We start from the raw sequence: 72,089 nt of genomic DNA, 5'->3' as shown, positions 1-72,089 counted from the left end.
GGCCGATGAACAAAGGCCGAATGAACAGAACGGCCCCGATGAACAAAGTGTTCGAATGAACAAGTAATGGGCCTCGGATGAACAAGACTTGAATGAACAAGAACGGGCCCTGATGAACAAAGACTTGAATGAACAAAGGACGGGCCCGGATGAACAAGGGAAGAAAGGAAGAAGAAGAGAAAGAAGGAGAGAGGAAGAGATGAGTGGATGAGTCTCGACAAGGGGGAAAACGTGCGCAAGAGGAAAAGGTGACCGGAGAGAGAGAGAGAGAGAAAGAGAGAGAGAGAGAGAGAGAGAGAGAGAGAAGAACGTGCGCGGTGGAGAGAGGAGAGAGGAGAGAGAAAACAATAAAAAAATTAACTTCAATCAAATATTAAATGCGATCCGATGACCCAAATTCAAAACCGAAAGCGATCTACCGGTCCAAAATAAGCCTCGCATATAAAAAGGGACAAAGGTCGAATTAATTAAATCAAACTATATCGAGGAGGTCTACTAGTCCAAATTCGCACCCGGTCAAAAACTCCCCTTTTCCATTATTCCCGACAATCTCAACGCTGGCTACGATAATATTGACACCGTCCAATTTATTTCGTCCCGAAACTCCCGAAAATCGACTCTCAAGTTCGGGGTCTAAATAACGGCCAAATTCGATCAAGCGCGATTCTAGCGAAATCTCAATTTTAAAACAATAACCGAGAGTGATCAGGCTTCCGGCGAGATTTTACTATAAGCACACCGACGAATTACACGTTTTATAAATCCCAACTATGGGCCAAAATTCGGAATGTCACAACTCTTCCCCCCTTATAAAAATTTCGTCCTCGAAATTTACAATCCAACCCAACTATTCAAACAAATGGGGGTACTGGTGTCGCATCAACTCTTCACTTTCCCACGCCGCACCTTCGGTTCCATGGTGCTCCCAAATCACCTTAACCATCGGAATTGTCTTGTTCCGCAACACTCGCTCCATTCTATCCTCGATCCGAACTGGTTTTTCCACGTACGACACTGTCGTCCACGTCTATTTCCTCGTAGTTCAGCACGTGGTCGGGTCCGGTTCATACTTTCTTAACATTGACACGTGGAAGACGTTATGAACTTGCGACAAATTCGGCGGCAAGGCGAGACGATATGCCAACATCCCAATCTTTTCCAAAATCTCGAATGGGCCTATATACCTTGGACTTAGTTTCCCTTTCTTGCCAAACCGAGATAGTCCTCTCATCGGCGAGACCTTAAGAAACACATGGTCGCCAACTCGAAACTCCAACGGCTACGCCTTCGGTCCGCGTAACTTTTCCACGGCCCGAGCTGTTCTTAGCCTTTCCCGGATAATCTTTAACTTTCTACCGACTGTTGAACCAACTCGACCCGTTATACTTCTTTCCCCACTTCATCCCAACACAACGGTGTTCTACACGCCCGCCATAAAGTGCTTCAAACGGCGCCATCCCAATACTGAAAGCCGTTATTTAGTGAATTCGACCAAATGCACTGCTCCTCCCAACCACCTTTAAAATCCAAAACACATGCTCGCAAGATGTCTTCCAATGTCTCGAATCGTCCTTCAGACCGGCCGTCCGTCCGAGGATGATAGGCCGTACTAAATTGCAACTTAGTCCCCATGGCCAATTGCAGACTTTTCCAAAATTCGCAGAAACCGGGATCACGGTCCGAAGTGATCGATACCGGTACCCATGCAATCGGACTACCCGCCGACATATAAATCTGCATATCTTTCTAGCTCAAAATCCTTTCGCACCGCCAGAAGTGCGCCACTTGGTTAATCTGTCCACTATCACCCAAATAGAGTCGTGTCCCCTCTGGCTCCTTGGCAATCCCGTTACAAAATCCATTGTAATATGTTCCCATTTCCATTCTGGGATTTCCAACGGTTGCAACATTCCACCAGGCTTACAATGTTGTGCCTTCACTTGTTGGCACGTCAAGCACTTAGCTACATGCCTGGCCACATCCGCTTTCATTCCGTTCCACCAATAAGGTGCTGTGGAGATTCCGTACATCTTCGTGCCGCCCGGATGAATGCTATAATTGCTCCTATGAGCTTCCGATAAAATCTCTTCCTTAAGCTCCAAATCATCGGCACGCACAACCGTCCTCGAAACTTAAGAATTCCGTCCTGGACGCTTGGAAGTCCGGTTTCCTCTTAGTGCCATCCATCTCCAAAATTTTCGAATCTCGTGGTCCGTAGACCGTAACGCCTTAATCTTGGTTTGCACTTCCGGTTCAATCCTTAACGTTGCCACCAAACCGGAGAGGCATCTTACCTCGAACTTAAACTCGAGTCTCGCGCTTCTTCCAATAAAATCCACTCTTTGACTATTAATTGCGCGATGCTCGATTTCCGGCTTAAGGCATCCGCTACCCGGTTGGCTTTTCCGGGATTATACAAAATATCACGGTCATAGTCCTTCAAAAGCTCCATCCAACGCCTTTGCCTCATATTCAATTCTTTCGCGAAAATAAATACTTGAGGCTCATGGTCCGTATAAATTTGAAACCTTTCTCCATATAAATAGTGCCTCCAAATCTTAAGTGCGAAAACAATTGCCGCCAATTCCAAGTCGTGAGTTGGGTAGTTCATCTCATGAGGCCTTAACCGACGCGATGCATAAGCAACCACCCTTCCATGTTGCATTAGCACGCATCCCAATCCTTTGAGCGAAGCATCGCTATAAATCTCATATCCTCCCGGCCCCGAAGGGATCGTTAGCACCGGCGCAGCCGTCAATCTCTCGCTTCAACTCCCGAAAGCTCTCTTCGCACTTCTCCGTCCATTCAAACTTAGTCTCCTTCTTAAGCAACCTTGTCAATGGAGTGGCTATTGCCGAGAATCTTTCCACAAATCGTCTATAGTATCCTGCCTGTTTTAAGAAGCTTCGAACCTCAGTAACCATCGTCGGTCTCGGCCAATCCATCACTGCTTCAATCTTTGCCGGATCCACGGAGATTCCTTCTCCGGAAATTACATGCCCAAGAAATGCTACTCGGTTCAACCAAAACTCGCACTTGCTAAACTTAGCATACAGTGCATGCTCTCTTAACGTTTGTAGAACCTTTTCCAAGTGTACCTCATGTTCCTCGGGGCTCTTTGAATACACCAAAATATCATCTATGAAAACGATGACGAACTGATCCAAAAACTCCTTGAATATCCGATTCATTAAGTCCATAAAAGCAGCAGGGGCATTAGTCAGTCCAAACGGCATTACCGTGAATTCATAGTGCCCATACCTCGTCCCCGAATGCCGTCTTTGGGATATCCTCCTTTTAATCCTCGCTGATGGTACCCCGTCCTCAAGTCGATCTTTGAAAATATCGATGCACCTTGCAACTGATCAAATAGGTCATCTATCCTTGGTAGTGGGTACTTATTCTTAATGGTCACCTGATTTAACTGTCTGTAGTCTATGCACAACCTCAAAGATCCATCTTTCTTTCTCACGAATAACACCGGTGCTCCCCATGGAGACGCACTCGGGCGATAAAGCCTCTATCTAGCAACTCCCGCATTTGGACCTTCAATTCCTTCAATTCGGCACAAAGGACATCCTATGGGCGCTTTCGAGATTGGTTCCGTCCCCTGGGGCTAACTCAATCACGAACTCCACTTCTCTATCGTGGCAGGCCCCAGCAATTCCCGAGGAAAGACATCGGGAAAATTGCACACCACGGCTATATCTTCTAGCCTCGCTCTCCAAATGTCGAATCAACTACATTTGCCAAATCCTTGGCACCCTTCATCCGTAAGCTTGGCTACCTCGAGCGACGAAATCCAAGGGATCGAGGTTCCTCCTCGGTTTCCCACAAACTCAAATCTAGGATGTCCAACCGGATTAAATTGGATCACCCCCGCAACTACAATCCATAACAGCTCTGTTTGACTAGCCACCCATACCGACAATCACATCAAAGTCATGCATAGATAAAACCGCCAAATCTATCCTTTCTTCCCTATCACCGATCACTATCTTACAATCGGGACATCCCAACACAATCGCACTTTATCATTCAATGAGTAGTCACACACAAAGATAACATCAAGCGGTTTTGGCTCAATCCCGATAATTTAACGAATCGCTCGTATATAAATGAATGCGACGCCCGGATCAAACAAGGCATATGCAAGATGATCACGAGAGAGACACGACTGACCACGCCGCGCATCCCGAGCCTCCCTCCTTGCCATTGCATACACCCGGCCTTGGGCCGGCGGCCTATTCTGATTGGCCGGCTGGATAGCTCTAGTTTGATTTCCATTCCTGGGCGGCGGCAGTGAGCAGCAGCGACCCACCCACGCTCTATTGTTGGGGCATCTTCATCCGATGGCCCTTCCGCCACATACAAAATGTACTCCGCCTCCTATTCGGGCACGGTCCATTCCAAGGCCTTCCTCCACATAGCCTACATGGGGCGTTCTCGATAACGGTTTGGCTTCCCAATATTCCTCCGAACGGAGGGACAAAGCGACTATTTCCCGCCACGGGTCTTTTCCCAAGTTGACTGGTCATCCCTAGTCGGGGCATACCGCGATCCAGAAGCGACGGCCCGATCCGTTTGATCTCGCTCAATTGCCTGGGCCCTTTCATATATCTCGTTATAGCCCCTCAAGTTCAATGAGATCATTTGACTGCGGAGGTCCGGCTTCAGCCCATCCCGGAACCTCCTAGCTTTGTCCATGGGGTCCTCCACCATTCTGGGGGCAAATTTGGACAGCCTTGCAAACTCGGCTTCATACTCGATCTACCGACTTCCGACCTTGGCGGAGTCTCATGAATTCGGCCAATTTCTTCTCGGGCACTTTCCGAGAAATATTTGCTGTTGAAGGTCTCGTAAAAACGGTCCAATTTGGGGCGCACCCGGGAACACTTGACCTCCGGTGGCTCTCCACCAATCGCCGGCATTTTCCCAAGCCGGTAGACTCGCTAAGGTTACTTTCTCTTCCTCGCACACCCCAAAGACCTCAAAAGCTTTCTCTAGCTCTTCTACCCATCTCTGCAAACTCTGGGTCACCTCTCCCATCAAACTTTGGGGGGTTTCAACCTCAGAAACTGCTCGACCAGCTTGGACATTGGCCTGATCGCATTTATTCGCACTGGACCAGGATTTCCACCAATCACATTATTCCCCTGACCTCCATTATCCCCAATAATCTCATTAGCAGCTGCAGCGGCGACAGTAGCACTTCTTTCCCCCGTCTGTCTACCTGATAATATTCCCGCATCCTCTAGCGCCCTCCATATTTCATCTACCCTGGGGTCCCCCATTAGTTCAGCTAGAGGGACTACGCGACCTCGACCTCGACCTCGACCTCTACCTCGACCTCGGCCACTCATCTTATTGATTCTCACAAAAGCTCACCCGCTAAAATCCCACACAGAATTAAAAACCTAGGCCAACTATACCGCCTAAGCCCTAGGCAAGAATCACAACACACCACTAAGCAGCAGCCAATCACAATCGACAACCAATCACAACCAACATAATTCGTGCACTTACCTCAAGTCCTGACGCACCTGCACCTCACACATTATTGCATAAAAATCACTTAGCAAATCACAATCACACAGTCTGGGGTACGCATGGCACACAAATCTCCCTAATTGGCTACCCCAAAGTCATCGCTCCTTATCACTCCAGGTTTCGACCACTTGGATCGAGCTAACCTTGCTCTGATACCAAATCAACGGGGATGTCACGCCCCGAACCCCAACGGGCTCGCGACATCCCTCCCACGGTCGTATTGAACGCGACGTCCCAGGACGCGTCGCCGACCCAAACGAAACACCCAACAATAAAGGCAAGCGGAAGCGAAATTAATTAACCCAGACAATAAATAATAACAAAGGGATAGCACGCAACAGTAATTGCATAACAACATAAAGCAGTCACTATTACAAAACAATGACCCAGTCTACCAAATTTAAAGCCACAATTTTCAAAAGGGGGCGGTGGTTGACAAACTTATCTCCTCTACAAAAGGTACTCAAAAGACAGGGTAAATGATCTATCTTTCAATTCCTGTGGAGCTCTGGCGGCATCTCCGAATCAATCACGGTCGCGGATCTGAAATGGTTATATAATAACCGTGAGAACGAGTCTCAATAAGCAACCCCCTATACCCCACGTAGGCCAATGCGTACCCAGACAAGTCGTACATGCAATCTACCCCATAATATATAAAATTCGCATCATTGTACTTACCTCGTCATCAAGCCCATGCCAACTCTACACGTTAGTCACAACGTGATAATACAATAATAGTAATTAAATAGCACATCACAACCGCTCAAACACCAACCACACTTGCACTCAATCAATCCAACTAATTCAACCAGCCAATTCAATCACACGCTCAACCAACCAATTCAATCACACTCAATCGCACGCGTAGCCGAACATCTTTCTCACGACCCGCGCCACCGCGCCTCGTCCATTCTCACCGCCCGCGCCATCGCGCCAGGCCCACTTGGCACACCGGCCATTCATGCTTTCACACGGACCGCCGTCAACACGTCCCAAGTCCGTAGCCCTCCGATCAATCCGGGCTCAATTTCCAATGACCGACGTAAATACGTCCCGGTCCAACACACCTCTAACGGGCCACCGTCAACACGTCTCAAGCCCGCATCCATTTGGCACACCGGCCATTCATGCCTTCACACGGACCGCCGTCAACACGTCCCAAGTCCGTAGCCCTCCGATCAATCCGGGCTTATAATCGACAGGCATGCACACGCCATTCAATTCAATCAATTTCACGCCAATTACATCAAACGATCCATATTCACAATTCGCCACGTCAATCCACAAACCCGACGTTCAAGTCGGCCATGTACGATCACCCAAATCATGCACATTATTTTATCCAATCCAATTAGCACAATTATATCATAATATAATTAAATTAAAACACGCCCTAGCCATTCTAAACCCGAGACAAGCCTATAAAATACCCAAAGTACTAGGTAGGGTTTAGAAAGTCACTTACTTCAATTTGGCTCGGAAAACCCGCACGGCTCAAAACGGGCCGATGAACAAGGCCGAATGAACAAGCAACGGCCCCGATGAACATGTTCTAATGAACAAGAATGGGCCTCGATGAACAAGACTGAATGAACAAGATTTAATGAACAAGTAACGGGCCCCTGATGAACAAGAACTTCTAATGAACAAAGGATTGGCCCGATGAACAAAGACATTCGAATGAACAAAGGACGGCCCGATGAACAAGGACGCCCCCCCGCATGAACCGTACGAGCAAGGGCGCGGGCTTGCCACGGCCCGGGCACGCCGGGCTGGGCATGGTCGCCGGGCTAGGTGGTGGCGGACGGAGCAGCCGGCGGCGGCCGGGAACAGCGGCACGCGGCGGCAGCGGTTGGGAGCTCGAAACAGGGAAGGCGCGGAAAGAAAACAGGGGGAAAGGGAGGTCGGGCGGCGGCCGGAGGTGGCACGGCGGCGTCTCGGGTGGCCGGGCGACGGAGGACAGGCAGGCGGACGGCTCGGAACGCCGGACCACGCGCGCACGCAGCGGCAAGCTGCATTGCTGCGCGTAGCGCGTGGATGTGGCAGGGCGGGACAAAGTGACAAGGCCGACGAGCGGCGGTCGCGGGCGACGAGCGGCGGCACAGCTCTGGCCGGGCGACGGCGGCGACAGCAGCCGACGGCGACGGAGCTGGAGGCGACTGTTCGGCGAGCGTATGTGAAGCGGAACCATCGGCGAAGGAAGAAGGAAGAAGGAAGAAGAAGGAGAGAGAAGGAAGAAGAAGAGAAAGAAGGAGAGAGGAAGAGATGAGTGGATGAGTCTCGACAAGGGGGGAAAACGTGCAAGAGGAAAAGGTGACCGGAGAGAGAGAGAGAGAGAAAGAGAGAGAGAGAGAGAGAGAGAGAGAACGTGCGCGGTGGAGAGAGGAGAGAGGAGAGAGAAAAACAATAAAAAAATTAACTTCAATCAAATATTAAATGCGATCCGATGACCCAAATTCAAAACCGAAAGCGATCTACCGGTCCAAAATAAGCCTCGCATATAAAAAGGGACAAAGGTCGAATTAATTAAATCAAACTATATCGAGGAGGTCTACTAGTCCAAATTCGCACCCGGTCAAAAACTCCCCTTTTTCCATTATTCCCGACAATCTCAACGCCGGCTACGATAATATTGACACCGTCCAATTTATTTCGTCCCGAAACTCCCGAAAATCGACTCTCAAGTTCGGGGTCTAAATAACGGCCAAATTCGATCAAGCGCGATTCTAGCGAAATCTCAATTTTAAAACAATAACCGAGAGTGATCAGTTCCCGGGCGAGATTTTACTATAAGCACACTGACGAATTACACGTTTTATAAATCCCAACTATGGGCCAAAATTCGGAATGTCACACCGATCCGGTTCCCCGTCCCAATTTACGAGAACTGGTGGGTACCGGTCCGATTCTCGGTATGAGGTGCGGAACCGTCCACTCGGACCGGACCGTTATGAGCCTTGTAGTAGAGGTTCCTTGTCACACTCTGTTCAAAGTGCATTATGCATTCTGGTGGTTTGTAGTGAAGATGGAAAAACAATAGATTAAAGACCATCCGTAGAACTGAAGTAGTTGTCCATGTCATATTAACTTTACGTTCAATTTTTCTTATGTGCGAAGACAGGTCTCAATATATGGACTGAGATTCTGTTCTGAGTGTCTATAAGTGCTTGTTGTAATATATTGCCGTCAAATTTGTGCCCTCGGTTGTGAAGATCATCCTTCCTATCCTTTAGGTTGGTTTTCTTTCACATGATGGAGTTAAAGTTTCTCATTGCCCAGTTGCTGCAATGAAAATGCTGAGTTATACAGTTCTCTTTGGTGCTTTGGCAATTTTGTAGTGAGTGTGATGGTATTAATTGACGAATGCAACTTTGTAGGGATTGGGGACCGGTTTCAATTTTTCAGAAACGGTTCTTAGTGAGCGGTCTCCGATTCCAGGGTGAGAGCCGCACACCCGGACCATGCTCAATCCTAATTTCAATGCCAAGATGTTACAACTTGGATATTCATCTGACATGGACTCATAACTTAGGAATAGTCTCCAGAGCCTATATGGCAAAGTTATCCAAATTAATGTGTTCCTCAAGTCTTTTATTTTGTCTCTGTACTACTTTATCAGCCCCAAGAAGCCCAACAAAAAGTAGATCAATTGAACAGGGAGCAAGAAAGTTTGATTCATATTTTTCAAGAGGAAAGGGAACGAGGAGAAACTGACGAGCAGAACCCGAGGAAGAAAATGAAGGTCGTCCCCAGTTTTGCAAAATATCACCGTGCCATAGCGTTTTCTTCCTGTTGTTATTGGGAATTGGATGGCCTTAAACTTTTTTTCCCCTATTCATCTACATTTTTGTGGGAAGCTTTTACTGCCATTCAAATAGAATATTTTTTTTGTGTAAAAAGTTTCAAATTCGGGATCTTCCGCTGCACGGATCTCGCAAGGGCATACTTGAGCCATTTCCCCACGGATCCCCGTTACTTAGAAAAAGTGAGCCACTGGTTGATATATCGAAGCTCCATCTATAAATAAATTAGTCCATGGTCTGCACATGATAGAAATTCATTATCGACGGAATTTTTTTTTCTTTATTTCCATTTCCAGAAACCAGATCCATGACATCTATTGCAGCTTTTCTGTTTGAATGCAATTTAATTTAAAAAAAAAATCGCTTTCTAGACTATCCCTTTAGAATGGGGAATAGGGTATTCTAACAATATTCATGATTACATCGTTCTCTATTTCTATTTGAGACAATCCTTAGGAAAAGTATTTTATTTCCACCGAGCTATAGATTAATAAAAATTAAAGGATGATTTTAGTTCATTCGAGTCATGACATGTTATATGTTTTAGACTGCGGGCCAAGCTGTAGAAAGTATCGCAAGACAGCCCGAGGCGGTTATTAGGAGCATCTCGAAAGCGTCCGGGTCCTCACCTTCCTCCGGCTTGTAACCAGCAGTCTGTTCAGGAGCGAGGTATTGTAACCTAGCCTTGGAATCCGCCAAGGATTTGTTGGACAAGGTGAAGATAGTCGAAAAGATGAAATCTCTGAATGGAAAATCAAAATCTTGGACATCGGAAGCGGGTGGCTAACTGCTTCATGTTTAGAAGATTGTAAACTCCGATCTACTTCACTCTTCTGCAATAATAGTGAGATTCTGCTACCCTCTGATTTTGAGCCATTTGGTGTAGGAAGAAGTCCATTCAGGGAAGGGTGTGCCTTGAATCTGTGGTCTGCTGATGTGCTCAAGCTAGATGTGCTGACGCAATTCTACTTGGGCTCAGAGTTGGCCTCGATTATTTTTTTGGTCGAGTCAACAGAGTCTTACCAGCTGCATGTAACGGTAGAATTTCGATATAAACACTAGAACTTTTGTCACATTCAATTATTTCTTCAAACGCAAAAGGAATGAACATGAACTGATGATTGGTTTTCACTTAAATGGGGACTGTGGAGCACAAATTTAGCGCAACCATTGAATGGCTCAACTATTGTGCTTGCACTGTGCTTGAATGGAGTAAAAGACCGGAATGTTGGTGTATAGCATTCTGTTACTGGCAGCGGGTGTAGTGTGAGATGATATGGGGGAGCGTTGTAAGAGTGGCGCTCGTTAGCTGCGCCAGGAAACAACTTTGTTGATTGACCGGTGTAGGGTAGGTGAATTTTCCTTGGTCGTCTTGAAAGGCTCCTTGAGGATCTTTCATCGTTTCACTTGGCATCAAGCGACAATCAACATTTGGATTTTAAAATCCAGGCAATGAAGAAGAGCAGAGACCATGGGAGGTATGATTCCTGAAGAATCTGTGGTTTTTCAATTGGTATTAGAACCGTGGTGTCCTTGTACTTCCTAGTTGTTTAAATGTGTTGGACCTTCCATCCAAGCTCTGGCCATTGTAATACGGGATCGCGAGCTTTTCGAATTTTATAAGGTTGGACTGGATTTTCTTTGTGCCGAGTTCAATGGTGGAAGTAAGGACATGGAGGCTCATTTTGCCGTCTTTCCATGCCATGTATGCAAACGTCATGATTCTTGTCACCTTGTGAAGCGTCATACTACTTTGATGACATTTAGGCTTTGTCGGAATTTTAAGGAGATATTTTGTTCTATGTGTCTTCTAAGCACTGGAGTGATTACTGTTTATGCTTGAGTTATAGCCTCTATCACGAACAGCTGAAGTTATTAGGTAATGGAATATGAATAAGCTATGTTGCTAGCAAGCTTTCTCTGAAGCGAATTGGGCAATTTCAGCACTGGCACTGTCATAACGAATTTGACACAGTATTACAGTATCTGAAATGGTTTCATTGTAGGTGAAGTGGCTGATTCTGGCAAGCATTTGGCGAAAAGGGCACGAGTTGAACCTGAAAGGGAGATGGAGGATGCAAGCCACGATATAGAGAAAGACATCCTCGAAGGAGGGGAAATTGATGGATATAGACAGATCAGTGATATCACTCAGCAACTGGCCAACATGAGAAATATCAGCACTAGAGGTTCAAGGAGGAAGAGAAAGGGCCGAAAGAAGAGAGAGGCTGCCATTATTGGGGGAAATTTGGGAAGAAGAACATGAGAAATGGATGGATGAGAACTTTAAAGAAGATATTGATCTGGATAATCAGAATGAAGTAGTAACAGAGACAGTGGAGGCATCCTCATATTTGATCATGGAATTGCTGAGGCATCAGAAAGAATGGCTGGCTTGGGCTCTAAAACAGAAAGAGTCTGCAACTAGAGGAGGAATTCTTGCTGATGAGATGGGAATGGGGAAAACTCTTCAGGCAATTGCTCTCGTCCTGGCCAAATGGGAAATGATCCATAGCATAGGCACTGGATTGGACTGGTGCTCATCTTCAGCGGGTTCATCGACAAGTTTGCCTGAAGTTAGAGGAACCCTAGTCATATGTCCTGTGGTTGCTGTGACTCAGTGGGTTGGCGAGATCAATCGCTTCACTGCCACAGGAAGTACTAAGGTCCTAGTATATCATGAAGCAAATAGAGGAAGCACTGCTGAGTAGATCGAGAACTATGATTTCGTAGTAACCACATATTCACTTGCTGAAGGCAAGTACGGGAAATTTGTGTCGCCACCCAAGAAAAAGTGTGTGTACCTTGTGAAGTTGCTTTACGAGGAGAAAATGACGGCTCGCCTCAGGTACTTTTGCGGCCCTCCTGCTGTCCAGACAATAAAGCAGTTTAAGCAGGAAAAGAAGAAAGGCAGACAGGCAACGTAACGGAGAGAAATAGAATCTATAGTAGAGAACATCAGTGATTTGGAGGATGATTAAAAATCCATCGCGTGGGGAAATCGCTTATACACTCAGTGAAGTGGGAACACAATATTTTTTCAGTAGCTTCACCTTGTCCAGCAAATCTTGGATGATAGTAAGAGCTTCCTACAAAAATGTAGATGAATAGGGAAAAAAAATAATAGCAAAACGACAAAAAAAATGGAAAATATCTCAATTTATGTCTGTCTGTCTATCTCTCTCTCTCTCTCTCTTTCTATTACATATAAAGCTAATCTTAAAATTTAGTGTCTACCTTCTAAATGACCGAAATGGTTTTATTCTCAATTTCACATTCCGTGATTTGCCCTTACGGTGAATGTTCGAACAAATTGACGGGGCATTCGCCACGAGAGAGAAGTGTCATCTCATCCGTAGCTTAATAACCTTGAGAATAAAAATAAAATTATGGTTGTAAAATTGTTCTTCTCCAAAATCATAAAGTAGTGAATAAGTCACAATACAATTCCACGCACTCATGCGATAAACTATTAATAAGGCAAGATCACAAAGGAAAGCCGAATCCTTTTAAGGGCACTGATGAGATAGGTTTCTCTTGACCCAAAAGAGCACCCTAAAATATTAGTTCCTCTAATTCCTATAATTGCAATAAAAAAAAAATGACCGGGGCGGCCGGTGTATAGTCGAATGCGTCTTGCCATAATAATAAAATGAAGAGCAATTGCACAATGCAATCTCAGAATGTTAGCTATTAGACTCGTTTGGTTCCATGATCATAACCCTCAAGTGGATTCTCAATATCATTCGTTGCAATGAGTTTGCTTTTCAATTATTTGAATTGCAACATATTTTTGGCCTTCTAGGCCTTCTAGGAAAATGTACTCATTACCGGTGGTGGTGATCAGGAACAATGACCGTCGGCAGCAAGCAGTGACCAAAGAACGACGGCGGTGGCGGTGATGATGATGGAGTTGGGTTTTTGATAGTTTGTGGTGGCAGGGATATGGAGCTGGAATCACGATACTAACTATTGCCAAATAATCCGATCTGCACTTTTTGAAGAAATCCATTTCATGTGCGGTCCAATTCCACATTAATTTCTCTCCAATACATGAAAAATGTGAGAATCAGAATCCCATTCCTTGACGAGTCCTATTCCACATTGAACCAAGCGAGGTCTATAAATCTAAGATCCACTTATATGGTGCGTGCCACACAAATAGGTGCCTCTTGCAAGTAACATGCGGTGTATAAGCGGCAACACCGATGCTCTTCTTCGGCTCCTCTCCCTAACACAACATGAATGGTTTTCCTTGAGTTCTTTAAGAAAGGAAAAAACAAGAAGATAAAACGTATTAGAATTAGCTATGAAATTAGTTTCGCCAAATCAGAGATTTTCTAATTGGTGGATGTCCACTTGCCTGAGCAGTTGTGTTTGGGGTCGCTCCGGGGTGATTGATCAAGTAGTGCTCGTCTTCCCTTAAATCTGAGGACGTATCACATCCAAGATTTCACTCATCAAATTCAGCTACTGATATTAGCTAAAAGCCGCGGCGAGACAAGAGGATCTGGACTTTCCACGGTTGAGGAGGAATCGAACGTTACCTTTTCTTCCATGGCAAAACGCTGTCAAACATTGATGCGTTGGATTCATTGTCTATCTTCCATTCTAATGGAATTATCTTCTTTTTTCTTTCTTTCTTGTGCATAGAACAAAAGCAAACCAAGACATGATCATCTGTTTTTTTCTCTACATTCAATAACGTACAAGACATTGATATGTGTGTGTGTGCGCGTTTTTCGTTTGCCAGATATTCCATTAATTCAATTGAGGATATGCATGTGTTCTCTTCGCAAGATCACTTGTGTAAAATTATCATACACTATGTCACCATATAAATTCAGACGTTAGCACACTAGACTTTTCTTTAAGAAAAAAAAAATACAGAATTCTTTAATTAACCTTCTTTTTATTTTTTGCAGAGCCCTTTGAAATATTAGTGGGACCACACCGTGAAGGTGGTGCCATCTTTTTAAATAGACTGCAAAACAAAAAAGTTCGGATTGTTTGGGGACAGAGAAAAGAAACGATACATATTCATCATTTAGAAATGTGGCGGAGCCACGTCGTGATATTGTTAGCACGCGGAGGGTCAAAGTGATAATTTAGCATGTAGATTGATTTTAATACGTCTAAAAGAAATTAATCAAATATTATAATGATGTGAGAATCCATATTAACTCTTATCAAAAGAACGCGAATTTCCACACGTTTTTCTTGCTGTAATTGATTGCTTTAGTGATGTTTTCCGCATATGACGACGTTATGGAATATAAATAGTGAAAATATAAAGAAGACACACTTCAGTTTTGCCTCGATGACCATTTACATAACCTTGTAATTGTAAATACTACTCACATTCTTTTAAGCAAACCCAATGAAGAGACCAAATTACCTCTCCTTGCAAGCATATTTTAGCATCTCGTTTTGGGTTTGCATGGTTTGGATTTAGTTATTTTTAAGCGTTTGGGTGGGTATGAGAATTTAGGATTGAGAGATGGGCATTTTTTAAAATGGAAATGGCATTTCCGTGTATACAAATACAAAGATAATTCATGTGAATCTCCAAAAAAATAGTTTACGTAGATAAAACTCACGTATGTATATTGTATTTTCAAAGATAGAGGTATGTGACCGGTCATCGAGTGAAGGATGAGGTATGCTTTTTGTATTGTCTCAATATAAAATTTCATCTTTTAGATGAAACACGGGGCTCTGTAAGATATTCATTTATGCAACTCATTGTCATTTATGGAGGAAGTTATTCTATGGATTCACGTTCACGTACGTAAACTCAATTACAATCACTTAATATTTACAAGGGTGTCGTAGCATCAATAGCCGTAATGCATCTATGGATTCATCTTTGTCTTTTCTTTTCCCTTTCTTTCAAGCGAGTCCCCTTTTTGATCAATTGGTATCTATAGAAGATTGATCACGACGAACTAGGGAAATTACCTGAAATGAAAGGCACTTCGGCACGAAAAATTAAGGTTGACACTCTCAAATTTTCTAATGAAAATGTTTTGGAGCTCTCCAAGAACCCGATTAGTAATGGCAATTTTCCACTTCGGTACGCTTCACACGCATAACCTTCTTGAGATTGACCTTTGAAAAGAAACATTATTCTAATGAACACGCTCATCGCCGATTGTTTTCATTCTAAATTATCAGGAGTCGCAATCATGAACACTGACCGCATAAAAAGGAGAATGTGTTTACAGGGCAACTTACAAAAATAAATAGCAATATGCATAATCGAGATTAAGTATATATTATAGATGCCTACATGCACATAGACGTGTGTACTGTTAGGGAAGAGAGAGAAAGGGAGAGACGTAGAGGTCTATAGCAGACAAACTTGCCGTTGCCACCATATTAGCTTATGCATGTTGTTTATTATTCTAGGTAGATTTTGACGAGATTCATGAAATTATTTAATACGGTTTTATTTAGACCGCGGGGCTTCCGGGGTTTTGTTGACTCCGACACAAACTTAGAAAACGTTAACCGATTGCTTTCCATGCCATGCTATGTGATGTGTGTACCTCATTTCGATGAAAGCCCAAATAACATGCAAAGACCCTTGCTTTCACACATCTTGAAAATTAAATTTCACTCGACGGATTTACTTTCATCTCGGGTAATCATCATCTCATTACTATCTAGCAATTCAAGAAGTTAGGGTTTCATGTTCACGTCAAGTGAAAACCACCTTGCGAGAGCCGGAAAGTTTGCAAAAAAAGGTGAAGGAATAATCGGTGAAGACTGTTATAAATAAATCTGCCTAATATGATATAAATGGCGGTGAAGTTTCGCATGCTCAAACTCGAAAGTCGGTTTTCTGATATGTAACTTCTACGCAAGTTCGTCTTTGCTTTTTTTTTTTTTTTTTTGGTCGAAAGTTCGTCTTTGCTTATTGGCTAAATATGTGTAACAGCTGAGTGATACGATACAAAACGAAATTAGGTGGGTGGCGTTGTGGATGTGGCATTTACCAACACGCAATCCTTGGAAACCTACAAGCATCGCTGAGCAAGTCCTTGCATGGAGAAAGTAAAAGATTTTGAAGGACAGGATACGTGACGAGGATTTCCCATTGGCAATTTTGTCTTCTAGCAACTAGAACGCAAAATCTCTTTTATTAGTTTGGCAACAATTGTTTGCATCTCTCTTAAGCACGATGTCATGCATGCCCTGGACTTTCGGCAATGCATATTTGCTTAGATAGACCGAACTCTCTCACTCTTCTACCGAGTGAGTTTTCTAGGTCTTTTTTTTTACTTGACCAATAGACTATTCAATTAGGGATGATGGTGGTTTGTTCTTACGTGCTTCGCTATCTCTTTTGTTTTGACGAAATCGCACAAAATGTGATTAACAACACTCTATTTTCAAACCTAAGCAAGAGAATCAATCACTATTATCAGTTTCTAAACACTTCAAAATTATTTCCAAGGGACGGCTTGACCTGCTCACGTAATTACGTGCAAAATCAGCGACCCAATTAATCCCCTCTATCATTTCTAAATGAGCCCTCCAAATTCTAGCTATGTGCAGATTGCCATCCGCTACACGTTCCACAATGATCTCTTTTTTTTTTTTTTGGGTCGAAGTTCCACAATGAGCATGAACCGGTTGGATTGTGGGTCATTCCAAATCACTGTTGCTCCAAGCTTTGATGAGAGACGATCGACAACATTTGTATGAGCATTAGCAGAAGGATGAAAAAAAAACAAACTTATTGCGCTTATAGCACGAGCCTCAAAATGTCCATTGGAAAAACAGTTTTCCACGGAATATTTGGGTTGGCATATCGTTTTCACTCACGTGAAAGCATGAACAAAGGAAACGACTCGAGTAACAAATGAATGGTGTAAATAAAACCCGCCCATAGCCAATTTACGCAGTTTACCAGTGTGCCTACTCCATGAGGAGGGGTCGATGAGATGGTTCGACTATAATTTTCAAAGATGAGATTGCAATCGCTCAATCACGCGCACTTAAAGTGTTTACCCATGCATGATTAAACCCGACCCACAAGAATTAAACTCAAAAAAGGGATTTTATTATGCCCCCAACTCTTTTAGATGATGGATCTCAATGCTCTTTGTATCTCTCGCGAGTTTCACAGTTGTTAAGCGCATTCACTATGCACTAGAGACGGGACTCACCAATAGAATACAGATATACCTTCTTGGACAACGTGGACTTCAACTTCAACTTCAACAAGGAAAAGAAGTCTCGTGCCTTTTTCTTTTTTTGGCAATACCTACGATTCTATTGGCAAGAGTTTGTTTCAAACAATCCTAATTTGGCTTGGGTTTCCTTACTGTAAGACATATTGGGTGGACCGCCCAAGATGGGCCAAACCCGGCCCGTGAGCCACAAGGGCCCACGAGGTAGTTATTTGCCTATCTATAATAGAAGGCACCCCTTGGAAAACATACGTGATTTTCCATATATGCAAACACACTCTTTTGATACAACGTATTCTCTGCTTTTGCTTCGGAACGCACGCGAGTACGAAAGACATTCGAAGAACTCTCAAGCGCAAAGTGGCACTTAATCTGTGACAATACCGGGTATGTTCGTTGTGTGATATACCTGTACGATCGGTGATACAAGTTGATGGTCCTCGGGCACGTTTTCCGCATTGATCGAATTCGTTCCGAATATGTTTCGAATGTGTCGATCGGGAATTCAGTTTTCCCAACACTTACAATTCAATAATAAAAACGATTTGAAATCAATTGACAGTAACTTCGAATCAAAATCAATAAATCTCTACCTTCTCAGAAATCGAAATCCATCCTTATCAATCGTTGTCTCTCCCGCGCCCCTCTGGTCTTCTCACCTCCAGCAAATGCTGCCCAAGTCTGAACAAATACTGGAACTTGGTAAATGGGATAGACCTCGTTAACATGTCTATCGAATTATTTGCCAAGTGCACCGTCTTAATGGATGTGGTTCCCTCTGATACAATATCATAAACATAGTGGTATTTGATATCAATGTGTTTCATCCTCTTGGGATACTTTGCTTCAATTGTCGACAAAGCAATTACCAATTGCACTTTTCAATTGCGGACACAACCCGTAAAATTGAACACAAAACTTGTGAAGGACCTCCGCGGTCCACGCGAAAGAAAATAGAGAAAGTCTCGTGCGAGGATTTTTCTAGTTATTTACCTTCGGCCTTCGAGCCCAAGCTTCCCGGTCACGGGCTTCCGAACAATTTCGTCGACCATCATTGCGGGCGCACTCGTACTTCCCCTTGGACGCTGTCAATCCTTCGTCGTCCAGCTCGCACGTCTCTCCTTTACACGTTGAGAAAATTCTCTGAGCATCGTGGTGAGTAAACCGAGGCGCTCGTTGCAAAACCTTGGCAGGCGCCCGTTCACCTAATGTTAGTGTCGCCGCAACATGTCCCTCCGGGTATGTAGTCGGAGCGGTGCTGCTTCAAGTTCAACCCCGTGCTGAAATGGAACCCTCAAGTGGAAGAGTACTTCATCAAGGCTTATGGAGCCGAGCACTTCGCTCGCGTTCCCACAGCTCTAACGAAAGCTTTGAGCTCAAGTTTCTCGCTCCTTTCGTTTCCTTTTTCTCTTAGTAAGATTGTTCTTCGGAGTTCACCGTTCCAATTCCAAAGTGATAGAAAATGGGTTATCGATGCTTGAGAAGATGACTTTGCTTTGACTGCAATATATACATTTAACAAAATGTCCGGTATTCACAGTTAGGTGCCGCATTTGTTACTGTCGACACTATCTGATACTAGTTCTTTCAATTTTCTGGAGCTTGCTTTTACATTTTCATTTCCCTTGATCAGGCGCCCGCCATGCTATTCATGCATCCATGTGAATGCGCTTTAGTCGACAAGTGATGCTGTCAATGAGAAATCGCATGCCGTTACTAAGGAAGCGGGTCCTGGAGACTCCACTGACAACGTGAATTTCCAAGGAACCGATACCGACGTTGATTCTGATAAGCTTCCTCAGCAAAATGGCTCATTAACTAATGCAAGTGGAGATAAATGTTCGGAAGAACAGAGTAAGAAAGTCCTGGGGTCCTTAGGAGATTCGGTTGATCCGCGTAAAGAAGGTTTACCCGGTAATTTAATTTCTAATTGTAACATGCCTGGCTTATGCGGTCTTCATCCGAGGGTCAGGACCGCATAATATCGACTCTTGTCATGCTTTGGACAAACCTCCAAAGGAAGTCATGGTCAGTAGGGAAATGTGCGGAGGCTGTGCACTCCGGGTGCTCTGGTACTCTTTTCTGAAGTGATTAAGCATTCATGAGGGAACCATACTTGCCTATTGATTCTTGATTTGTTTGCTCATGGCGGTGTATGTTAAGGCACGCGTTCTGGGTGCTGTGGCTTGCAGTGATCATCGCTTATGTGGTTGCAGTTTCTATGGCCGTGGAGCAGCCATGTCCTAATGGTGGATGGGGTGTTAATATGAACCGTGAGACTGGGACTGCTCTTCAGGGATTTTAGACAGGCAAGTAGTACTCTTTCATTATTCAATCAACATTTTCACAGAGCTATTTTTCGATTAACTGATATTGTCGACTTGCAATTATTGTGAGAACCTATTGGATTGTCTGATGGCCTTTATGTAGACTTAAACTCGTGTTTGATAGTGGGTAGATAACTCAGAAGGGTTGCGATCTGTGAGGACAAGAGAATGAATCTCATCTACGTTGGTCACTATAGAAAAGTGTTAGCCTTGGCACATCTGATGTGTCATCTGCACATACAAAATTGGAATTTTAAGAAAATAATGAGCCCTTGTTTCTTACAAGAATCGACCTTTTATGAAATAGAATATATAGTCAAGGTCTTGACTTATTAAGAATATTGTTAAATGTAGTCTGGTACTTTTATGTTTTATCTTGTCTATCGACTATCTGCGGATTGCCTGAATTTATACTAGTAGCTTATTCTCTAGTAGTATCTGTTCATTCTAGAGCCTGATGGTCTCATAAATAGGAAGAATTTACTAAGAAATCTCGTTTCAATTTAGGTAATATCGCGAGTTCCTGCTTTTGGTTCTTTACATAGGTTACCCTACTGCTTATAATGGAAAATAGCGAGAGATAAATAAGGAAAGGGCACGTTGGGAACTGAATTTATTTCTCCATTTTTTGCATCTACTTTATTCTTCAATCTAGTCCGGTAGCGGAATAATTATTAAATTGCGATCAATTAAAAACTTTAAAGGCGTTCCCAATTTAGTTTGGTGAAATATCATAGCTAAGCATAAAGATCTTTTCAATTAGAATCAGAATTTAAGGAAAGGCGTATGGACAGTGCATCTGCAGTCATCTGCATCGTACGTTTTCTGTCATAGTGTTCTCTTTCGCAAACGGGCCCGCTACTTTGTACAAAAACTGCTTTATATTACATGTGCTATCGAGGGGGTCACGTGTTAAACATATGGTCTTTCACGTAGAAAAGATATCCTGTTATGAGGAAGCTGCGATTTCATATTCAAGTATCCTGTTATTGATTTAAATAGTGAAATCTCTGTCACCTGATAGGGAGCAGTGCATGTTGTGTCTTTCTCTTTGCATGGACTGAGTATCCTTTTCGAACTTGTGATTATCTGATTTTGCTATCTCTGAAAATGCTAGTCATACCCTCATTTAAAATTGCAGATCCTTTTCATAATGAAAGAAATGGCATGTATATTGGCCAAGGAATAGCGATGATGTCAAAGGCAGGCATCTTCCGTGCCTCTGAAGGAGTAGCTGTTGATATGAAAAATCGAGTGTACAGATTATCTTCTTTTGATGGTACCCTTCAATTCTCCTCCTTGGGGAGATGACACTAATGTACATATTCCGTGTACATTGCTTCAGAAGGATGGCATTTTGTTTCTTCCTTTTCGATAAGTTGCTTTTCACAAGATTGCTTTGACACTTGCATCCTTTTTCAGTTATTTTAAGTTGACTAAGTCCAGTAATCTGCTAAAAAATCTCGTGACCACTTTTCAACCGAAACCTATGATTCCAACTATTGTTTGCCTCTATTTCTGTTATTTGCGCTGGGATTAGATAAGATCTTTAAAATTCCTTTCCTTGAGACAACAATTTTGTCAATTATGTTGCTTCGGTGGGACAAGTCTTCAAGAAAGCTTCTTGGCCTTTTATGCGTCGAGGGCTTAATTATCTACTTCCTGAATAAATAAGCTGTAATAATTGATATTGGGGGCTGATGGATCAAGATACAGCAAATTGACAAATGGTGGTGCCATGGAGGATTATGCAATGAATGCCTGATTTTGGAAGCATTCTTCTTTGCATGATTTACACCAAATGCGTAATTATATATTATTTTAGAAAAAGATATTTCATGTGGTGGCATGGTTTCTCTTACCTACAATATTTCATTCTTGTCATCAAAACCGGAATCAACGCTTGTATGTAATTATCTACCCGACAAACAAGGGTTTATTTCTCAACTTTCAGGAGCAAATCAACTATTATCTTGGAGACATCTGATCTCGCTTGACGGACTTAATTTCTTCACGTAGCTCATGGTTCTGGACGTTGCGTTCATAAAGCTCGAAAAACTCCTTTAACTTCTTCATTTTTTGGTCTCCAGATGTGCTCCAGGGGGAGATATTTCTTCAAAACCTGCCAAGTATCGTCACCGCCCATGCCCTAGGTAACTTCATTTTCCACAAGCTACTTTGCATCTATAAAAACGGACGAGTTAAAGATCAGGAGGTAGTGCTACATGATTGGCATGATTTTGTTTCAAGGATTCTTGTTTTACCGTGGACACGCATCTGAAGTATTGTAGCTTTTAGATCCTCAAAAGGGTGACAGGATTCTAGATACTGGGAGGAAAAACCACGGCAATTGCAATTGTTACGAAAGATGAAGGAGAGATTGTTGCAGCTGATAGGTCTCATAATAAGGTAGGAATTCTTCCTGCTAATCTGCCTTCATGATGCATTTGAAAGCGTATTAGAGTTTTCCTCCACCTAAAAATGTCCAGTAAGAGAAGATAGCTAGAGAAGACGAAAGGCTTTATTCCGGAGCATTTCCTCTCATAAGACTGTATGTAGCACCCTCGAATTTGACTTAATTGGTAAGCAATAGAACAAGAGTGGAGTCTTCTTGCACTGAAGAAAGTATGCGCCTTTGTAGATTGGGAATCATGCGAGACCACCATGAATTCATTTAAAAGCTTAATTTGGTAGATGACGGCATGTTTTAATCGTTACTACTTAATGTTGTTACACTCCACAGTTAGACTAAGAAGTTTAAGACTAGTGGACAATAGCTATGGATGGAGAGGCAAATGAGGGGCATGAATATTTGAATAAGTTAAAATAAAACCGGAATTCTTGCAGTTGTAGTAAACGGAAAACTCCTGAATTACGTCACATGACTAGACAAATATAATCAAAGTGCAATGTGCGAGAGATTTTACGGGTCAGTAACTTCAATCTTGACTAATCATGATTCATGTTCAATGTAACAGCCCGAATTTCGATGTAATTCCGGGATCAATAAAATGGATAATATTTCGCATTTCACTTTAGTAAGTCTCGCCCAGAGCTGATCACTCTTGGGATGCTAACCAATGGGGAATGGCTAACTGGGAAAAAAAAAACGGTACGTGGACTAGGGACCCGACCGTGAGCGGTCACCGATCACGAGAAATGATGAGAGAATATTATGAACCAATGTGGATCGATCTTAGGAAAGGTGACGGATTTGGTTTGGCTAAGGCCAACGATGTACAATCGGATCGCAGGTGATTCTGCATGACCGAGAGTGCACGTGGCCAACCAGTCCTAAACTTAAACCGGACGATCGTGACCTCTGGGATTGGTGATAATTTCTCATTCTCTCAATGATCAGGACCGTCATGACTCGGATAACCCTAAGTCGATACGCGTAACCTCTAGACAGCCGTCCGTTAGTGAGAGACCCTGAAATTGGAAATCGAGCGAGTTTTGGTCACGAAACTGGACCCGGACTTTGATACCGATTTTCGAAGGCTTGCACGACTATTGTCACGATTCTGACGTCATATTATATTGGCCACATACGTTTGGAGTTAGTCTGGTCGAAAAAGGGAATTTCGACCCGGAAATCAAAAATTACGATTTTGCCCCTCTGGGTGCCGATGTTGATTTTTGTGCCCGTATGAGGTTATTTTCCGCGGCCAAGGTCATTTTGGGGTGGCCACGCACATTTAGAGTGGTTTCGGTCAAAAATTGAAATTTTGGCTCGGAAGTAAAAAATAATATTATTTTATTCCTGAAACTTTGCAGTCGATTTTCGAGGGCTTAAAGGGCTGTTTTCGCGATTCCGACACCACATTATGTTGGCAACGCACATGGAGGGTTGGTACGGGCGAAAAATGAAACTTCGCCCCGGGACCGGAAAAATGACGGTTTTGCCCCTGGGCTATTTTTGGTTCCGAATTTTGGGGGATTACTTAAGGAAATTAATTAAAATTGGGCTTATCCTAATTATTGCAGCAAAGGACCAAAATGCCCTTGAATTATTGGATAAGATTTAATGGTGGCCATTGGATGAGGGGCAAAATGGTCATTTTGGGCTAGATTTGTGACACTTGGCACCCTAGACCCTAAAATTTGACCAAATTACATCTGTTTCTCTCTCTCCTCACCCTCACTCTCGGCCAGATCTCTCTCTCTCTTCCCGATCACTCTCTTTCTCTCATCTTCTCTCTCGGCTAGGCCTTGCCGGAGCAAGCCGCCGACCACCGGAGCGCCGCCGCCGACCACCGTGCCTCCCCGTTGACCACCTCAGTCCCCAGCTTCAGCCTTGCCCCTGTCCGACCCCTTTCTCTCTCTCCCTTTCTCTCTCTTTCTCTTCCTTTTTCTCTCCCGGGTTAGCGCCGCCGCCGCGCCGGAGCTCGTACGACCGAGCTGCTGCCACTATGACGTCCCCGACGTCCCGTACGTCACTGTTCACCACCGTCCGTACGGTGTCCGTACGAGGTGTCCGTATGTCGCCGTCCGTACGCCACCGTCCGTACGCCGCCGTCCGTACGCCGTCGCCGGGAACGCCGCCGCCGGTTTCACTGTTCACCAGTGATCGACCGCCGTTCCTCGTCGTCGTGACCTTAGATTAGGTGAGCAAAATTCCTAAATCCGGATTAGGACTGATAGTGCATTTTTCTCGACTGGTTTAGGAATACTAGTACATGCTGAGAGGAATTAGTGTACCGATTGGTAGGAATTATTATCGGGAAAAATATAGTGGATCAATGAGAATTTATTGGGGAGAGTAATTGGATTGATTGGCCAATTCATGAGCCCATTGGTGGAATTGTCGGGTATGTCGGGGTTGACTGATTGTATGTAATTCATGCTTAATTGTGATTGATTGAGTACTGCTATGTCGCATGTGGTGTGGCTGATTTTTGTGGAGTGCGACTGGCCACTGTTTGACTTGTAATTAATTATTGAATTGTGAATCGCACATCGGGCCACATGGTATTAATTGGGCCAATTGAGCACGTGTTGTGATATTGAGTGTTTGAATTTCATTGGTGCTCATGGTGCATTGCATTGCATAACATGGACACGCATTATATATGCCTAGTCTGAGGCATGTGGGGAAATTGTGCGAGAATGCGTGCCTGCCATGAGTGTGTGATCACCTAAAATACCCTGAAGCGTCTTACGCTGGGTTCGGATAATAATGAGTTGCGTGATCACCTAAAGACCTTCGGGTCGTGACCTTCGGATCGATACCGTCCTCATGTACTTTGAAGCAGGACGATGCCCGGTACGTCCGGAAGACGACCATCCTCATGCACTTTGAAGCAGGCTCTGGTTCGTAAGGAGATCAGTGTTGCACCTCATGCACTTTGAAGCAGGCTAGAGACACTGGGCCAGATCGGTTGCTGCGCCTCATGCACTTTGAAGCAGGCTAGACGCACCGGGCCGTGAATATTGTTGACTCGAGTCGTCGTAATAAATAATAAATTGGGCGATTGCCAGTGTGGGCCAGTGGGCCGGGAAATGCACGTGACCTGTCGACGGCATTTGCATGCATGAACATGCATGGACTGGCATGCGAGTGTGTGAGACTCGGTGCATGAGCATGTGATTGACGTACGTGTGGTAATGTGTGCCACGTACGTGCCGTGATTATTATATATTGAACTGCCTAACCTGCAGGGTCAGAGAATTATTTGATTGTTGTTGTATTATGGTTTCAAATATTTATTTCCGGTCAGGAGATTGCATGCTAGCCTAGCCTAGGTTTAGGGGTTGAACTCATTGAGATTCGTCTCACGGTTGTGTAAACCGAAACTTTTCAGACCCCCAGCCGTAAGGATGCTGAACCCGCTGCTTTTTGGAATACCTGTACAGATACACCAGTATACCAGTACCTACCCCGCAGGAAATGGGGAATCATACGTAAGATACCGGTCTGTGGTGTTTATAAATGTGGGAGAGTACTTTCATCAGACCCAGGAGTACGTGGCATGGTGCTTACGAGATGCAGACGGAAACCTAGGGCAACCCCTTAGGACTTTTGATGTGCCGGTCGACCAAGATGGATTGATGATTCCACGAATGGCTGATGGTGAGATAGTCAATCCTCAGGAGATGTATGACGTAGACGGCATGGATGAGCCCATGCATGGGGAGCCTCAAGTAATCGCCGAAGTTCCTGATCAGCTCGATGACGAGGAAGAGGAACTCGAAGACATGGACATAGATGATGAGGAAGAAATTGGAGAGGTCGCCGAGGTAGGGTCCGATGTGGAGATAGGAGCTGAGGAAGATGACGAGTTAGGTCTTTATCTGGACCCAGAGTTAGAGCTAGATTCGGAGGACGAGAGGATCGCAGCCGAGGATGAGCGAGCACAAGCCATGGATTCGGAGGAGTCTTCAGAGGAACCATCGGGCGATTCATTAGAGTCCTCAAACCCTGACTAGGAGCCCTAAAGCAGGCCGGTACCCTGGGAAGCGAAGACCGTCTCTTTTGAATAGCGTTTATACCCTAGTTAGCCTAACCACCAGTGCCACTTACCATTTTTAATATAGTGGCAGTTGACTGCTGTAGGTTTTTGGAGTTGTTCAAAAGGATAGTGTAAAAAGGGTTTTTACTATAAGAGTACAAGTGTATATTCTTGTTTGACGGCTGTTCTACCTTGGTCTCACGTGTGTTGTTTTGTACGGGTGTATATATATATACGTTGTTTCTGTAACAGCCCGAATTTCGACGTAATTCCGGGATCAATAAAATTGACAGTATTTCGCATTTCATTTTAGTAAGTCTCGCCCAGAGCTGATCACTCTCGGGATACTAACCAATGGGGTATGGCTAACTAGGAAACGGTACGTGGACTAGGGACTCGATAGTGAACGGGACACCGATTTCGAGATACGATGAGTGAATATTTTGGGCCAACGTGGGCCGATCTTAGAAAAGGTGATGGATTTGGTTTGGCCAAGGCCAACGATGTACAATCGGATCGCAGGTGATTCTGCAAGACCGAAAGTGCACGTGGCCAACCAGTTCTGAACCTGAACCTAACGATCGTGATCTTTGGAACTAATGATAATTTCTCATTCTCTCAATGATCGGGACCGTCGTAATTCGAATAACCCTAGGTCGATACGCGTATGTCCTAAATGCCGCCTTAGCCGAGACTCAAATTGAAACTCGAGCGAGTTTTGATCACGAAATTGGGCCCGGATTTCGATGTCGATTTTCGAAGGCTTAAGAGACTATTTTTGGGAATCTGACGTCATATTACGCTGGCCACACACGTTGGGAGTTAGTACGAGTAAAAAGTGGAATTTCGGTCCGGGGGTGAAAAATTACGGTTTTGCCCCTGTGGGCACCGAGGCTGGATTCGGAGGCCGTTTGAGGTTATTTTTCGCGGCTGTTGACACCTAAATTTTGACTAACCATTTAGTGATTAATTGCACAGAAAATTAGGGATTAAATTTTAGTCCCTAACAAAAATATTAAAGTTAAATTACATAGCATTTAGTTTTAAGAACATTTATTAAGTAGTTGCATTTGTATCGGATTGGTGGCGGATGGGCTTCACAAAATTTAATTGAACTGAGTTAATGGACTCAAGTACAGAGGTTCGAACCCAATGGAATTAACTGATCAAGCCCGTGTGAATTAAAGATTCGCCCAACTCATTATTCCCTCAAGTGGTCAAGATTGACATATGCGTTGGGCGTGTGGCACATTGGATTAGGAAATATTGAGAAAATATCATGAAAATCTTTGGCTCAAGAAACAATTGGAAAGCAAAGCGTTATCGAGCAAAGAATAAAAGAAAATATTTGATCGAGCTGTGTCAGCGGACAAAGGGAGGCAAGAAAAGATTTTTAGCATATAATAAATATTGAATGAGAGGTAATGTTGCACGGGACATGTAGTTGATCTTGAGCAATATATCTTTCTCGACAAATGTTTGTTATACACGAAGAAGAAAGTCGATGGGTGGCTTTTCATATATTCGTATTTCCTCTTTGAAGAACACAGGAAAGAAGCAAAGGGAATTTGGTCAGCATGGGGCATATATTCTGCGCAATATATTAGACACTATCAAGAGGCCCTTACGTCTTCGGTGGCGTGAACAGAAAGAAAAAAGGTCACAACAAAGGGAAAGAATTGAAATGTAATATATTCTAAATAATCATAAGAGGAAAGCAGATTTATTCTCTTTCCTCGAAAACCTAGGACCTCCCTACCTATAAAAGGGTCACACATAGACAAGAGCAGGGGAGCTCGAGAATTCTCGAATAATCTTCGAAAGATGCGAGTGATACACGTGAGTGAGAGTGAGAGAAGGTCGGGTCGTGCCACTCCTTGCCGCACTAACCGGCGCCACCGCATCGCCACCCGAGCCCGCTCATCACTCAAGAACGCCGAGCGCAAAAACCCATTGATCGCCAAGCCGCCGCCGCCCCGTGAAGCTCGAAGGCCGCCGTTGTCGCTGCCCGACGCCACCAACCGCTACGCCCATACCTGTGGTCGTGGAGTCATTGCGGACCGCCATCGCTGCTGCCGCCATGACGCCGCCACCCCACCGCCGCTCTTCTCCGACGCCGGTTGCTGTTGTTACTACCCCGCATCGTGCTCGCCGCCCGACCGACGACGACGTGCCGGTCACTACCGCTATTCCCGCTCGTGTAGTCGCCGCCCCCGCTGCTCACGACCAACACTTCCGTGACCTTCATCAACTCGCTGCTTCCCGACGAGTTCGTGGCCGAAAATCTTGACGCCATTCAGCCGCATTGATCAAGCACCAAACCTTGCCGCCTCAACTCAAACAAATTCTGTGCGCGAGTCTTGAAATCTGGTCTCCGTAGCACCAAGAAGTTCGTCGGCGACAATTGGAGGCCTTGAAGTTCCTTTGGTGTGTCGTCCAAAGAACTAGCCCATGCAAGATTATTTTTTGCAGGTTATCCACGTTCCACCACCTTCTTGCTTTGTTGACCAAGAAAGTCAGCGAACCAAATTCCGAGTCACACTGTGAGCTACCGTCCGCCGATCCCGAGACGTTCAAACTTGGAAAGCAAATATTCGAATTAGGTAAAAAGCTCATATAATTTGACTTTCGAGTATATTGTTTCCTTATTTGAAACATTGCAATCTTTGAATGATATCACCGTATCCATTACGTCCCCGAGTAAACTTTAAATTAGGAATTATTTCCTAATTTCACAACGTGCATATGATTGACAGTCCGATTTCATGCCCGAAATATGACTCGCGATCGCACGGAAAATCGCTCGATCCGATCTCCCGCCCGAGATATGATTCGCGTTTGTGTGAAAATTGGTCAATCCGATCCTCATGCCCGGGATACGATTCGTCAATTTATTGTTTCTAAATTTAAACGGATATCGGTAATATTTCTTGTGCGAGATGGTGTCGTGTTGATTCGATTTCTATCTTTGTTTGATTTGAATTGATCTTGTTTTTCTCAAAAAAAAATCCCAAAAGAATGAGTTGCTTTAGGATAGAATATGATAGATTGCATTCTTAATTTGAGTAATTTTAATTTCGAATTTTAATACCAAAAAGAAGACACTTTAGGATAGATTAAATTATTATTTTTTTAGAATAGGTTGCATGTTAATTTAGGCAATTTTTTTATTCCGAATTTCATTGAAAAATACCAAAAATAAATTATTTGTCCGTCATTAGAATTAGGTCACGCGTCGCATGACATATAGTTTGCATGCTAGGTTGCATTAATCGCATGTCATTTTTGCACGTCATTGCATATAGGTTAGTTTGCATTTTAATAAAGCGCAAACCCTAATGAACATCTTAAGTGCCTTGCTTTGTTAATTAGAAATCATATTAGGATTGCCTGTGTGATTTTTACTAACAATGCAGATGCTTGCGTGGCTTTAAGGTACGTTATCCTGCTATTTATTTACCGCTTTCTTGGGTGTTACTTTGGTGGTTTGCGCACCCGCATGATCACCTCACATGCTAGTGACCGAGTTAAAATGAATCCAAACTGCCCGCAAAACATTTTTTGAAAAGAAAAGGTACCGAAAGGGCGTTAGACTAGATCTAGCGTAACCAAGTCCCCGAGCTTAGAATCTCTGGTTCGTAGGAATAAAACATATCTCCCTATGTTTTATTTAGGTTTCTAATCGACCTACCATAAATAGATTAGTGGCGACTCCAAGTACGAAAACTTTTGCATGTTAAAAACTTAAACCCTAAGTTGCGAATTGGTAGGGCTTGGGAGGGTCCGAGTTAGGCTTAGTCTTAATAATCCATTAGCCTCGAGAGAAATTTTAGGTCGCGACACTGGCGACTCACTGACCGAGTTAAAACTCTTAGTGGACTTAGGCCAGTTTTTCTTTTCAAAAAATATTTTTGTTTGGCAATGAGGATCCCAGTACGTCCCTAACATTTTAAGGTGTTAAATGTTTTTGCAGAATGGGAGTTATAAGGGGTGGAGTGTTTGTTAACCATTTTCTGCAGGGGAGGTGTTGAGATTGGATGTTTCAATTTTGATATTGAAGCTGCTTGCATATGAACCGTTGTGCATGCCTATGCATCTTCACTACACTCTAGCACACACAACCCGTCGCCGGACCCGGGCCGCATAGGATCACCTAGGATGGTATTGAGATGGATACCACTCCGACCGTCCGCCCGCGGTACGAGTTGCCCATCTCAATCCCGATATTTCTTTCTTGATGTCAAAGAGATTACCACCCCGGTCCGCATGCCCGCGACATGGGTCGGCTCTTTGATGATGCCGGAGTTACGAGGACCCGACTTAGTCCGCATGCCCGCGGCTAGTCCGAGCATCTTCGTGGCTCCACTTTGTTAAGCCTTCTAGAGTAGAAATCGAGCCACGTAGCATGCGTATGTCTATGTGATTGCCACCCGGTTATTGGTAAAGTAAGTCCTTTAAACTTTTTCTTCGCAATTTATTTACTTTATCGTATTATTTTGTCGGTCCATGACATTAGGTTGATCGCAAGTCTTGGTCAATATACAATGGGAAATTCCGACATTCGACTTATTCTTCCTCCCAAGAAAGAACTCAACGCGTGGTGGGACAAGCTAGACCGAGCTGGTCGTGAGTTCATGGAATTAACAATTGGCCGACTCCTCCCTCCGTTGCGTATCAACATTCATGGCGGCCTCATTCAAGCACTTGCCCATTGTTGGTGTCCGCAGACGACTACTTTCATCTTCGGTAAGCATGAGCTCACTCCGACCTTGGAAGAATATAGCATTGCCATTGGAAAACCTTTGGAATTAGAATTAATTAGTCCACCTATTGGAATAAATCCTGTCTCGATTTTATCTGATTTTCTGAGAATCAAGGAAGAAAAGATAAGAAAAATTTTAAAAGGTCACCGCAATACTTGCCCATTTTCATTTCTTGATGAATGTTTTCAAAATGGCACTTCATTTCAAATGAGAAGGATTTTCCTACTAGCTTTCTTTGGGTTTATACTTTTCCCTCACTGCAAGAATGCTATTAATCCTTTGATTGCTAAGTTAGTGGGACAAGTGTGTGGGGAATGAACTTTGTTAATGCCCTCCCGGCGTAAACTTTTCTTTCCCCTTTCGATTTAAAGAAAATGGAGACAAAATCTTTCGTGCTTCTCCCGAACTTTTGCAAATTTGGTTCTTATCCCACTTAAAAGGGTTTGGTGGTCTAATGATTATACGTGAAGTTAGCAACTCGATCACCCTATCATGAGATTTGAGAATAAACAAAAACATGCACCGGATTATCATTATTCCAATTGGCTCGGCTTTCTTTAAAAATCCAAAGTCCAAATGTTTCCTATGGCATGCTAAATGGTTCCAAGTTCGTGAGGCCGACTCACATGTGGACGTGTTGGCCCAATCCCTTTATCGGGATTCACCGGGCAATGGAATATTACCCAACTAGGGTGACTCGCCGCATCAAGTGGTGCAAGAGCTTCCCCAGCTTTGAAGCAAGCCGATTCAATTCGAGTCGACTTCACCGACGGAGACCTCGACCATGAGGATAACATTTCTTAATCAAGTCGCTGCAGGGATATGTGCCATCCACAAATGCTCATATGGCCCGAAAAAGAATTAGAGGGTAAAGAAAGAAAGTACTATGCTACGGCTGAATACATTCGACGACACAAGATTCCGATAATTTACTCCCGAAGATACCAATGGTGCCTCGAGAAGATCACCAACCGTGCTGAGAAAAGATGTCTCAAGAGAAAAGCTCGAGAAGTTACAAGAGCAAGTTACACACTTGGCCAAGGAGAATAAGCGATTACGTTTGGAAATCACATCCCGATTGTATATTGATCAAGCCAAATGAAATGGCTCGTGTCTTTTAAGATATTTTTCTTTCTAGATTCGTTGTTTAGGAATTGAGTCATTTGTTTTTGCATTTAAGTGATTTCAAGTTATAGTCGTTGTAAAAAATTTCGTCATTTCAATAAAGAGGTCATTTTTAATCAAAGCGTTAGACCGATGTCATGGATCGGCATGTGATTCTTCTTGACACTTATGTATGCCTGTTTTATCCGTGAAATCGTAATTACGGACCGATCACGATCGCCTATTCGTACACGGTCAAGAACTAGAATGGCCGATCAAACCGACTTACGAGATCGTGTCGTTGGCATTGAGGACCAAATGAAGCAAGTCCTCACCGCAATGCAACAGATGTCCGCCGAGATTAAAGCCTTTCGACCGCTCCCATTCCCGCATCCCCCGAGGCATCAGCCCCAAAGCGTAAAGGTGGAAAGAATGCCGATAGTGAGGAAGATGACGATCTTCCCGATTTAGTAGATGACCCCGTCCGATTATCGTCAATAAGGACAAACCTAATGAACGGGTCAACAAGCTTGAAGAGAGAGTGAAGCAACCGGAAGGCTCACATGATTCACCCTCAATTGACTTATCTCTTTACTCACAAATCAAAATCCCGAAGAAGTTCAAGATGCCAGATTTTGACAAGTACAATGGCACCTCCTGCCCAAAGGCCCACCTGCAGCTATATCACGTACAAATGACCCCGTATGTTGAAAATGAACTCCTGATGATTCATGCATTTCAAGCAAGTCCGACGGGTCCCGCCTTGAATTGGTATCTCATGAAGAAGATAAATGGCTTCAAAACCTGGAAGGAAGTTAGTGAAGCATTTCTAAAGCAGACATGTGTCATAACGGACATCATTCCCACCCGCGATGACCTCGAGCGTGCTCGATGAAAAGACCGAGTCGTTCAAAGATTATGCTATCGATGGAGAAATATAGCCGCTCAGGTTATCCGGAACCTATAGACAGTGAATTGAAGAGGATGTTCATTAAAACTCTCCCGTTTGAGTACCGTATCGGATGGTAGCCACTCCGGCCGACAACTTCAATCAACTCATCCCCATAGGCGAACAGATTGAGATAGGCTGAAAGATGGGTGGTTCGTGGAGCCATCTTCCTCGACCAAAAGATTTGGTGCAAGGAAGGAGAAGGAACCGGCACTTGAAGTGAATGCGACTTATACCCAAACGGGCCGACGGAATGCTAACCTTGTCCCAAGAATCCAAGTAGCGTAAACTCAACAACATAGCACGGTCGTCAACCCTCTCGAGGAGGAACAACAAGAGGCAATTCACCCCCCCCCGGTCGTTGTCTCAAGTGCGCGTGGTCCTCCCAAGAAAGGTTTGCTTACCACCGAGCCAAAGAGGCCCAACCCCGAGCGCTTCTATAACTACGATCCGTCCAAGAAATGTGATTATCATATGGGTGAAGTGGGCATTCAACTAATGACGATCACTCTCAAGCATCGGATCCGTAACTTGCTTGACACAAAGGCATTTTCCTTTCAACCCACTAAGCCGAATGTTCGTGAGCAACCCGCTCCCCGATCATGCGGGCAATGTGAATGCCATATTTAGTTTTGATGCTAGTCGAATCAAGAATGTCAAGGTGTACACCGCCGACGCTACGTGAGTTGGTGAAAGCCGGTTATTACCCGAGTAATGAGGTCCTTCCCCGGGCTATCATGAAGAAAAGAATCTCTCGAAATGGTAGAAGCCGGAATGATTGTCTATGCCAATCACACTGCATCGTCTCCACAATCTCCGAAGTGGTTATTAATTGGGACGAGGAGTTTGCTACATTGAACACCGGAAGGACAAGCTCGACCCTCTCGCTCGAAGACATGCCTCCGCTTGAAGACGCGTCTCGTGATGAAGAGATCGTAGTAAGCATGCCTACAACCGATGAAGGAATAGTGATCGAGATACCTCAACCGTATGAGTCACGTGATAATAAGGCAGTCCCTTGGTCCTACAATCTCGATGTCGACTTGGTTACCAGATCTGGGCGTACCTATGGCCAAGCTAATGCCCAACCTGCAAAACCTGTTACTGATGAAGAAGCCAAGGAGTTTCTAGCCGTGATTAAGGCTAGCGAATACAACATAGTTGAACAATTGCGCAAGATGCCCGCACAAATCTCTCTCGCTTGAACTACTCCAGCACATCCGTCAAGCATCGAAGGCCTTAATGAAGGTGTTAAGTGAAGTCCACGTGCCGAGACGATCGATCATGACAAATTGGAGGAATTTGTAGGTTCTATACTCCTCAAGACCTCATAGCCTTTTCGATGAAGAGTTCCCTCCGGGAAGGAGGGGCATACCAAGGCACTTTACATTTCAAATACAAGGCCTCGCATGTAGCCCGGTACTCATTGACAACGGATCGCCTTGAACATTTGTCCTTTGGCGACTTTACACCGCCTCAAGATAGATCCTTCTAGGATAAATTCGCGAAGACCTCGTGCGAGCCTTTGACGGAACAAAGAAAGAAGTGATGGGAGAGATCCACCTTGATATACAAATAGGACCAACAATGTTCAACATCCTATTTCAAGTTATGGACATTCCCACTGCATTCAATTTTCTGCTGGGTCGTCCATGGATTCATACTGCCGGAGCTGTGCCATCCAGTTTACATCAGAAGGTGAAGTTCGTTGTGGAGAGAAAGTTAGTCACAGTCCACGGTGAAGAAGAGCATCCAATTTACCATGCAAACGGCTATCCCCTATGTTGAGCCGGATTGCAAAATAGAATCGAGCTATCGCCGCTCGAGCTTGTATCAACCATACATGCGTCAAGAGGATCATCACCGCCCATACCCGAGGTGTCAAATGCCGCAGCATGGTTGGCGTAGTAATGGTGTCCCATGGCTTTACTCCGGTGAAGGCCTTGGTAGGAATGGTCAAGGTATCCGCCAACCTAAGTGAAAGTCTCTCGGAGGCCCCACACTACCGGGTCAGGGGTACCGTGGTCAAGCGAGCCAAATAATGGGGGATGTGGACGTGGACGTGGACGTGACGTGGTCGAGGTCGAGGTCGAGGAGATGGGCAGGAATAGACAGCGGTCCGAAGAAGAGCCGAATGTTGAAGAACGCACGTGGAATTACCCAAAATAACGGAGAGCTTGGGCGTGGTAGGTTGCTTCCACACATCCGCGCCACATTCCCAGGCCCCGCAAGAATGATGCATGAAGAGAAGGAGGTGATCGACACTTTGGGGCAACCGAGCGGCAAGTTCGATTATTATGTGAAATACTCGGCGCCCGAGCTTCTATGTTGACCCCCGTGACATAGTCCCGATGGACGGGAGGTATGGATGATCCAACACCTCTAATGACAAAGATCCCGATGATGCAATGGATGGAATCACCGCCTTGTTCGATGATTTCTTCATTGGAGCTATCGAGGAAGGATCATTGGAGAGAATGGGCACTGGCCCGCAAGAGTAACACCTTTACTTTTTTCGCACACTCCTCGCGTGGGAATTTTTACTGCTTTCTAGGACTTGCCCCGTCTCGGGAGCTGCTTTTCGGACTTTTCATTTCTAGGACTTGATTGTTACAATTTCCATTCCAATAAATGTAATTCATTTGGTGATAATCAATGAAATTACAAGTTATTTTCATTTTTGAGGGCATGTTGAGGTACATCAAACCAGCCCGTGATGATATCCAACCGATAAAAATATAGTCCAAGGAGAATTCCGAGGCCCGGGCTTCTTCATGCTTCCTCGTGTTAAAACTTTTTGAAAAGAATTTCAAAACAAGTCACAAAAAAAAAAATCAAAAGAAATAAAAATACACTCTTTAGCCCCGTTTGTCCTTCCGAACCGCCTACTTTATGTTTCCAGGGGGCAATCTTGTGACACGTGAGGTATGGAAACGGTTCAATCGATGAATTATGTGCCACCGAGCCCGATCTCGATGACATCAATGAACTCGAAGATTTCTCGGACCTTCAGCCGCGATCTAGAGCATCATGAAAGACCTAAAGTCCTAACGGTAGACCAAACTATCACCGTCAACTTGAGTGATTCCGGAGAACCCAAAGAGGTGAAGATAGGCAACCCTTCCCGAAGGTGAAGCGAAACGCTGGTCCAACCGCTGAAGGATTACCAGGATATCTTTGCCTGGTCGTATACCGATATGCCGTGGTTTAGACCCTTCTATTGTGGAGCATAGTCTACCTACTAATCCGGACATGGCGCCCAAGAAACAAGCGAAGAACCAAACCCGAACTTTCGAAGAAGATAGAGGAGAGGTCATGAAACTTTTGAAAGTAGGGTTTATTGAAGTCACCCGATACCCCAGTTGGGTGGCCAACATCGTGCCAGTCATGAAGAAAGATGGCCGAGTTCGGGTTTGCATCGACTATCGTGATCTAAACAAGGCCAGCCCTAAAGACGATTTCCCATTGCCACATATAGACGTTTTGGTGGACAGTACTGCTAGGTTCGAGCTGTTTTCCTTCATGGATGGTTTCTCGGGTTATAATCAGATAAAAATGAAGGACGATGATAAGGAGAAAACAGCGTTCATCACTCCATGGGGAACATTCCACTATAAGGTCATGCCCTTCGGCCTTAAAAATGCCGGGCAACATACCAACGGGCAATGGTGACGCTTTTCCATGATATGATGCATAAGGAAATCGAGGTCTATGTCGATGACATGATCGCCAAGTCTCGTGCCTGGGAAGAGTCACGTCGATACCTTGAAGAAATTATTCGAGAGATTTCGTGAGTTTAAGCTTCGTCTCAACCCAACGAAGTGCATGTTTGGAGCAACCTCGGGCAAATTACTCGGGTTCATAGTAAGCAGTAAGGGTATTGAAGTTGACCCCTCCAAAGTGAAGGCTATATGTGAGTTACAACCTCCATCGACCATGAAAGAAGTGCGAAGCCTCCGGTAAATTGAACTACATAGCCCGTTTTATTTCTCGACTCTCCGAACCGCTAAGCCATTCTTCAAACTTCTAAGGAAGAATGCTCAAGTAGAATGGGACGATGATTGTCGGGAAGCGTTTAACGAATTAAAACAGTACCTGATGAAACCACCAGTGCTAGTCCCACCAATGCCGGGCCAGCCTTTGATCCTTTACCTCACGATTCATAGCGAGTCTCTAGGTGCGATGTTAGCCCGGAAAATCTAAGATGGAAAAGAGCGAGCCATTTATTACCTAAGTAAGAAGTTCACCATTTCGGAGTTGAATTATCCTGAAGCCGAGAAGACTTGCGTTGCACTAGTATGGGTGCTCCATAGGCTGCGACAATATACACTGCATCATCAGACTTTGCTTGTGACGAGAACGATCCCATCAAGTATTTACTTGATCAACCGGCTTTGGTAGGGAAGTTAGCCAAATGGCAGATTTTAATTTCGAGTTTGATGTCCGGACGATGCCACGTGTCGGTTAAAGGCCGAGTAATTGCTGATGTGTTAGCCGAAAATCCCGGAATCCCCGATGATGATAGATATTCTCCGGAAGATCGCATTCGTAATAAAAGAAGACGCATGGACCATGTTTTTCGATGGAGCCAGAAACTTGGTCGGTTCCAAGACTCAGGCAGCTTTAATATCCCCGGATGGGCAACATTATCCAAGAGGCAAAAAGTTGGTATTCCCCCGTACCAACAACATAGCCGAGTACGAAGCTTGCATCCTCGGACTCCAAGCCGCATGGAAATGGGGATAACCAAGTTGAAAGTGTTTGGTGATTCCGCTCTAATTATTCTTCAAACCAGGAGAATGGAAGACGAGAGACACCAAACTAGTGCCGTACCATGAATACCTTGAAGAAATTATAGAGGAATTCGAGGATATCTCTTTGAGTACTTGTCCAGGTCCCATAATCAGTTCGCTGATGCGCTAGCTACATTATCATCCATGCTGCAAGTGACTGGTGGATTAGAGGTAGAACCCTTGAAGATCGAAGTCCTGACAAAACCGGCCTACTGTATGATTGTGACCGAAGAACCTGACGAAAAGCCATGGTATTACGATATCATGAGTTATATCCAGAGACAAGAATTTCCCGAGGAAGCACCCCGCCGATAGGAAGTACATAATGAAAATGGCTTCAAAATTCTTTGTCGTGGTGAAAAGCTATACAAAAGATCCTACAATTCGATCCCGCTGAGGTGCTGGGATGCGGCCGAAGCTACCAATCATGCAAGAAATACACGAGGATATGTGGTCCACACATGAATGGCCACATGCTAGCTAAGAAGATCATGAGGTTGGGTTATTATTGGCTCGCCTTGAAAGTGATCAGTATCCAACATGTTCAAGATGTCATCGCTCGGGTTCATGGGGGATAAAATAAATGTTCCCAGACGTAACTACATCGCTTGTCCGAGCCATGGCCCTTTTCAATGTGGGGCATTGATGTGATTGGCCCAATTAATCCCAAGGCATCAAATGGACACCGATTTATCTTGGTCGCGATTGATTATTTCTCCAAGTGGATTGAGGCGGCATCTTATGTGAACGTCACCGCAAGGAATGTTGTAAGATTCATCGGCGAGATATAGTCGCTCGTTATGGTGTCCCCGAGGCTATTGTCACCGACAATGGGACAAATTTGAACAACAAGTTCATAGATCGGTTGTTCAACGAGTTCAAGATCCGCACTTGAATTCATCTCCTTATCGTCCACGATGAATGGAGCAATGAAGCCGCTAACAAGAACATCAAGAAGATCCCGCCAAAACGGCCGAAAGCTATTGTGACTGGCATGAAAGGTTGCCATTTGCACTAATGGCGATCGGACCTATCCGAACCTCGTCGGGGCAACCCCTTTTTCCTTAGTATATGGTATGGAAGCACCCCGCCCGTCGAAGTAGAGATCCCTTCCTGCGAGTCTTGTCTCGTGGAGTTGTCTCGAGGCGAATGGATGCAACAAAGGCATGATCGCTGAACCCGATTGATGAGAAACGATTGAAAGCCATTTGCCACGGCCAAACCTATCACAGAGGATAGCTAGATCCTTCAACCAAAAGGTGCGTCCAAGACACTTCGAGGTAAATGACCTAGTCCTAAGGAAGGTACCGCCCGAGTCTTTCCTGTTCCCGAGGGTAAATTTGCCCCAAACTACATTGGACCATATGTGGTTAAAAAGGTGCTTCCTGGAGGTGCCCGATTCTCGCAGTAAATGGATGGTCGTGAGTTCTCCAATCCCGTTAATTCGATGTCGTGAAGATGTATTACCCTTGATAAAATCTAACATTTTGCAGCAAAAGTTTGCAAGTGTTTGGTTTTATATTCTAAATTGCAAACATTTCACCGATGAATAAATGGTTTCAATCAATTTCAAGTTAAGATGTGTGCATTGGTTTTAAATTCTGCATGGTTATTTTGTCCGCATCATCGATTTCAAAAGGGGAATCTATTTTGACAACTGATAACTCATGTAGAATGAATTGAATGTGTTGAATGAGGTACATCGGGATGATGAAAGGCAAGCCCTATCCTATACACAGTCCCATGCACTAATCCTCAATGAGTTGAGTGGAAAAATTCCATATCTGCAAGGTAAAGGGTTATCTCGCAAAAGGTACGGCAACCGAAGTGACGAAAGGCGGTTCATTTCTCTATCACAAACACCACAGGTTATCCATTGTTTCGCCACTTTGAGCCTAAACACTTGGAGAAATTCTTTCAAATTACCCTGTCAAGAACCACCCCACATCGGGGCAACCGAGGTAAGTCAAAGCATTATAAGGTGAAAAAATGAATAGAGATTGTCTTGCTCTCACTTACATCAATCTTCGAGTGTTGCTTTTTCGAGATGAATTCACACAAAGTTCAAGTGCCTTAGGATGACGAAGAGCATTTCTTTCTCTATCCTATACACACTTTACCTTTGCTAAGCCCAATTGAGCCTGCAAATTCATTTCTTAAACCCGGTTGGTGATCATCCCCACACCGGGGCAAGGCAAAAGTCATCATTGTCTAAGCAAAGATATCCGAAACGTCGATAGAAGACAAAATCCCCGAGAGTCCAAATGGTGAGCCATTCACTCGCAGTATAGTTGGCCAATGTTTACATTGTAAACAACGTATGTCAAGTGTCAAAGTAAAAAAAAGGGCGAAAAAGCAGTGTTCCTGGTAAAAGCAAGGCCAATGCCCATGAAAAAAAAAAAAAAAGAAGAAGAAAAAAAAATTGAAGGAAAAGGAGAGAACTTGAGTAGAAAATGTTAAGATGTGTCAAAGTCATGCACGCCTTAAGGAATCAAGTGATAAGCTCTCGAGGCCAATGGAGCATCTACCGAGAAGACAATCCCGGCGGAAAAGAGGACCGGTGATAATGCTGAGATGATCACCAACTCTCACCCCAATTATACACATTTTGAGCCTAATGATCCATTCATTTCTCAACTCATGAGCCTAGCCTACGTTACGTCCCTTGTAAAGTCTCTTCAGATTAGGGCACTTGAACTAATGTAGGATTCGGATGTTTATAAGCTTAGCTCGAAGAAGTGCGAGCAAGTCCATTTCTATCTCATTTTGCAGGGTTCTTGACTTGTAAACCCGGAGACGATTGCGAAGCATTTTCTTTCAATAGCCTCGACTCGAAGAGTCCCCTTTTGCTAAGCCATTGACCAAACCCACGTTACGGTCCTAATAAAGACCTCTCGGATTGGTAAGGTCGTACTTCTTGCGAGAATACTCGGACCTTTGTTGACATGATGATGGTGAGATGGAGCAATTCTCATAAATCAGCCTTTTCAATAAGAGCAAGTGAAAGCCTTTTCGGACCGGAGGTCCCTCATTTGACATTTTCAAGACATCCACTTGTGAATCCGAATTGTCTTGTCATGATTCTCCCCAAAGAAATTTTGTAATGCTGATTTGACAAAATCGTCATGCATGAGAACCGCTTGAATTCATAGTGCATGAGTATATGTGTTCTTGATTGCCCATGAATACATGTTACATGTCGCCTAAAACCGTGTCTAGCAGGAGACACGCCCTCAAGAGTTAGAGATATCACCAGGTAAGTATATCTCTATACCTTGGATGCCTGTGACTATCCAAGTATCCCTAACCTGTTCGAGCAATCGTCAGGCCCCATAGTTGATCATTTTGTTGCGATCTCTAGATGCCTCTGACGATATCCAAGCATCTATTGATCAAGCCTTTTCAGGTACCTCTGATGATATCCAGGTACTTTGTCAAGGAATCTTCGAGCATTCGGGCTAGCCCCTCTGTTCGCCAAATCGTTAAATACCTTTGACGATATCCAGGTATTTATCGATCAAGTCCTTTTAAATATCTCAGATGATAACTAGATATTTCGTGAGGCACACCTTTCAAACAATTTGGTAAGTTCCTTCTTGAACACCTCGACGATATCCAGGTGTTTAGCAATTGACTTTTTCCGATTACCTCGACGATATCCAGGTATTTCGTTAAAAGTAGGAATGTATTCCAATTTGTTGAATCGCTTTCAGTGTACCTCGATGATAACTAGGCACCTTGTTAAGCCCCTTTCTAGCAAATTGGAGAAAGCCCCGCATTAGGCACCTCCGATGATATACAGTGTTCCTAATGAATAATTTTCTCGAGTACCTCCGATGATATCCGGTATTTCGACAAAAGGTGGGATAAATTCCGTTTCGCTAGGTTATCACCGGATGCCTCGACGATATCCAGGCATTCAATGAAGGTCCGTTTCGAGTATCTCGACGATATCCGGATATTCGAAGTAGTCTTCCATTCTTTGATCTCTAGACACCTCGATACAATATCCAGGTGTCTATTGATCACCATCTTTGATTACCCCGACGATATCCGAGTAATTCGAACTACCCTTTGTGTGTCCTAATTGAATTACGGTCACCGAAGTCCATCGCGTTCATCGAGCAATACTTTTGGGACCGAGCCCAAACATTTGCCAAACAACCTATAGGATCGAGTCATGCCTCAAATTACGCTACCACTCTTGTCGTAAGTAACTTCGGTATGTTTTATTCATGTTAACATGCATCATGATATACTTGCATTTCAAAATGGGACTCATACTCCCACAAAAATAACATTCATTACATTTGCATGGTCAAAATTTAGGTATCATTTAGTCTTTGAATGCAACCTCTACGAGCTCACCTTCAAAGAGGGCAACCGTTGACACCTAAATTTTGACTAACCATTTAGTGATTAATTGCACAGAAAATTAGGATTAAATTTTAGTCCCTAACAAAAATATTAAAGTTAAATTACATAGCATTTAGTTTTAAGAACATTTATTAAGTAGTTGCATTTGTATCGGATCGGTGGCGGATGGGCTTCACAAAATTTAATTGAACCTGAGTTAATGGACTCAAGTACGAGGTTCTAACCCAATGGAATTAACTGATCAAGCCCGTGTGAATTAAAGATTCGCCCAACTCATTATTCCCTCAAGTGGTCAAGATTGACATGTGCGTTGGGCGTGTGGCACATTGGATTAGGAAATATTGAGAAAATATCATGAAAATCTTTGGCTCAAGAAACAATTGGAAAGCAAAGCTTATCGAGCAAAGAATAAAAGAAAATATTTGATCGAGTCTTTGTCTGTCGGACAAAGGGAGGCAAGAAAAGATTTTTAGCATATAATAAATATTGAATGAGAGGTAATGTTGCACGTGGGACATGTAGTTGATCTTGAGCAATATATCTTTCGACAAATGTTTGTTATACACGAAGAAGAAAGTCGATGGGTGGCTTTTCATATATTCGTATTTCCTCTTTTGAAGAACACAGGGAAAGAAGCAAAGGGAATTTGGTCAGCATGGGGCATATATTCTGCGCAATATATTAGACACTATCAAGAGGCCCTTACGTCTTCGGTGGCGTGAACAGAAAGAAAAAGGTCACAACAAAGGGAAAGAATTGAAATGTAATATATTCTAAATAATCATAAGAGGAAAGCAGATTTATTCTCTTTCCTCGAAAACCCAGGACCTCCCTACCTATAAAAGGGTCACACATAGACAAGAGCAGGGGGAGCTCGAGAATTCTCGAATAATCTTCGAAAGATGCGAGTGATACACGTGAGTGAGAGGAGAGAAGGTCGGTCGTGCCACTCCTTGCCGCACTAACCGGCGCCACCGCATCGCCACCCGAGCCCGCTTATCACTCAAGAACGCTGAGCGCAAACCCATTGATCGCCAAGCTGCCGCTGCTGCCCCGTGAAGCTCAAGGCCGCTCGTTGCTGCTGCCCGACGTTTCACCAACCGCCACACGCCATACCCGTGGTCGTGAGTCATTGCGGACCGCCATCGCGCTGTTCCGCGACGCCGCCACCCCACTGCCGCGCTCTTCTCCGACGTCGGTTGCTGTTGTTACTACCCCGCACTGGTGCTGCTGCCCCGACCGACGACGACGTGCTTGGTCACTACCGCTATTCCCGCTCGTGTAGTCGCCGCCTCCGCCGTGTTCTGTGACTAACACTTCCGTGACCTTCATCAACTCTGCTTTGCTTCCTGACGAGTTCGTGGCCGAAAATCTTGACGCCATTCAGCCGCATTGACGAAGCACCAAACCTTGCCGCCTCAACTCAAACAAATTCTGTGCCGCGAGTCTTGAAATCTGGTCTCCAGAGCACCAGTGAAGTTCGTCAGCGACAATTGGAGGCCTTGAAGTTCCTTTGGTGTGTCGTCCAGCAACTAGCCCATGCAAGATTATTTTTTGCAGGTTATCCACGTTCCACCACCTTCTTGCTTTGTTGACCAGTAAAGTCAGCGAACCAAATTCCGAGTCACACCGTGAGCTACCGTCCGCCGATCCCGAGACGTTCAAACTTGGAAAGCAAATATTCGAATTAGGTAAAAAGCTCATATAATTTGACTTTCGAGTATATTGTTTCCTTATTTGAAACATTGCAATCTTTGAATGATATCACCGTATCCATTACGTCCCTGAGTAAACTTTAAATTAGGAATTATTTCCTAATTTCACAACGTGCATATGATTGACAGTCCGATTTCATGCCCGAAATATGACTCGCGATCGCACGGAAAATCGTCGATCCGATCTCCCGCCCGAGATATGATTCGCGTTTGTGTGAAAAATTGGTCAATCCGATCCTCATGCCCGGGATACGATTCGTCAATTTATTGTTTCTAAATTTAAACGGATATCGGTAATATTTCTTGTGCGAGATGGTGTCGTGTTGATTCGATTTCTATCTTTGTTTGATTTGAATTGATCTTGTTTTTCTCAAAAAAAATCCCAAAAAGAATGAGTTGCTTTAGGATAGAATATGATAGATTGCATTCTTAATTTGAGTAATTTTTAATTTCGAATTTTAATACCAAAAAGAAGACACTTTAGGATAGATTAAATTATTATTTTTTTAGAATAGGTTGCATGTTAATTTAGGCAATTTTTTTTATTCCGAATTTCATTGAAAAAATACCAAAAAATAAATTATTTGTCCGTCATTAGAATTAGGTCACGTCGTCGCATGACATATAGTTTGCATGCTAGGTTGCATTAATCGCATGTCATTTTTGCACGTCATTGCATATAGGTTAGTTTGCATTTTAATAAAGCGCAAACCCTAATGAACATCTTAAGTGCCTTGCTTTGTTAATTAGAAATCATATTAGGATTGCCTCGTGTGATTTTTTACTAACAATGCGGATGCTTGCGTGGCTTTAAGGTACGTTATCCTGCTATTTATTTACTGCTTTCTTGGGTGTTACTTTGGTGGTTTGCGCACCCGCATGATCACCTCACATGCTAGTGACTCGAGTTAAAATGAATCCAAACTGTTCACGCCAAACATTTTTTGAAAAGAAAAGGTACCGAAAGGGCGTTAGACTAGATCTAGCGTAACCAAGTCCCCGAGCTTAGAATCTCTGGTTCGTAGGAATAAAACATATCTCCCTATGTTTTATTTAGGTTTCTAATCGACCTACCATAAATAGATTAGTGGCGACTCCAAGTACGAAAACTTTGCATGTTAAAAACTTAAACCCTAAGTTGCGAATTGGTAGGGCTTGGGAGGGCCCGAGTTAGGCTTAGTCTTAATAATCCATTAGCCTGAGAGAAATTTTAGGTCGCGACAGCGGCCAAGGTTATTTTGGGGTGGCCACGCTCATTTAGAGTGGTTTTGGCCAAAAATTGGAATTTCGACAAAAATTGGAAAAATAATATTATTTTATTCCCGAAACTTCGCAGTCGATTTTCGAGGGCTTAGAAAGTGAATTTCGCGAATCCGACGCCATATTATGTTGGCCACACACATATGGAACACGTATGTGCGAAAATTGGAATTTCGCCCCGGGACCGGAAAAATGACGGTTTTGCCCCTGGGGCGTTTTCGGGTCCGAATTTTTGGGAAATTTTTGGAATAAGTAACTGTGGTTATCAGCTGCATTATTGAACCGAAAGACCCAATTGCCCCTCAATTATTTAAGCCTATCTCTTTAGAACCGTTAGATTAGTGGCGTTTTGGTCATTTTTCACGGATCGGCGACACGTGGCACTATGAGCTGCCCTTTTTGACCAACTCAGACCAGTTTTCTCTCTCCTCAGCCCTCCCTCTCGGCAGATCAGCCCAGCCACAGCAGCTTCTCCCTCTCTTTCTCTCATTTTTCTCTCTTGATTTTGGCTCGCCGGAGCTTGCCGCCGGCCACCGGAGCACCGCCGCCGACCGCCGTGCCCCGCCGTCAACCCCCACAGCCCCTAGCCTCAGCCTCGCCTCAGTCCAGCCCTTTCTCTCTCCCTTTCCCTCTATTTTTCTCTCTTTTTCTCTCCCGGTAAAGCACCGCCGCCGCGTCCGAGCCTCGCCGGAGCTTCGCCGAGCTCCGATCGCCCTTCCGTCGCCACCCAGCCGTCCAGCTTGTCGGTACGTCGCCGTTCGTCGCCGGCCGTACGGTGTCCGTACGGTAGGTACTGTAGCAGTCCGTACGCCGCCGTCCGTACGGCCGTCGCCGCCGTCTCGCCGGCCACCGTTCCCGCCCCGTCCGTACAGTCCGTACAGCGTGAACAGTACCCCCCAGTGCCGCGTGAACAGTACGCGTGCCGGGAATTCCGCCGCCGGTTTCACTGTTCATCAGTGATCGACCGCCGTTCCCCGTCGCCGTGGTCCAGAAATTAAGTGAGTAAAATTCCTAAACCCGGATTAGGACTGTTAGTGCATTTTTCTAGACTGGTTTAGGTATTATCGGTACAATTTAGACTGGCTTAGATGGTATCAGTGTGTATTTCAGACTGGGTTGAGGATGGATTGGTAGAAATTATAGGAAAAATTTAGTGGTTTAATGAGAACTATTGGGGAGGAAAATGAGGTTTAATGATCAATTTAAGAGCTCGTTGGTGAAATTGCCGGGTGTACCCGGGTTGAATGATTGTACGTCAATAGTGCTTAATTGTGGTTGATTTCGTACTGCTATGTCGTATGTTGTGTGGCTGACTTTGTGGAGTGCGATTGGCCATTGTTTGGTTTACAATGAATTGCTGATTTGTGAATCGCACGTTAGGCCACACGGGTATTAATTGGGCCAATTAAGCACGTGTTGTGACATTGGGTGTCTGAATTATGTTGGTGCTCGTGGTGCATTGCATTGCATAACATGGACACGCATTGCGTATGCCAAGAGTGAGGCATGTGATGAAATTGTGCGAGAATGCGTGTCTGTCACGAGCATGTGATCACCTAAAATACCCTGAAGCGTTATACGCTGGGTTCAAATAATAATGAGTTGTGTGATCACCTACGGACCTTCGGGTCGATACCGTCCTCATGCACTTTGAAGCAGGACGATGCCCGGTACGTCCGGAAGGCGACCATCCTCATGCACTTTGAAGAAGGCTCTGATTCGCAAGGAGATCAGTGTTGCGCCTCATGCACTTTGAAGCAGGCTAGAGACACTGGGCCAGATCGGTTGCTGCGCCTCATGCACTTTGAAGCAGGCTAGACGCACCGGGCCGTGAAAAATTGATGACTCGAGTCGTAATAATAATTAATTGGGCAAGTGTGCCAGTATGGGCCAGTGCGCCGGGAAATACACGTGACATGTCGACGACATTTGCATGCATGAACATGCATGGACTGGCATGCGAGTGTGTGAGCCTCGGTGCATGAGCATGTGATTGGCGTACGTGTGATAATATGTGCCACGTACGTGCCATGATTATTATATATTGAACTGCCTAACCTGCAGGGTCGGAGAATTATTTGATTGTTGTTGCATTATGGTTTCAAATATTCATTTCCGGTCAGGAGCTTGCATGCTAGCCTAGCCTAGGTTTAGGGGTTGAACTCACTGAGATTTGTCTCACGGTTGTGTAAACCGAAACATTTCAGACTCCCAGCCGTAGGATGCCGAGGAGAGCGCCTCTTTTTGGTATACCGCAATTCATCCAGCGGTCATCTAGTGTGCACCCTTGTGGGGATGGACCTGCAGCCATGGTCGAGGAAGCTGAGGAGCCCGAAGTGATATACGCTGACCCCTTTTTACTGAGTGGCTGCTGACTGTGTGTTTTCTTGGCCGTTGTATAAATGAATTTTAGAAAAAGTTTCCTATGGTAATACTAGTATACATATTTTCAGAGGTGCTGTTTACTTAATGTACTACCTTGGTCTCATGTGTTTTTTTTGTCAGGGTGTATATATATATTTATATACGTGCTTCTGCATGTGTTTGATCTCTGATTGGGCGTTGGGTCAGCGATGCTTCCTGGGAGCGTCGCACCAAAATCGACCGTGACGGGATGTTGCGTTCCAATGAGGTACGGGGCGTGACAGTTTCCGCATGTGCCTTATCTCTGATTGGGTGTTGGGTCGGCGACGCATCTTGAGAGCGTTGCATCACGAACGACCGGAGGTGGGATGCTCGCACCTCGTGGGATACGGGGCGTGACATTCAAAGCGGTCGCTGTTCCTTGATTGACCGTGCTAAGCATATTTGTCACGTTTGACGGTTTTCGTTCACATTGTTGTCATTGCTAAGAGTTCTCTGCAATTGACTCTAGGTGCTGGATATTCAGAAATTGGCTGCTGAATTGGGCTTGAATTGTATAACCACATACAACTTGGATGCTCTTAAATCTGTTTGCAAAAGCCTCGTACTCAGTGTTGCCATCACATCCAATTCTGGTGATAGCTCACAAAGTGATGCTACAAATCAGAACTCCAGCACAGCAAAATCTCAGGCAGAAAAGGTGCAAACCGATGATATTGCTGGACTTAGCACGAGGGATGTTTGCAATCTCAGCAGTAGGTAGATCCTACTTTCCACTTTAGTCAACATTCCACTGTATGAATTCGTTTTTTTACCTATCACGCCACAAATAAATCAGATAGCACCTAGTCTGATCATTGCATTGAGTCTGAATTTGGGGATTGAATGTTTGAGTTTGGATGTACTATATGGGATGTACTCTGAAAACTTCAGCAACCTGTGTTGGATATGAACAAACTAAGGTTCTTGGGGTGCATTTGCTGGAACGAATAGATTTTCTCAGGATTTCAAGTGTTTTAGAAGTTCTTGGAGTTGAACCTTAGGCAAAGGAGCTATGTTGAATGATTATTTTCTCTATACGAAGTCCGGATATTTCGGGCTGAGATTCTTTCCTTTAATCATGGCAGAATTGCCTACGTCCTCATTTCACATAAAACTTCAATAGACTTGGGGAGCAGTGTGGTTTGCTTCCCCGAGCTGCCTAGGTTGGAGGAATTTTCTTGGTCTTGTTTGAGATGTCTAGACAGGGTTAAGCAGGGATTTCTTGTGAGATTGCTTCATGTCATTTAAAATAACTGAAGTTGCCTTCTAATGCATACTTCCTATTCGATTCCTGATGCAGAATTTTTCTCAGTCGAAAAGAAAGAGTTGAGTTATTCGTTTCTTGGATCCTATTGAGCCTAGCTTTGACTTCGGCTCTTCAAATGTTTCTGCCAGTCTTTGTATCTTTGAGTGAGCCATGTAAGATCCTAGGACTCGTTTTATTGACTGCATTCCCCCTGGAAATAAGCGAATATCTGTCTCTCTCTCATGATTATGGGATGTCAAATCTGTATGTTCGTACTGTAGCTTGTAGTTCTTAACTTCCCTCCCATGTGTGTGATATGCATTCCCCTGTCTTCTTTTAATTATATTCCAATTGTAAGTAAGAAAGCACTGATCTCTGATGTTGTGAATGTTATAGTTAGAATGAGAATAGTAGTGAGAGAACTTACACATGCCGAGCTGAGTGGAGGAAGAATAGTATGAGTAGAATGAGGAATGGGCCAGGAAGTAACCAGTGCAAGGGCACTAGGATGGAGAATTCCAAAGATTTTTACCTCACAGCTTCGATCGAGTTCTTCTTTATGCTCTTGGGCTGAGACCCGTATTGTTTTCTGGAGAGGTTAGACATGTGATGGATCCAATAACTTGATTTTAATTTGGTGATTTCATTCCCTAATTTTAGTTGCTATCTTTCTGTAGACATTCTTAGAATTGAGGGCGACCATGCTGTCCATAAACCCTTATCCTGTTTGAGAAAGCTTTTAGTTGACCTTGTTTTCTGAAAGACTGTTTCTTCCACAATGGAAAGATGTGACGACATATTTGTTTCCATAGCAATTGCAATGATGAATGAAGTCCAGTTTGTTCTTGTTGCATCCTTTGTTTATATCTACATCTCTTAAAACCACTGCCAAGTTTGACTCTTAGCATGTCTTTTCTATTATCCTGGGGCATAACTCATACCTCAAGAATTATATAACCATGTCAGGTTGCATGTTTTATATGCATACTAAGTCGTCGCTATCGGTCGTCAAGCGCCATCTGCTTAATCAGGTCCTGTACCATTTCTATGTCCTAAAAACTCGTGCGTCTAAGCCCTTGTGCGATACTGGTCTTATAACGAGCTTGTGTATCTGCTGCTTCTATCATTAATCCTATTGCACTAAATCTTTTCCCTCGAACATATGTGAAATTTACCGTGGTGTTTATTTCTGGTTTGCTAGATGTACAATTAATCCCGGGGAAATTGAAGCACTGGTTCGGTATGCTTTGGACACTCACAAGTTCCTCTCTCTAGGTCCACAGGTTAGACTGTGCTGTTTAAGTTTTGACATGCACAATTATTTGGTCGATATTTCATCATATCTGTAATAAGAGAGAAAAAAAAATACAGAAGATCTCACGGCTGCCTGCATTTGTGTTCTTTTCAGCATCCAAGAGTCGGAGGTCCAGGCCTTGTTGTTTCTTTTGAGAAATGCGGTGGTTATATGTACTTCTGTGCAACCATATCTTTTTGTAAAATATTTTCCAATCCTATTTCCGAGATGGTTGAGATATCATTTCTGTTAAAGGATGAGATTGTAAGGTACATTTAATGATCTGAGGCAAGACTGTAGATCTTGTAGCCGATCTTAGGATGGTCCATCTTTTTGAATTAACAAAACATTGGTAGTCTTTGTCCTTCTAATCTCTTATGCTATTTTTATTTGTCTCTTCATAAATGTCGCTTGCTGAAGTTTTAATTTTTGTAAAGCAAACAGTGAGCTGCTTAATTTTTGTAAAGCAAACAGCAAGAGATACGGTGTTTGCCTGCAGGGAGTGGCCAAAACCAGGGAAAAAGAACTTGTCCATAGATTTGACCCGTCGGCTCCTCTTGATACAATTGGCTTTTTCTCAGCCAAGTTTATTGTCAACAAGGAAACCCAAAGCTGGAGATAGCTGCAACTTGTGAACTTCGATTAATGCAGACTAAACGAAGAATCGCTCGAGTCTTGCATCGTTTCTCTTTGGCTTGTGCAACATCCATGGAAGAGTCGTGTGGGAACGAGGCAATTAGCCCGATGTCCACCCTGCACCCTAAACCGCGAAGGATGATTATGCCAAAGTATTAGAGCTAGGATATATGTATCATGAGGAGAGGTTACCGGTGTTTTGGAAGGAAAGGAAAAGAAATTCAAGAAAACTATTGCTTCCTCGTGTTAAATTAATTGCTTTTAGATGCTTTTGCAAATTTGCTTGGGTGTTTGGTTCTTGTTGATTTGATTGGAAGGATGAGATCCGTTCTTTGCCCCCGTTTGATTGTTAAACCGCAAACTTCCCACTCTGGATTGCCTTGTTGAAAGCTCGAAGAGACTCCACGATTTGTCGGTAACACAAATGGTTAATTCTCTGAATATATGTGCCGCTACGTACACGCACAAGGCAACAATGAAACGGGTCAAAAAAAAAAAAGATTTAAGTCAAATAACTGGATTCCCAACACTTATACTAAGCCAGGTAAAGGCGAAAAATAATTTATGGCATGAGTTTAAGTCCCACGACAACAATCCTAGAATCCTATTACCTGTCTTGTCCCACCAAAGACCCCGTTGATGATATTTCTAACTGTTTTCCCACAAGCAGCCGTAACCCATTTCCTCAGAGGCATTTCTATCGTAGAACTCCCAATTACCATCTTCAGTGAAACTCCACGGTCCCCACCATCTCATCTCCATACCCATCTTCACTTCTTCACTTGGTGTCATGATGTACTAAAGCCAATCCGGGTCTTGGACAAGGAATCGTTCCTGCTCGGAGTTCGGGGCTTCCAAAACGGGGCTAGGATGGTGAACCTCCAGTGGCTGCACAACATACTCTCCACTGCCACAGCTACTGCCCACGACTACGTCGTCCTTGTCGAGGTCGTCAAGTATTTCTTGGAGGAGTGCCCCATCGACTTCCAGTATCATGAGCTCAGCGGCTCCGTGGACGAACCTCTCGGAGGAAGCCATGGAGAGAAGCGGAAAGGAGGGAGCTCAAGGGAGGAAGGGCGGGCGGGCGGGAGGGAGGGAGGTAGAAGGTATTGGTGTTGCAACTTGGCAATGCTCCATGCTCTGATAGAATGGTTAGGGCTTGGGACTCCTTATATAGTTCCATGTAGGATTTCGTAGATGGTATTCTAAACTTATCCCAACCTAAGTTTTCGGATACACTTCGGATTCTCAATGGGTTCTTGATACCCCTGAGCTTATTATCTTCCTATATGTTCATAATTTCTCGACGAAAAATAATCTAAAAACGTGTAACAATATCTTATCTTGATTAGAAATTCACAATCAAGAAAGATGAGATTTATCCAAACCCCACAAAATTTCAAATAAATTCTGACTGGAAAAAGAGAAGCGACAAAAAAGATTGTGGATGTTGTATATGAATACACACGAGTACGATCAATATCTATATGTGGATCGTAGTATATGAAAGTATGTGAGTAATCTTATGCTTTTCGATATAGCAAACACATTTCAATAAAATGGCTCTCCTGTTACCCGGAAGACAAATTTCAAACCCACTTCACGCCATATACGGGTCTTGCAAAATGGTATTGTAAAACCTAGTAACGGCAACCCAGTCAAGTCCCGCTAGGGTTCAGAACGGATCAACTATCCTATTAGAGTTTACTCGCTGCCATCTCTCCATATTGGCATTGTAAAGTTCATGTTGCTCGACGTTTATTCGAAGAAGAATAGAATTTGTATTGACATAAGCTTAATTATTTAAGATTAAACATAAGCAAAAGTAATTTGTTTTCTGCTTTTTTGTTTGAGTTTAGAATATAATCTAGGTTTAAAAATTTTTGCATGTCAAGAATTATAGTGCTGCGAAAGTTTTAGGTGCTCCGGATTCAAAACAAGTTAAAGTGGGTTCCCTGAGAGCTTCGATGAGAGCAGAAAATGAAAGGTAAAAACTTATTGAATCACGTAATTTCAAGTTAATCATGCTTGTTTTTTTGTCCGTTCTGTGTCTCTTTTGATGATTCTATTTCCATGTTTTTCGACGTCACGGAGTTTGCGCCGTGGGCAAGAATCATGATTGTTAGGTTCACGCTTCTTCTAATTAATGATACATCCTGAGGCGCTTTCGAACTAATCACGCATATGTGCTCTTGAGCAGTGCTTCTCATATAATCAAACTATCCGGTCCAGTTGTGTCATAACCAGTGTGGTCACCATTTAAAAGTTTCTCTCTGGATCTTCCCTTAGCTTGAAGTGTTTCAAAAATGTTTTGAAATCATATTTATCTAGGTCCCCGAAACTCTACATCTAATTAATGCACTTTTTAGGTGTTTTAAATCACAACATTCCCATCCATTCGCGTGAATCATCCCATTGCAAGAATTATATGAGCTTCCTTTACTTTTTTCAAATATTGATAGAGTGATCAATTTGAGTGAACATATATTTTATATCTTGAGATGTTGGTAGTTGGCTATGTTTGTGATTGTATTTAGCGTATGCTGGGACTATTAAGTTGGTAGACATCGACCAAACCAAAAAGAGTTGGCAAGACTTAAGACGCACACTAGCACGATGCACTCTAAGATCATGCGGAAATGGGTGAGCTGTGACCGGGGCGAATAGTATAATACTAACGGCCAGCCTAGGTGGGAATACCTATAGTGGCATTAGAGCCAGCGCGGGGACAGTGGGCGTTAAATATGTCTGTAATCACCGATGGATAAGTTCCGCATGTTCTCAAATTAGCACGACACGTTTAAAGCCGTTCTTAATTAAGCAAACATTGTTGTGCTCGCGATGGCCCCCTCTGCTCCAGTGCAAGTGAGCTGGGCCCATCTCATTCGACGGTGATATGAGTCGGGCTCATGTCGATGAAGAGCTAGAATTACATCAAGATTACACTTTTCATTGACTTCTTTATCTTTAAATTTATCGTCATCTCATTTAGATTTTAGTCGATAATGTTTATGTTTTAATAGGAAACTAGCTAGGTCTTCCACTATACATAACCGTGTTAATGCATTTCTTTAGTCAGCTTTTGACCAAAAATCTCTCTTGTGAGCTCGAGTCTTTTGAGTTTCTTTATACATCACGATAGAGACATTTGTGCGATACTCGGGATATCAGTTAGCTTTTGATCAAGACCGTAGAATTGTTGAGTTATTGCCAAGTTTCGGCGTGCTTTCCCCTTTTCTCGATCTTTTATCCGATTTTCTTCCCTTTCGTGCTATCCTTATTTACTTCACCCTTTGTTTCGCTTCCGTTCCCCATCACGCACGCGAGGCAACAGCAGCTCCGAGTGGGGGCTAAATCCACAGGGGAAGGCTTAAAAAGTTTCTCAACAATGACAATTTTCGAGAGGGTCATCATTGGTATCCAATGCTAGTTGTGTCTCCGCGATGGCTGCAAAGTTAAAGGGCTGCCAATTTGGCATCAAATGATTGGATCCAACTCGAATAATCTCTTATGCTGCCGTTTGGTCGTCAATGGTTTTCCCTGGATATATAAGAAAGACCACGTCACTTTGGTTCTCTAGAATGGTTGTCAAATTTGGTTCTCTAGCTTGGTCATTCCCTTGAAGTGGCGTCTGATGGTGCGATATTCCATGTCAAATAGGATTAACCAAAAAGTGTCGAGGTTTTGGTCTTCTAGACAGCCAAAACTTGTGCGGTTCGGATTGCATTGTACACACCAGTGATTTTGGCCAATGGATTTTTCGATCTTACTAAGATTATCTTCGGCGTGCAAGTCCCAATTCTTGAACAGGCCACTACAAGCCGGTCAACAATCAAGCCACAACAACACGTGGATGGGCAATGTTTGAAGTAGCTGGCTCTTCTCTGCTTCTGATTAAGTTATCATAACCCAAATGTTGCTCCAAAAAGCACTATCGTCTGCTTCTCCACAGCGATACACCACTTTGGACTGAAGAAAATCTTTTGTGAGTAGTTGGAATTTGGCGGTAATCCTCTCACATCTGTCATCTTCAAGCTGAAGATATATGGCTGTTATCGGGCCCTTCGGGGCATCGCTTAGATTTTGCCATCAAAAGTAGAAATTTTGCACAAAATTTAGATTCCAAATTCATGGAAATCAATAAGTAGCCTAAACCGACGAAGCCTGCTAGAATTTCAAATTTAATTTTTGAGTTTTATTTCTCACATTCTTCAATTTCCTCTTATATTTCTAATTCTAAATGAAAGACCCTTGAAATTGATTCTGCTTTGGATATTTCGTTGTCTTAGAACAATTTCTTGTAAATTGATTCAAGCCCCACGGGTGCGTCCTGTCAAATCTTTTCTTTGCTGTATAATCTCGGCGTATGCGTCCCAGTCCAAGAAAGGGACAAGTGAGTTCAACCAGCGCTAAAAGCAATCTTTCGATGAGGAGATGGCCATATATATTATACATAAATTTCTCTGTGCAAAATTGAGATGTGCGCCTTAATATAATTTGTTCGTTGAATGGTATCCTTTTTCATATGAACCGTACTATATGATGTTGTTAGTTACCTACAAAATTTTCCTAATACAACAACCAGGAGAATTTTATATGCAGCTAAACAATAGCATTATAATAGAGAGAGAAAATAACAAAATTATTTCAAGGAAATACTTGACAGGGGGAGCTACGAAAAGTTGTTAGAATTTTCAACAATTGCTGTCGTGCAACGTTAAAGCTATTAAACTAATGCCCTTTTTTTTATAAAAAAATTTTTTGGTTGTTGTTGCTGTTGCTGTATTGCAAAAAAAAAAAAAAAAACTCCTAGGATTTAATGAGGCGAGCACAAATACTAATCGGTGGAGAATGCAAGAAAAGCATTCCTTTCAAGGAGAATGATCGATCCTTTGCAAATTGGAGTTATACGCGTTGGTTTTAGAAGCAATTCTTAAAGGGAGTGCTTGTTACCGTATACCCAAACTCTCATATAAGCAAAGGGAGCTCTCATCATTCGGGGATCTTAAATCTTTCTATCTTTTTCTCGAATATTCTCAAATACTTATTTCGCAAGTGCTGTACACTTGCTCAAATGCGTAGAGTAATAATTGCATTTTATCAATATTGAAATTTGAATCTTCTTTACTCCATAAAAAGAAAAAAGAAAAAAAAGAAAAAGAGAGAGAGGTCAAATCTCGAGATTCTTTTATCTTTCTACATATACAATTTCTTCGGACGGCGTAGTTTCACCAATAAATTCTATCCATGTTAAATGCTCAAATATTTCAAAATAAATGATTTTGTTAATTCCGTAATATCAAACCGAGACACTCTTGGCGCGAGCTTTTTAGCTTGTTCAGCAAGGAATCCATCCCCGCGCTTCAGATTCTCCTCCTCTCCCTCTCCCTCTCCCTCTCCCTCTCCGAGGCGACGATCTTCTTCCTCCGACTTCCTTCAAATCGGCCTAGGGCTTCGTAGCAATTGCACCGGCCTCTTCTCGATTCGGCCGCGAACGGGTAGCTGCTCCGATCTAGTTCGTCTCCGACATGGCGCCTGGAAAGAAGAGGTCCGGCGCCGGCACTTCTCGCGAGGAGGCTCCCGTCAAGGTCCGCGCCAAGGGCCCCAGAAAGAAGGAAGAGATGAAGGACGAGGACATGGTGAGTGCGCTTTTGGCGCTTCATTTCGTTTTCCTTCTTCGTGTTCGATTTGAGTGTGTCGTTGAATGCGGGATGTTGCGGCTGGGTGAGTGCCCTTTGTGTTGCTTCGGTTGCTGTTGAAGTTGGTGATTTGATGAATTGAGAGTCGGAGTGAGGATTCGGATTCAGAGTCGGTAGTCGGGTGCGGTCTTTTGTGGTTTGGACTTTTGGCGTGTCGTGGCAATGGTACCGGTTAGTTGCTGAGGTGATTATGGAGGAGCTGGAGTGCGTTGATGAATTCCTTTTCGTTAAGTTCTGTTTGTGAACGTATTTGCAGTCAGAAGAAGATTTGGCACTGAAGCAGCAGTTGGAGCTGTATGTGGAAAGGGTTCAGCATCCTGATCCTGGGTTACGGAAGGTTGCTCTGAAGAGCATGAGGTACTTCTGGTCCTGGAGATATTTTTTTGCTTCCATTTCTTCTCCTACTCAGCTATTGACTTATGGGAAACGAGCAAATCTACATTTAGCTTGTCCTTTGCTGGTTATTCCATCTGCTTGGGAAGAGGGGGGGGGTGACTGTTGTTCTCATTGTTGCAGGTCTGATATGAGTATGATATGGCAATTAGGCGAATAATCTGGCATGCAGCTAGAAGAAGAGTCGGATAGACAGTTCTAGGAAAAAAATTTCGGTATAAACCAACCATGTAACTATAGGGAGAAGACTAGAGAATGGGCGTGGGGTGTTTAATGGGGAGAACTCGGTCTTATTTCTTTTAGACTAAAGAAATCTTTACCGCATGCATTTTTACTGTGAACTTAGATGTTGGAAACTATTCGAGCATTACGTGGATCAAATCAGAAGGGGCTGCTAGAAATGAGATGGTCCTTAATTGACACTGGTTGTGGTTTGAACCTGATAATGAAAAAGATGTCTCACGAAAAGAGGGGCTGTCTACGTTTATCTTTCCAATGTGGTCTGACGACACCGATAATCGTCTTTGTAGACGAGAAATTCGTGCTTCAACAAGTTCAATGACTTCAGTTCCGAAGCCCCTGAAGTTTCTCCGAACTCATTATGGAACTCTTAAGGCGTATTATGAAACAATGAAGGATTCATATTTGAAGGTGAAGTATGGATTGGCACGGTATTGTTTGCTAGGATACTTTATCTTAATCGCAGTCAATGATCTGGTTTACATTGATGAAGAGATACCTAGCGGACATACTCTCTGTTTTGGCCTCGACAACGTCTGTTGAAGGGGAACGGGTAATTCTTCTTGTGACTCAAAATCGTTTTTTGCTGGCCATTATTTCCATGACTTGCCTGTAGGATGACAACTTATGGAAACTCCGTTCTTCTATATCCCCGTTGCCATTGTTCTAAACAAGAATTCGTCAATAGTCAGTATCGGTATCTTTTGAAATCATGCCTCCTGACGTATGATCATTTCACTGAATAGCCTGCATTTATTTTAGGTGTAGACGTCTTCCGTGACCTTGCCAAGTTCACTTCTCCAACTCCCTTGTAGATTTGATGTTGATTTCTTTCTTTTGTGAATGGTGTAATTGTTTCCAGGAGAGTCTGAAGTACAGGTTGTTAGGTTCAGAAGGTGATATTGGCTCTTGGGGCCATGAGTATGTCAGGTAATCTATCTTGACGTTGGGTGTGATATATCTCACGTTCCATTGGTTCCTTTATCCTCTCCTTTTAATATGAGGTTAAAAAGACTGTAACTTTTGCTATAAATTCATGGATAATTATAGTGAACTGTTGATTCTTTTGAACGTCATTGAGGATTCTATAATAATTGCATCTGTTGTGTATAATCTCATTATTTCCCACTTGTCTGATGATACTGATATCTCGATAAATTTTATGCTGATAGGGATGTGATGTGGGTTGAGAGTAAAAAATTTAGCTAAATTTTCAGTCTATCTAGACAAAGACGTGGTCCGTAATGGTTGCTGGTGAATGAATTTATTTGCTTGCCATTGTTGATTTGATGTTTTATGTAAGCCACTGGTCAATGTCCCACCTTTTAAGTTGTCGTTACCTGGGTTATAATGGTGAAGCTCCGCTATGTTCGTAAAGAGGGACACGTATTTACCGCTGTCCAGAGTTCTCAATTAACGTGATCTTTCTGCAATGGCCTCTTCTAGATGCCTAGTTATGTCGATACTTCTTGAATCTGGTACAGCTATGTGCCGTTAGTACGAGGATTTCTCTGCTCTGCATCAGCCCACTCTTTAAGTGGCTGTGAATTGAACTGTGGACCAAAAAATGAAATCAAAGTTTTTTTTCTCACTTGCTGATCCTTTACTCCAACTTTTCATCAACCATGGAGGACGTGTTTCTCTTGAACACATAGGATGGAAAATAGGGGAATCTTGGTTCGTTAGACTATATATACATCCAGAGTCATTGCTTATCTATTGATTGTATGTATTACATTTTAATACATGGGGAAGGATACGGTCATGCTGCCGTCTCTTTGTTCTCTCAATTGTGAAATCCTCGCGGAAGGGTTATTTTGAACGTTATTCATTTTCCGATACTTGGTGCATGATCTCTGTCTTGAGATACTGGTTGTTGAGGAATTCTTGTTGTTTTGTGCTTTATCTAGACGTTACATTGCACTTTGTCTTACCTAAAAATTAACATCTGACATCAGGAATTTAGCTGGGGAAATTGCTCAAGAATATAAAAAGCGACAGGTAATGTTGGCAAGTCCATCACTGTTTTCTTCACATCATGTAAGACAGGTTCTTAAACTCTTTCTTGAAGTGCTCTTCCGTTGCCTGCTTATATTTACATTAGTTTCCATTCTGGTGGTACATGATGTGTCACATCTGGCTTTCGCTAATTAATGTACTGTGGCTTAGTTCTATAGTTGTAATTCCATCAGTGATCCCTAACAACAACACCACCTGTATTTAAGATAATTCGTCTATGAAATTGGTGACCCCGGATATTCTTTGTCATGGTGTTTTGACCTATATATATGTTTGACAACGCTTTTTAAACCTTGGCAGAGTGAGGAGGCTCCTATAAATGATCTCATGGAGCTTGTACAGCAAATTGTAGCTTTCCATATGAAGGTATGTATCATTGTCTAATTTTCATGTCGGCAGGAAATGGATTAGGATCATTATATGCAGAAGACACTTTAACAGATAGATTTGTAACTTTTGATGACGCGTTAGTAAATCATTTTATTTTGTTGCAGCACAATGCTGAACCTGAAGCTGTTGACCTGTTAATGGAGGTAAAGTAAATTATTCATGCCAACCTTTTATTTTGTAGTGAGGCTGTTTTGAAGTGAATCTAAGACTATTAAATGACTTCCAGGTCAAACACCTTGATATGTTAATGGAGCATGTTGACAGCACCAACTTCAAGGGGACATGTGTATACCTCACAAGTGCTGCAAGGTACATGGAATTTTTGTCATCAAAACGGTGCATAACAGTCAGGGTAATTCACTATGGATTGCTCAGAAAATGGTCTAGGAGCTTATTGGTTGAGGACCGACTCATGAGTGTGCCTTTTGTCCCAATCAATTCTTTCTTTTGTATCGGTTGCAGAAACCTTCCTGGACCTGATGTCACGTTAGGTCTGGATACGGCTTACAAGATCTATCTCAATTTTGAAGACTACGCCAATGCCCTTGAGATCGCACTGTCCCTAGATGATAAGCAGGTTATTTGGATATGAATAAGCATCTTTTCCTTTCAAGTTGTGTACAGGAATTTCTTGTGAGGAGTTCCGCATTGCCACATATTGGATCTCTCTCTCTATCTCTCTCTCTCTCTCTCTCTGTGGGAATCTAATCTAACCCGTGAAGGTACACATGCAGTATGTGAAGCAGGTCTTCCTGTCTTGCGGTAATTTTGCACGGAAGAAACGATTCTTCTATATCCTTGCTCGACATGTGAGTTGTTTCTCAGCTATAATTGAAATGCATCTTTAATCCTTGCTTCAGATATAGTCGGCGTACATGGCAAGATTGCCTGGGGTGATTTTGATAGTAATTTGCTATTTTTTTGTGCAGGGTAGTATCACCTTTGAGCTTGATAAAGAGATGGTTCCAGATGACGATGAAAGAAAGGCATTGGAGGAACTCGTCGACAATATTAAAGTAAGCGAAGGTTATCTTACTCTTTGCCCACGATATTGAGGTTATGCAGCCCAAATCTCTTGAAGACATTTACAAGGTTTGAACGGTTGATAATTGTTCATGCTTTCTATGACTTGATCTGATCTTGGTTACGAAAACTCATTAACTTGTTTTATCATCAATACTCGAATCAAGCTCTTGGATGCATCATGTTGTATGGCGCTGCAAATGTAATGGGAGCTGTGTGATTGTTTCTTCATTTGCTTAGGAGTAATTGCTGTTTTTTTTTTTAGGGGAGTATGCTTATGTTTTTGCCTTTGATTTACAGGCAGCAAGATCTCTTTCTGTTAAAAATATTAACTTCAAAACCTCTGAGGAGGATTTGAGAAGCCATTTCGTCAAATTTATGGAAGCGAGGAACATTCTTAATGTCTCGGTAGTCTTTTGATCCACTAGAATTAATGTTGTGATTTGTGATCCACGACTATTGATCAACATATTTTCGTTATGTGCACAGATAAAAACGCGCATTGCGACGGAGGGGCAAGTTTCAGCAGGTTGGGGGCAAATAGAATTTGATTCAGTGAGGACAGCCACCAATGTTCGCCAGATTTTAAATGTAAGCCTTTCTTTTTCCCTCTTGATAAATTACCGTTTAGTAATTTCCTCATAGTATATTTGTCTTCTCTCCAGAGAACCATCTTAGATGGACGCGCGCTTACTTTACAACTTTGCCGACCGGTTGAACCAGTGCCGAGTTCAACCACATTATTTGTGGGCAACATTGCTCCTTCGGCCACTGAAGAGGATATAAGGAAGATTTTTTGCCCGTTAGGGAAGGTAATCTAGCGTCTTCATCGTGGATTAATTGAGGGTGTGACTGATATTTGTGATTCGATAGGTGAAGAGTGTGACGCTGCCACTGCCGCCTTTGGGAACTAAAAGACGAATTGGATTTGTCGAGTACTCAGCAGAGCAGGAGGCACAGAGTGCTCTTCAAAGGCTGGGGGACACCTATCTGTTTGGATGGCGTTTGGTAAGTCATTTTCAATTATTCCGAAAAATGTCCTACAAAGCTGAGCTATAACTGTGTTCAGGTGATAGAAAAAGCTAGGGAAAAGAAAAACAGAGACAATCAAACAGTCCGGCGAAGTTAATGAGGAAGACGAGGATAGATTGAACTTCAACAGAATGGCCGCAGGTGGAAGAATTGTATGAAGATACAGTACCACACATCATTCTTTGGTTGACCTTACACGTGTATTCAGGAATAAGCTTTGCAGGAGTCGGGAGACCAATACTAACATTGCAGCGTAATATAGAGTTTTGATCGCTTAGCAGGATATCTTACTTACCCGTTTGTTTGGAATTCTTGCCGTTGGACTTGTGTTCTACTAAGCACAGCTAAGTTTACGTCGCTGGCTTGTAGTTGAACGTGTGACGTGGCAGTGCACCATGATTGAACATCTGAGTAACATGCTTGCATCATGATTGAATGTCTTAGTAACATGCTTTTTCGTAACAAGGACACACGATTCACGTTCGGGGTTTTGTCAATTTTCGTTCGTATTCAATGCCTTTTGGACTCTCTTTTTGATTTGCTCAATTGAATACATAGGTACGCGCACATCTAGATACACAGGTGGAGAGAGATTGGGAGGATGTTGGGCAAATCTATAAAAAAAAAAGTAGGGAAGCGTTGTTTCTTCATTTGCTTAGGCCTTTGTGCAAATTGAAAAAGAGAGATTTAAGAGGCCTCTCGGCCTTTGGGTTTGCAATAAACCTTTGCAAAATCATTTAATTTTAGTAGGTTCAATGATATAAGTCTAGTTACGTCTCATTGAATTCGCTCGTTTATCATATCGTCTGTTTTTTTTAATTGTGTGGGACAGCGGGCCCAATACGACGCGACCGTTTCACTATGACTCGGCCCTATTAGGTCCAACCCGGTACGGGTTGAGTGTTTCGCTCATTTTAATTAGCTGTTATTATATTTTGATTACTTTTGGGGCTTGCATGCATTGGCTTAAAGCTCAAGATCACGAGCATCATTACTTTTTGTAATGCAAACGGTAAGCTGGTTAATCATCACAGATTAGCCTTCATATATGTCCTATTATCATTATTAGCAACGGATATGGTGCTTGCCTGCGGGGAGTGGCTAAATCCAGGGAAAAAGAACTTGTCCATAGATTTGATTCATCCGCTCCTCCTGATACAATTGGCTTTTTCATAGCCGAGTTTATTTCCAGCAAGGAAACCTGAAGCTGGAGCCAGCTGCAACTCGTGAACTTCGATTAATGCAGACTAAACGAAGAATCGCTCGAGTCTCGCATCGTTTCTCTGTGGCTTGTGCAACATCCATTCTTGACGCAAGAAAATATTCGATATGGAGGAAGAGTCGTGGGAACGAGGCAATTAGCCTGACGTCCACCCTACACCCTAAACCGCGAAGGAACTACTTAATTGATTATGCTAAAGTATTAGAGCTAGGATATATCACGAGGAAAGGTTACCGGTGTTTTGGAAGGAGAGGAAAAGAAATTCAAGAAAAGTATTACTTGCTCGTGTTAAATTAAATTGCTTTTAGATGGTTTTGCAAATTTGCTTGGGTGTTTGGTTCTTGTTGATTTGATTGGATGGATGAGATCCGTTCTTTGCCACCGTTTGATTGTTAAGCCGCACACTTCCCACTCTGGATTGCCTTGTTGAAAGCTCGAAGAGGTTCAGTGAAATTTAGTACTTAGACTGCCCGTATCCACGATTTGTTGGTAACACAAATGGTTAATTCTCTGAATATATGTGCTGCTGCATACACGCACAAGACAACAATGAAATGGGTTAAAAAAAAAAATTAAGTCAAATAACTGGATTCACAACACTTAGGCTAAGCCAGGTATTTTGTTAGAACTAACAAAGTCGACGACTAGTTGGTCGACATCATGGAAAAAGGGGAAAAAAGAACTTATGGCATGAGTTCAAGTCCCACGACAACAATCCTCGAATCCTATTACGTGTCTTGTTCCGCCAGAGACCCCGTTGGTTTTTATTTCTAACTGTCGAACCCATTTCCTCGGGCATTTCTATCGTAAAACCCGCAATTACCATCTTCAGTGAAACTCCAGGGTCCCCCCCATCTCATATCAATACCCATTTTCACATCTTCACTTGGTGGCATGATGTACTCAACCCAATCCGGGTCTTGGACTAGGAATCGTTCCTGCTCGGAGTTCAGGGCTTCCAAAACGGGGCTAGGATGGTGAACCTCAAGTGGCTGCACAACATACTCTCCACAACATACTAAGAAACTCCTTAGTGGGTCTACAGGAGGAGGTAGACATCACATTTATGTCATTTTCCTTGACTCGTCTTCCCTTCAGCGATGGTTTTATTTACAATTGTTTTCGCTACAACATATTCATGATTCGAGATTATGATTATCCTCTCGAAAAGAATGTTCATCATGGTGGACGATTCTCCCCATTATGAGCCACAAAGATCTTCTAAATCAGGAAGGCATACTGCTTCAAGCAGTAAGCCAATCGCACGAAGTTCAGACAAGTTCTCTTCACGCTCAAATGATGGAAGGCATACGTCTTTTGGAGGAAAAACAGGGATGAGCACCAGTTTAGAATCAGGAAGAACTTCGAATTTGCGAGAATCATCTTCCCCTTCTGCAGAGGCTGTCAACGGGGATGATGTCACTTCACCAACCTGATACAAATGGCGGTAATCACAGATCTTCTGAAATGGATGGCGTCCAGATTTCTTCGTCGCTTGCATGCTTGAGTCGCAGATTTCTTCATCGCTTGCATGCTGGGGTGAGGACTCCGACCTTAATTATGATTTAGGTGGAAAAATTAATGGGTTGAGCACGGCAGCTCCTCTGCAGGTAATTTGGTAATTTGCATTTCTTCAATTGGATAGTTCTATGTATGTCAATCTGGATGCCGCGAGGTTTAATCTATGGTTATTAATGCAGGAGGATTTCTTTGCTTCTGTGGTAACTTCATTGTCCCATTAATTTTGTTTTGAGCCCCTTCTAGAAGCTTTTTGGTCATTAGTCAATGTCCGTATTTTTCCCATCGTAGAAAGAGGAGTGGAAGGCGACTGAGAATTAATGTATAATGATGCTATAGGAGATAGATTGCAGCGAGAATGGTGGTGTGAAGATAAATTCTTCTGAACCTTCCATTTATGATGATAGCAGAGCAGAGTCATATATGAAGAATCAAGTTTGACATAGTTTGTGCGCTTCTGACATGACAAGATGTAAAAGCATGACAAAAGTAGGCATGGTGTCCTAGCAACTTCAGGCGTGGTGTCCTAGGAAAGAGTTGCCCCGGCTGAATGGATCGGGAGGGAAGAACTAAAGTTCAATGGAGAGTTTTGATGAGAAAGTACGGAAAGCTGCTCGAGAACTTGTGATGCTGGCAACCGCTTCTCGGAGAACCATATAATGAAGAAACTTAATAAGGACGGTATATGCCATGTGGGTCCTTGTGAAAAATATTCTTGTCACGGTTCACGGATAATGCTTATTGACATGCCCAATCTTTCTGTGTTTACAGTTGAACCAAAGACACGGAGGGAATGGAGCTCAAGATGACCATCCATCCCAGCTTACATACCTATGTGTCATTGATGATATACATTGTTATGTAAATTGTAAATAGACGAGTGCCTCATTGGGTCTTTGAACCACAGTCAAAGCTGTACGACAACCGACAGGTTTAAAACTCATGCGGGACCCTAAAATTGCCAATTAAAAGTTTTCCTGATAAATTTATGTTGCTTCAATTAGTTTTGAAGTTTCTTTCATACTAGCGTATTTAAGGGGTTTGTTTTTCTTGCAGGTAGTAGATATAGGAACATTTAAGAGAAGAGAATCGTCAATTAAGGGAAAGGTGATTATGATGTGCTTTACCATGATGCAATGTGCTTGGTTCTTCTCTTGTTTGATTAATTCTCTGCATAAAATTGATCTCCTTGTTGTTTACAGATTGGCACAGCGGGACGAAGAAATTTCGAGGAAGTTGCAGTGTGATTTGCAAACTAAGGGAGAGAGGTGGAGAACTCTCGAAAATCAAGTGAGTGCTTTGCCATTTCAATTAGGGGTGTGCAAAGGAACCGAGAACCGCTAGGAGCCGGACTGAACCGGCCTAGAACCGGCGGTTCTCATGGGGACCGATCCGGTTCCCCGTCCCAATTTACGAGAACTGGTGGGTACCGGTCCGATTCTCGGTATGAGGTGCGGAACCGTCCACTCGGACCGGACCGTTATGAGCCTTGTAGTAGAGGTTCCTTGTCACACTCTGTTCAAAGTGCATTATGCATTCTGGTGGTTTGTAGTGAAGATGGAAAAACAATAGATTAAAGACCATCCGTAGAACTGAAGTAGTTGTCCATGTCATATTAACTTTACGTTCAATTTTTCTTATGTGCGAAGACAGGTCTCAATATATGGACTGAGATTCTGTTCTGAGTGTCTATAAGTGCTTGTTGTAATATATTGCCGTCAAATTTGTGCCCTCGGTTGTGAAGATCATCCTTCCTATCCTTTAGGTTGGTTTTCTTTCACATGATGGAGTTAAAGTTTCTCATTGCCCAGTTGCTGCAATGAAAATGCTGAGTTATACAGTTCTCTTTGGTGCTTTGGCAATTTTGTAGTGAGTGTGATGGTATTAATTGACGAATGCAACTTTGTAGGGATTGGGGACCGGTTTCAATTTTTCAGAAACGGTTCTTAGTGAGCGGTCTCCGATTCCAGGGTGAGAGCCGCACACCCGGACCATGCTCAATCCTAATTTCAATGCCAAGATGTTACAACTTGGATATTCATCTGACATGGACTCATAACTTAGGAATAGTCTCCAGAGCCTATATGGCAAAGTTATCCAAATTAATGTGTTCCTCAAGTCTTTTATTTTGTCTCTGTACTACTTTATCAGCCCCAAGAAGCCCAACAAAAAGTAGATCAATTGAACAGGGAGCAAGAAAGTTTGATTCATATTTTTCAAGAGGAAAGGGAACGAGGAGAAACTGACGAGCAGAACCCGAGGAAGAAAATGAAGGTCGTCCCCAGTTTTGCAAAATATCACTGTGCCATAGCGTTTTCTTGTTGTTGTTATTGGGAATTGGATGGCCTTAAACTTTTTTTCCCCTATTCATCTACATTTTTGTGGGAAGCTTTTACTGCCATTCAAATAGAATATTTTTTGGTGTAAAAAGTTTCAAATTCGGGATCTTCCGTTGCACGGATCTCGCAAGGGCATACTTGAGCCTTTTCCCCAGAGATCCCCATTACTTAGAAAAAGTGAGTCACTGGTTGATATATCGAAGCTCCGTCTATAAATAAATTAGTCCACGGTCTGCATACGACAGAAATTCATTATCGACGGAATTTTTTTTTCGTTATTTCCATTTCCAGAAACCAAATCCATGACATCTATGGCAGCTTTTCTGTTTGAATGCAATTTAATTAAAAAAAATCGCTTTCTAGACTATCCCTTTAGAATGGGGAATAGGGTATTCTAACAATATTCCTGATTACTTCGTTCTCTATTTCTATTTGAGACAATCCTTAGGAAAAGTATTTTAATTCCACCGAGCTATAGATTAATAAAAATTAAAGGATGATTTTAGTTCATTAGAGTCATGACATATTATATTTTTTAGGCTGCGGGCCAAGCTGTAGAAAGTATCGCAAGACAGCCCGAGGCGGTTATTAGGAGCATCTCGAAGGCGTCCGGGTCCTCACCTTCCTCCGGCTTGTAACCAGCAGTCTGTTCAGGAGCGAGGTATTGTAACCTAGCCTTGGAATCCGCCAAGGATTTGCTGGACAAGGTGAAGATAGTAGAAAAGATGAAATCTCTGAATGGAAAATAAAAATCTTGGACATCCGAAGCGGGTGGCTAACTCCTTCATGTTTAGAAGATTGTAAACTTCGTCTACTTCACTCTTCTGCAATAATAGTGAGATTCTGCTACCCTCTGATTTTGAGCCATTTGGTGTAGGAAGAAGTCCATTCAGGGAAGGGTGTGCCTTGAATCTGTGGTCTGCTGATGTGCTCAAGCTAGATGTGCTGACGCAATTCTGCTTGGGCTCAGAGTTGGCCCCGATTATTTTTTTGGTCGAGTCAATAGAGTCTTACCAGCTGCATGTAACGGTAGAATTACGATATAAACACTAGAGCTTTTGTCACATTCAATTATTTCTTCAAACATAAAAGGAATGAACATGAACTGATGATTGGTTTTCACTTAAATGGAGACTGTGGAGCACAAATTTAGCGCAACCATTGAATGGCTCAACTATTGTGCTTGCACTGTGCTTGAATGGAGTAAAAGACCGGAATGTTGGTGTAGAGCGTTCTGTTACTAGCAGCGGGTGTAGTGTGAGATGATATGGGGGAGCGTTGTAAGAGTGGCGCTCGTTAGCTGCGCCAAGAAACAACTTTGTTGATTGACCGGTGTAGGGTAGGTGAATTTTCCTTGGTCGTCTTGAAAGGCTCCTTGAGGATCTTTCATTGTTTCACTTGGCATCAAGCGACAATCAACATTTGGATTTTAAAATCCAGGCAATGAAGAAGAGCAGAGACCATGGGAGGTATGATTCCTAAAGAATCTGTGGTTTTTCGATTGGTATTAGAATCGTGGTGTCCTTGTACTTCCTAGTTGTTTAAATGTGTTGGACCTTCCGTCCAAGCTCTGGCCATTGTAATATGGGATCGAGAGCTTTTCGAATTTTATAAGGTTGGACTGGATTTTCTTTGTGCCGAGTTCAATGGTGGAAGTAAGGACATGGAGGCTCATTTTGCCGTCTTTCCATGCCATGTATGCAGACGTCATGATTCTTGTCACCTTGTGAAGTGTCATACTACTTTGATGACATTTAGGCTTTGTCGGAATTTTATGGAGACATTTTGTTCTATGTGTCTTCTAAGCACTGGAGTGATTACTGTTTATGCTTGAGTTATAGCCTCTATCACGAGCAACTGAAGTTATTAGGTAATGGAATATGAATAAGCTATGTTGCTAGCAAGCTTTCTCTGAAGCGAATTGGGCAATTTCAGCACTGGCACTGTCGTAACGAATTTGACACAGTATTACAGTAATAGAAATGGTTTCATTGTAGGTGAAGTGGCTGATTCTGTCAAGCATTTGGCCAAAAGGGCACGAGTTGAACCTGAAAGGGAAATGGAGGATGCAAGCCACGATATAGAGAAAGACATCCTCGAAGGAGGGGAAATTTATGGATTTAGATAGATCAGTGATATCACTCAGCAACTGGCTAACATGAGAAATATCAGCACTAGAGGTTCAAGGAGGAAGAGAAAGGGCCGAAAGAAGAGAGAGAGGCTGCCCTTATTGTGGGAAATTTGGGAAGAAGAACATGAGAAATGGATCGATGAGAACTTTAAAGAAGATATTGATATGGATAATCAGAATGACGTAGTAACAGAGACAGTGGAGGCATCCTCATATTTGATCATGGAATTTCTGATGCATCAGAAAGAATGGCTGGCTTGGGCTCTAAAACAGAAGGAGTCTGCAACTAGAGGAGGAATTCTTGCTGATGAGATGGGAATGGGGAAAACTCTTCAGGCAATTCCCCTCGTCCTGGCCAAATGGGAAATGATCCATAGCATAGGCACTGGATTGGATTGGTGCTCACCTGCAGCGGGTTCATCGACAAGTTTGCCTGAAGTTAGAGGAACCCTAGTCATATGTCCTGTGGTTGCTGTGACTCAGTGGGTTGGCGAGATCAATCGCTTCACTGCCACAGGAAGTACCAAGGTCCTAGTATATCATGAAGCAAATAGAGGAAGCACTGCTGAGTAGATCGAGAACTATGATTTCGTAGTAACCACAAATTCAGTTGCTGAAGGCAAGTACGGGAAATTTGTGACGCCACCCAAGAAAAAGTGTGTGTACCGTGTGAAGTTGCTTTACGAGGAGAAAATGACGGCTCACCTCAGGTACTTTTGCGATCCTCCTGCTGTCAAGACAATAAAGCAGTTTAAGCAAGAAAAGAAGAAAGGCAGACGGGCAACGTAACGGAGAGAAATAGAATCTATAGTAGAGAACATCAGTGATTTAGAGGATGATTAAAAATCCATCGCGTGGGGAAATCGCTTATACACTCAGTGAAGTGGGAACACATTATTTTTTCAGTAGCTTCACCTTGTCCAGCAAATCTTGGATGGTAGTAAGAGCTTCCTTAAAAAATGTAGATGAATAGGGAAAAAAAATAATAGCAAAACGACAAAACAAATGGAAAATATCTCGATTTATGTCTGTCTATCTATCTCCCTCTCTCTCTTTCTATTACATATAAAGCTAATCTTAAAATTTAGTGTCTACCTTCTAAATGACCGAAATGGTTTTATTCTCAATTTCACATTCCGTGATTTGCCCTTACGGTGAATGTTCGAACAAATTGACGGGGCATTCGCCACGAGAGAGAAGTGTCATCTCATCCGTAGCTTAATAACCTTGAGAATAAAAATAAAATTATGGTTGTAAAATTGTTCTTCTCCAAAATCATAAAGTAGTGAATAAGTCACAATACAATTCCACGCACTCATGCGATAAACTATTAATAAGGCAAGATCACAAAGGAAAGCCGAATCCTTTTAAGGGCACTGATGAGATAGGTTTCTCTTGACCCAAAAGAGCACCCTAAAATATTAGTTCCTCTAATTCCTATAATTGCAATAAAAAAAATGACCGGGGCGGCAGGTGTATAGTCGAATGCGTCTTGCCATAATAATAAAATGAAGAGCAATTGCACAATGCAATCTCAGAATGTTAGCTATTAGACTCGTTTGGTTCCATGATAATAACCCTCAAGTGGATTCTCAATATCATTCGTTGCAATGAGTTTGCTTTTCAATTATTTGAATTGCAACATATTTTGGCCTTCTAGGAAAATGTACTCATTACCGATGGTGGTGATCAGGAACAATGACCGTCGGCAACAAGCGGTGACCAGAGAACGACGGCGGCGGCGGCGATGATGATGGAGTTGGGTTTTTGATAGTTTGTGGTGGCAGGGATATGGAGCTGGAATCACGATACTAACTATTGCCAAATAATCCGATCTGCACTTTTTGAAGAAATCCATTTGATGTGCGGTCCAATTCCACATTAATTTCTCTCCAATACATGAAAAGTGTGAGAATCAGAATCCCATTCCTTGACGAGTCCCATTCCCCATTGAACCAAGCGAGGTCTATAAATCTAAGATCCACTTATATGGTGCGTGCCACACAAATAGGTGCCTCTTGCAAGTAACATGCGGTGTATAAGCGGCAACACCGATGCTCTTCTTCGGCTCCTCTCCCTAACACAACATGAATGGTTTTCCTTGAGTTCTTTAACAAAGGAAAAAACAACAAGAAAAAACGTATTAGAATTAGCTATGAAATTAGTTTCGCCAAATCAGAGATTTCTAATTGGTGGATGTCCACTTGCCTGAGCAGTTGTGTTTGGGGTCGCTCCGGGGTGATTGATCAAGCAGTGCTCGTCTTCCCTTAAATCTGAGGACGTATCACATCCAAGATTTCACTCATCAAATTCAGCTACTGATATTAGCTAAAAGCCGCGGCGAGACAAGAGGATCTGGACTTTCCACGGTTGAGGAGGAATCGAACGTTACCTTTTCTTCCATGGCAAAACGCTGTCAAACATCGATGCGTTGGATTCATTGTCTACCTTCCATTCTAATGGAATTATCATCTTTTTTTCTTTTTTTCTTGTGCATAGAACAAAAGCAAACCAAGACATGATCATCTGTTTTTTTCTCTACATTCAATAACGTACAAGACATTGATATGTGTGTGCGCGCATTTTTCGTTTGCCAGATATTCCATTAATTCAATTGAGGATATGCATGTGTTCTCTACGCAAGATCACTTGTGTAAAATTATCATACACTATGTCGCCATATAAATTCAGACGTTAGTACACTAGACTTTTCTTTAAGAAAAAAAATACAGAATTCTTTAATTAACCTTCTTTTTATTTTTTGCAGAGCCCTTTGAAATATTAGTGGGACCACACCGTGAAGGTGGTGCCATCTTTTTAAATAGGCTGCAAAACAAAAAAGTTCGTATTGTTTGGGGACAGAGAAAAGAAACGATACATATTCATCATTTAGAAATGTGGCGGAGCCACGTCGTGATATTGTTAGCACGCGGAGGGTCAAAGTGATAATTTAGCACGTAGATTGATTTTACTACGTCTAAAAGAAATTAATCAAATATTATGATGATGTGAGAATCCATATTAACTCTTATCAAAAGAACGCGAATTTCCACACGTTTTTCTTATTATAATCGATTGCTTTAGTGATGTTTTCCGCATATGACGAAGCTATGGAATATAAATAGTGAAAATATAAAAAAGACACACTTCAGTTTTGCCTCGATGACCATTTACGTAACCTTGTAATTGTAAATACTATTCACA

General features: G+C 43.1%; 1 protein-coding gene, 1 long non-coding RNA gene and 1 pseudogene across 2 annotated transcripts; all 3 read left to right on the top strand.

Moving 5' to 3' along the window:
• Positions 1 to 19,495: 19,495 nt before the first annotated feature.
• Positions 19,496 to 48,424, top strand: LOC115667025 (rRNA (cytosine-C(5))-methyltransferase NOP2C-like; annotated as a pseudogene).
• A 7,771-nt stretch (positions 48,425 to 56,195) lies between these two features.
• LOC130134624 (26S proteasome non-ATPase regulatory subunit 2 homolog A-like) lies at positions 56,196 to 61,063 on the top strand. The gene is made up of 13 exons (XM_056315600.1): positions 56,196 to 56,518; positions 56,835 to 56,935; positions 57,502 to 57,622; positions 57,705 to 57,764; positions 58,074 to 58,141; positions 59,170 to 59,212; positions 59,531 to 59,596; positions 59,725 to 59,763; positions 59,847 to 59,929; positions 60,083 to 60,197; positions 60,355 to 60,429; positions 60,550 to 60,636; positions 60,944 to 61,063. Exons 1-13 carry the CDS (start codon positions 56,408 to 56,410, stop codon positions 61,061 to 61,063), a joined length of 1,089 nt encoding a protein of 362 aa, XP_056171575.1. The 5' UTR covers positions 56,196 to 56,407.
• Positions 61,064 to 61,131: 68 nt separating this feature from the next.
• LOC130139192 (uncharacterized) lies at positions 61,132 to 62,189 on the top strand. Its single transcript, XR_008817378.1, has 4 exons — positions 61,132 to 61,234; positions 61,309 to 61,455; positions 61,517 to 61,651; positions 61,713 to 62,189. It is a non-coding gene; the product is annotated as an uncharacterized LOC130139192 (long non-coding RNA).
• The last annotated feature ends 9,900 nt before the right edge of the window (positions 62,190 to 72,089 follow it).

Source organism: Syzygium oleosum, unplaced genomic scaffold (genome assembly GCF_021117445.2).
Source record: "Syzygium oleosum isolate NSW1041296 unplaced genomic scaffold, Sole_v2.1 Sole_v2.10, whole genome shotgun sequence".
In the NCBI taxonomy this organism is placed as follows: Eukaryota; Viridiplantae; Streptophyta; class Magnoliopsida; order Myrtales; family Myrtaceae; genus Syzygium; species Syzygium oleosum.
The sequence above is the reverse complement of the archived record's forward strand: the minus strand, read 5'-3'. Positions and strand labels throughout refer to the sequence as shown.

What these genes read in the sequence shown, in the direction of transcription:
- LOC130134624 (XM_056315600.1), top strand. Translation starts at nt 56,408, where the DNA reads ATGGCGCCTGGAAAGAAGAGGTCCGGCGCCGGCACTTCTCGCGAGGAG. An exon ending in CTGTTGACCTGTTAATGGAG is followed by an intron (nt 59,764 to 59,846) that starts GTAAAGTAAATT and finishes AATGACTTCCAG; the next exon opens with GTCAAACACCTTGATATGTT. An exon ending in TACCTCACAAGTGCTGCAAG is followed by an intron (nt 59,930 to 60,082) that starts GTACATGGAATT and finishes TATCGGTTGCAG; the next exon opens with AAACCTTCCTGGACCTGATG.